At 37.9% G+C, this 72089-nt stretch overlaps 1 protein-coding gene across 3 annotated transcripts; it reads right to left on the bottom strand.

Moving 5' to 3' along the window:
- Nucleotides 1-22250: 22250 nt before the first annotated feature.
- On the bottom strand, nucleotides 22251-71599 carry PELI1 (pellino E3 ubiquitin protein ligase 1). Of its 3 annotated transcripts, none has more exons than XM_057741798.1 (7): nucleotides 71295-71424; nucleotides 34262-34401; nucleotides 31376-31505; nucleotides 27934-28035; nucleotides 25501-25698; nucleotides 25222-25410; nucleotides 22251-24660 (listed from the first exon to the last, which is right to left on the bottom strand). In XM_057741798.1, the coding sequence occupies exons 2-7, from the start codon at nucleotides 34330-34332 to the stop codon at nucleotides 24094-24096; spliced, it is 1257 nt and encodes a 418-aa protein (XP_057597781.1). In that variant the 5' UTR covers nucleotides 34333-34401; nucleotides 71295-71424; the 3' UTR covers nucleotides 22251-24093. The 3 variants fall into 3 exon arrangements, with proteins under 3 accessions (XP_057597781.1, XP_057597780.1, XP_057597782.1); XM_057741797.1 differs by lacking the exon at nucleotides 71295-71424 and adding an exon at nucleotides 50574-50718; XM_057741799.1 differs by lacking the exons at nucleotides 31376-31505; nucleotides 34262-34401 and having other exon boundaries at nucleotides 71295-71599.
- Between the last annotated feature and the right edge of the window lie 490 nt (nucleotides 71600-72089).

The raw sequence follows: 72089 nt of genomic DNA, 5'->3' as shown, positions 1-72089 counted from the left end.
CACACACAATTAAATACTGCCAAAGTGCTCTCTAGACTACCTGTATCTATTTACAATTCCACCAGCAGCATATGAGGGTCCTTGTTTTCTCACATCTTTGCCAAGACTACCAAATCATTGTCCAACTTTCTTTTTTTATTAATTGATTAATTTATTGGCTGCATTGGGTCTTCTTTGCTGCGTGTGGGCTTTCTCTAGTTACAGTGAGCTGGGGCTACACTTTGTTGAGGTGCACGGGCTTTCCATAATGGTGGCTTCTCTTGCTGAGTAGCATGGGCTCTAGGCGTGTGGGCTTCAATAGTTGTGGCTTGTAGGCTCTAGAGCACAGGTTCAGTAGTTGTGGCTCACGGGCTTAGTTGCTCTGAGGCATGTGGAATCTTCCCTGACTAGGGATTAAAGCCATGTCCCCTGCATTGACAGGTGGATTCTTATCCACTGTGCCACCAGGGAAGTCCCTGTCCAACTTTCTAATTTTTACAAATTTGTGTGTAGGGTGGTATCTTAAAAATTTTAATATGCATTTCTCTGTTTACTGGTGATATTGAACTTGTCTTCAACCCTTCTTAGCCATTTGGGTTTTTACTTGTGAGAAGTGGCTATTCTTACTCTTTGTCAATGTTTTTTTGTAATCAGCTTAGATCTTTTTCAAAATTTTATTGAAGTATAGCTGATTTACAACGTTACATTAATTTCTGTTATACAGCAAAGTGACTCAGTTATTCACATATATATATATTTTTCATATTCTTTTCCATAATGGTTTATCACAGGATATTGAATATAGTTCCCTGTGCTATACAGTAGGACCTTGTTGTTTATCCAGCCTATATATAATAGTTTGCATCTACTAATCCCAAACTCCCACTCCTTCCCTCCCCCACCTCCCCTCCCCCTTGGCAACTGCAAGTCTGGTCTCTATATCTGTGAGTCTGTTTCTGTTTCATAGATAGTTCATTTGTCACTGTTTTGACAAAGATGCTTTGCTTCACCAAACTTTAGTCAGGCTCCTGAGTCTTCTCCTAGGCCCATCTCTTCTCTGAACTTCCTTGTGAAATCCAGCTGTAGCAAGAACCCTGCTAAGTCACTTTAACCAGAACCCCCCACCCTCACTTTCTGATCACCCTTGATACCTGGTCATGTTCCTCATCCTCCACCATCCCCCAGGTGATGTCTGATCACCCTGGGCTGTCATCAGCAAAACTCTGGTTAGTTTGATTTAGCCAGAATGCCCCTTACCCCTGATTCTTCTCTTAGTAATTTTCCATTCACTGACCCCTCCACCCCTGCTCACTTACCCATGCTCTGTTTGGAGTTGAGCCCAATCTCTCTCCCCTACAGTATAATCCCATTGCAGTGGTCCCTATACCACACAGCAATTTGAACAAGGGAAGTTTAAAGTATAAAGTATATTAACTAAAAGTGGGATTAACTACTGAGTAAACAGAACTCTAAAGAATACAGGAATAGTCGGCATGGCCTTGTTTGAAATGTACTTTCTAAGGCAGTGTTACTGAACTTCTTTTTTCATTATTGCTCCCCCAAGGAGACTTTTTAGACATTTCCCCCCATTATTGCTCCCTTCCATGAAATTTTAACACTGCAGATATATTGTATATCTGTTTATGTGCCTTGGCCTTTTGCAGGGCCATAAACCATTGTAATACCTAAGATTATTTCACACCCCCTCAGCCCCGCAAGAACCAGTTTTTACCCCCACTGAGAATCCTTGCCCTAGCACTAAGGCCAAGGACCCAAGGAAGGGAACAAATTTGGAAGAGCCCTTTCTCCCCCCACAGCTGGGATTCTGAACTCACTGAAGAGGGTGTAGCTGTCACCCATTGGATGGTAGAGAAATTCACTGAGATGCTGCAAGTCAGCGTGGGGGAGCAAGAAATCACCTCATGGGGTACCTGTGAGACTTGCTGGATGGTTGGGTGCGGCTGGGATCCTGGCACCCACTGGCTGCCATGCACTGCAGGAGAAGGAAAACTACAACGGAACAGAGAAGAGAAGCACTTTCCTGCTGCAGTGGCCTTCCATAGCTCTTTACTGACAAAGCATCATGCCAGCTGCAAAGGAGAAATGTTCATAGGGTCCAGCTCCAGCATCACAAAGCAGGGCAGTGAAGGGTGGATCTGAGCTGAGAAGAAATAAACTGATAACTGGAACATGTATCAAAAGAAATTCTTTTAAATTAAAGGTTCTAATTAAGTTCTGGCTAATCAAAGATTTTCAATGCCAAGGTCTTACCACACTGTGGTATATACACATCAAAAACATCTAGGAATTTGCAAAAATGCAGGGCGTATCATCAGTAAAGCAATTTATTAATGTTATGTGTTTTCACTCACATGTGATGTTTATGTCTTTGACCCACTGTCAGTGAGATTTATACTTTATTTTCTTGAGAGTGAAAGTGAATGTCTGATTTGTCTATATTCTTTCTCTAAACAATTCAGCCATAGACTGTTAACTGGCTGACACCAATCTTGTCTTTTTGATAGTAACATTTCTCAGGGTAATTCAATGGACATTTTGATTTACCAGTAAATCTTTTGTGAGGTTGGCAAATATATCAGTTCATCACGACCTGATTAATCTTGGGTGAACAGATGAAATTGAGTTTCTGAATCACAAATCGAAGGTCTAAACCTCAGAGCAGAGGTACAAATCATTGTACCAAGGAAGCCTAGCTTGGCCAGTGAGACTTCCCCACTCACCATATACTGAGCTACCTAAAGGTCGTATGTATAGCCAAGGGACAGAGCAAAGATAGCTAGTCAATGTCTTTGGCCTTGTTTGAAATGTGCCCCAATGCTAATTGCTTATGTAAGCCTATAGGTGCATATCATATAGATGTCTCAGTTCATACTTCTAGTTTGGGTTTGGGTGTGAAATGGCTTCCTAAAATGGGGCATGTGAATCAAGCTCTCTGGAATTTACTTTCATTACTTGTAATGTGAGAAAGTTGGTAAAGATTATGTAAATGGTACGTTGAATAAGCACAATTCTCTGACCTAATCAAAAAGCAACCTTATATATTTATTTTTGTCCCCACGTTTCCTTTACATATATATATAAAGTCAGATGGTGAGGGGGAAGAGAGGTCATCTTTCTCTGCTCTAGGCTGAAAATTATGGCAGGCCTTTAAATTTTCTGGCCACTCTGGCATCATAGATTATCAATTTCAGTTATAAACACAGTCTTTTTTTTTTTTCTTTAAGAACTTTTATTGAGATACAATTGACATACAATAAACTGCATATATTTAAAGCGTTACAATTTGATATTTTTTTCTCATTAGTAATGTATGTATGGCAGTCCCAATCTCCCAGTTCATCCCACCCCAACCCCCCTGCTTTCCCCACTTGATGTCCATGTTTGTTCTCTACGTCTGTGTCTCTATTTCTGCCTCGCAAACTGGTTGATTTGTACCATTTTTCTATATTCTGCATATATGATAAACACAGTCTTGATAAAAACTCCAAAGCTGATTTTAAGAACATACCTTTTCCTCTCCTCCAGCCCAAGATATCTTTCCTTGGAAAGCCTGCATTGGGAAGAGGGAGGGATGCTGGATGGCTCTTCCTCAATGCTTCTTGCCAAGCGAATGGAAATATCATTACACTGTTCTGAGATCCACTCTATACGGCGTTCTACCTTCTTCTCCGCCTGGGAGACTGACCCTGTATGGCTTTGGCTTCCAGCTGGGTTTGGCCAGTGGGGACCAGAGAAGGTCAAGGTATTCATCCCTTGGCTTTTTCCTAGTGAGACTGCCTCTGACTGGCTTGGGTCAAGGTCATTGCTCCTCTTACTGTGGTCTGCTCCAAGTAACATTCCCTTTCCAGATTCCGATAATCACTCCCTTAGGGTCCAAGTGTGTCAACCACTCTGCTGCTTCTTACCCCTAGTTCCTAGACTGTCCCTTGGGTTTTCATTATACCCCAACAACCCCCTTACAAATAGTCTCTTTGAAAAGAAACTCTTCTCAACTTATCCTAATTTAAGTGCACCATCTGTTTCCTTTTGGGACCCTAACTGAAAAAAATTCATCAAAATTCATATTGCATAGCAACACTTGAAGTTTAAAAAATCCATTTACTTAGATTAAGTAACACATCACAATACTCACTCTTAAAATCATTTGCCCCACAATATTATTATCCAAAGTAATTCAACAACTACTGTACTCTACTGGGCCAAGTCTAGGTTCAGAAAAGCCAGAATTGGGGCTTGTAGTCTTTCCCAATGCATCTCTTCTTGTACAGGGCTCTCTTGCTGGTAATCTCTCCCACTGAAAGAAAAATGGACATAATTAGTTTCAATATCTTCATGAATTAGTCTAATACATTTCCAGGAATATATGCATTTTAAAAGAGAACTCCAGGATAAAAAATGAAGTGTTAATGATAGAAATTTCAGCCTGTGAGACACCAGGAATGGGGAAGTATGTTTGGCCTCATCTATTCTGAGCAAGATGAAGCCTAATTTTCCTGCATCTTTGTTCTAAAACATGTCACTCAGGGCTGAGTATTTTTTTTTTAATTTATTTATTGGCTGCATTGGGTCTTCATTGCCGCACATGGGCTTTCTCTAGTTGCTGCAAGTGGGGGCTACTCTTCATTGTGGTGCACGGGTTCCTCATTGTGGTAGCTTCTCTTGCTGCAGAGCACAGGCTCTAGGTGCATGGGCTTCAGTAGTTGTGGCTCACGGGCTCTAGAGCACAGGCTCAGTAGTTGTGGCACACAGGCTTAGCTGCTCCACGGCATGTGGTATCTTCCTGGAGCAGGGCTCAAATCTGTGTCCCCTGCATTGGCAGGCGGATTCTTAACCACTGCGCCACCTAGGAAGTCCCAGGGCTGAGTTTTAAAGTCCCTACTTCAGTGTTTGTGCAACTGTTCAGGACTTTCCAGAGTATCAGTTATTTAAAAAAAAAAAAAGGAGAGCTTAGTTTTTAGTTTTGAAAGTACAAGAAATACCTAAAGATTGTGGGTAATTGTTTTATAGTGTGCCTGAAAAATCACTAATGTTGCCTCTCTTTTTACATCTTGCCTCTGATCAGCCCTGCCTCTTCAGCTACACTTAAAATGAAAGAAATCAAGTAAACAAATTTTAGTAATCAGGGAACTTTAAAATAGCAGGTGATCTGTAGCAGGTTAAGCACACAGCAACACACATGCAATCATTCAAATTCTGTACCTGGCAAATGAGGCTAACAATTTACACTTTGATCTGACTTGATTATTTGAAAAAGCTGCTTTTCTGTGGCATAAATATAGATGCTAGTTCTGTCTTGCAGCCAAGTTTCTCACTAGAAGGCCACATTAATCTCATGATTCCTTTACATAGAAACTAGTAGAAATGAATGATCTCCTCTAAATGGTAAACTAATAAAAAGGTATCCATGAGTGCTTGCCGAGTTTAAAAATAGTCTTTATCCTTTTCCCCTGTGGATGAACTTAGTTGGTTTTGGTCCACACATATTTACTGTTTATTATGTGCCAGACACTGTTTAATGCAAAAATACAGTGCTAAAGAAGGCAAACCAAGTCCCTGTCTTAGGTGGTTGCATTCCAAGTAAGGGGGAGATAGGTAATAAACATTTAAACAAACAAATAATACAATTTCAGGAACTAAGGGCTATGAAGAAGATAAAATAGGGTAATATGGTCGATGGTACCTGAGGTGGGATGTGGCTGCCTGGTGACATCTGAAGGCTGAGAAGGGGGCAGCAGTGTGACAATTTAGGGAAGAGCTCTGCTAGCAAAGAAACAGCAAGTGCAAAGGACCTGGGGTCAGAATGAGCCTGGTGTATTTGAAGGCAGAAAGGTGGGCAGTGCAGCTGGAGAAGAGTAAGAGGGAAGGCTTGGAAGATGAGGAGGTGAGGCTGAAGAGGGAGACAGAGTCAGGTCACAGAGCGATAGGAAGCTATTGGAACATTTAAACAGGGAAGCTGGGAAGAGATAGGGTCTAATTTATATTTTAAAAAGTCTGCTTTGTGGAGAATAGATTGTAGGAGGTCAAACATAGAAGTGAGTTGACCAGGGAGGAGACAATGGCAGAAGTCCAATGACAGACGCTGGTGGCTAGGCCAAGGGTTTCAGCAGTAAGGCCACTGCTGGCCCACACAGTGCTTTTGTGACAATTAGAAGAAGTCTCCCGTTCCCTTTGGTGGTTCTGAATAGCAGATGGATTATATATGTAGTGCGAAGAAAAGAGAGGAATCCAGACGACTCACGCTTGCACTGCCTAACTGAGTGGACAATGGTAGAATCAGGTTCGGTTTTGTTTATGTTCATTTTTGAGGACCATGAAGTTTTTCATCTAGTGGGTTTATCCAAGTCACAGCTGAAAATTTAGTAACGTTTACCACACTGATGTTGGCTTCCCCTCAGCACTGGAAACCTCACGCTGATATCATGGAGGCAACATTTGTGAGGTATTCAACCAGTGTGTTCGCCTTCTCGGTAAACCCTGTCCCCACGGCTCCTCCACCCAATGAGTCAATGACGTGCTTTGAGTCACGGGGAGGAAAAAACCCAGCCAAGAACGAGTTAAGTCATCATTTAGCTTTGAGTTTCAAAACAGGATTGAAAAAAATCATAGCGAGACAATAGTTTGAAATTGAGTGCTTTTGATTCCGTAAAAGCCAGACTTTGTTGAAAGAAAAGAAATGTATTTGTATACACGGATGGGGCAGAGCCTGGAGGGCAGCCCCTGAGCAGGTCACAGACAGTGCCAGCAAGAACACAGGATGTGATGTCAGAGCTGTTTTCCCAGGACTGGAAAGGAAGATAAAAGTTTCAGCAGCAGACAGGAAGTTGTGAGAGTCAGGGGGTATGAGCACAGGGTTGCCCCAGATGGGTGGGGGTGGGGGGAGGAGCGGGGGGTGGGGAGCCCTAAGGCAGGGAAGTGTGTACCCTGCTTTTCGGTTTGGAACTAGGCCAACTACAGAGACGCGGAAATGCTAGGTTTGAGCAACACGGGGCCTGGAGAAGTGCTTCCAGCGCCCAGGCCTGTGCACGCTCTGCAGCAGATCCCGTGGGAGGACGGTGAAGGCTGACAGGAGGAACGGGCTGGACAAGGCCTGGCCTCAGGCCAAGATGGTGCAAGGCCCTTTACCACGGAGGGCCACGGCCGGGACCGTGGCTGTCAGTACCTGGAAGCAATGAAGCCCAAAGGCCAGAGAAAATTTCCTCACCAAGGCCTCAAGACGTCCCCTGTGCCTATCCTGTAGTGTGCCTTCCACCTGGGCAACATTTTGGGAAACGGAATGGGGAGAGAAGAACCCTGTGATGAGGGAGAAACCCTGAAAGACTGAGTGATTTCCCAAGAAGACTGTTTTAAACCTAAAGGAGATATCATTAATCAGCAAGATCAAGCATTTTCCACCTACATCAGCAACGGGGGCTTTTCAGCAAGAAGTCGCTAGAGACAATAAAGTTACAACATACATATGTATGATTTATTTAGGGTATCCATTTCAAGGCTGCTACATTAGGAAGGACTGTATCTTTACTGAATGAAGAGAACTCAGCTTAGTACCTCAGCCTAGAATGGGGGGTGAGGCGGGGAGGCAGAGGGAAGGGCAGGGATTGATTCTGTCAACATTGGTTGCCTTCAGGGTCGGTGGCTGGGGAACAGAGGAGAGAGAAAGACATTTCTCACTGTATACCTTTTGTAACTTTTGCATTGGTACCACGTGTAACCATTAACTATTTCAAAAAATAAAGTAAAATGGGAAAAATAAAAGTTTCTGAAAAGAAAAAAAATGCAGATACACAGAATCTAATATTCAATGCTTGACAATTAACATTCAATACTTTTCATCTCACTGGGAATCTTTGAGCCACGTCTGCTCCTCAGCACACCCTGGGGTTATTCCTTTCATTTGCGCTGGTGTTGGTTTTGTAAGCTATCTTGCCACTCCAGCTAGCCCATGACCCATCTGTGCTTTGGATGTGCTTTGTACCCCAAACACAGTACCGTATGTCCTGTAGGTAGACCATCCTTTACAATCCTACTGACCTAGTCAGTCTTGCCTGCCATCCTGGACTGAGGTGTGGAAAGGATGGGTGACAGGGTAGATCTGGTTATTTCCACCCCTTTGGCATCAAGTAGCCACGGGGAATTAGTGGAAAAGACTTGAGTGCTGGAGTCAAACTCACTAGGACTTACTTCTGCCGGCTACTAGCTTTAAGTCCTTGGGTGAGTCTTGAGTTTCTTCCTCTACACATTAGAGTTAATACAAGCCTCATTTTGTTATCCTAGCACAATGTGAGAACTGTTCTGATTACCCTCAGCCCCTAGTCCAAGAGAAGAGAGATTAATTTTGATAAAATCTTACATCCAGCCAAACTCAGCATACCGCCTCTCCCTGTTTTCCTTGGTTTTTATCCAAGACATGAGCTCCTCCATTCATCTACCATATCCTTTACCCTCAGTTACATCCTTCCCTATACTTTTACCCCCTTGACCCAGTTTTCCTCTGCTTGCCTCTTTTATTAATATGTTTTCATTTGCAAGTAACAGGAGGCTCAAGTCTAACTGGTTTAAATATTAAGGGAATTTATTGACTCAAGAGACTAAAAATTCAGCAGTGGCAAGGGCCTTGGGTTGGTTGCAGTTCAGAGTTACAAAGGTCTCTGTTTCTTTCTGTCTCTCCACTCCACCACCCTCAGCATCACTTCATTCTGGGACTGACTCCCCTAGTGGTTATAGGCTGGATGTCAGCAACAATTAGGCCCACATACTTCCTCATTATGTCCAGAGGGACTGAGAGGGAGTGAGTCTATAAGCATCAAACAAAAATCTTAACCTTCCATTCATTGGAAGAGCATGAACCAATCATGGTAACTAGGAGACTGCCACGTGCTAATTCACTAAGGTCTAAATCGTCTACCCTTGAGCCAATCACAGCGGCAAGGGAAAGGGGATTACCCTGATTACTTTAGAACAGTGGTTCTCAACTGTGAGCAGTAACACCTCCTTAAGATCATTGAGACGTTGTTATGACTGGGGGTAGCAATGGCACTTAGTGGGTGGGAGCTAGGAGCTTTGAATGTCTTGCAATGTACAGGATAGTGCTGTGCAATGAAGAATTGGCCTGCCCCAAATGCCAATAGTGTCCCTGTCAAGAAATACTGGCTGAGACAATCAGGGCACATCCCCCTGAAGCTGGGGGTTTACTTTTCTCTGAAGTGTGACAATACATAAGCCATACTAGGGTGAATAGATACCTGAACAAAAATGACTAGATCACTCAGCTCCTTCCTCATCTTTATTGGCTCCCTTCTGTCTACTTAAATTCCTCTTGACAAGATCATTTACTTCCTAGCCCCATTCTGTTGTACCACCCAGATAAACCCTATTGTGGCAATGACTCTTAGTATCTCCCAAGGTCTGGGCTCAAATATTTTAATTTAAAATGTAACCTGTCACATGGCCATCCATAATAAAGACTAGAATTTTCAGCCTCCTTGCAGCTAGATGTGCCATGGGACCAAGCTGTGGTCGATGGATTTAGGTAGAAGTGGCATATGCCCTCCTGGTCCTGCCTTCTTTCTGCTGATGGAAATGCAAACAAAGTTGATGGAGCTGGAGAAACCATACTAGACTATGACATGGAAGCCAAATCCTGAGGATGGCAAGGTAAAGCACTAGAAGGAGTTTTGATTCCTGACACATTGGTGCTATATTCCAACCTTATTAGTCTACCTGGATTTTTATGTAAGAGGGCAACCAACGTCTTTCATGTTTAAGCAACTGTTGTTGTTTTTTTTCTGTCACTTGCAACCAAATATAACTATATAATAATATTGGACTAATCTGCCTCCCCACATCAGTACTGGGGGTTCAAATGCTGATGGTCAAATCACATGACTAAGCAGATTGTTGCCAATATCTAGTATATTCTCCACCCTCTCCTGGGTCCTCAGTGCTGCCCGGCAGTGTCTCCAGTTCTCTCCAGTAGCCACTTCAAACCTCCTTCCTGCTCCTCAAATTTTCAGTCTTTCTTCCCCATTTCCCTCTCTGCTTATTTTAGAGGGAAGATATAAGAAACCATTAGATAAGAACTTCCCCCTCAATTGCCCACCTCCAACATTACTTATATCCACACCATTGTTTTTTTCCCTTTCCTCCAGTTACAATGAAATCAGACTAATTCTTCCCGTGTGCTATGCATCCAGTCTCCTTCATCCTATGCTTTATCCATTATTTTCCTCCCCTCCTCCACTGGCTCCTTCCTTTTGGCCTTCAAACATCCTTAAGTAGCTCTAATCTGCAAAGCAAACACACGAAAATCTTTCCTTCAACCTTGCAGGTCTGTCCAGTTTTCTCCCTTCTCCCCCCTCCCCCTCTTGCCTCTCCTCTGTTCCCTATTTTCTCCCTTCCCTCCCTTCTCTCCTTTGCTTCTCCCTCTCCATCTCCTCCCCTCCATAACCAAACTATTTGACTTTTCCAGGTCTCCACTTCTTCATCCTCGAACCTCTGAAGTATGGTTTCTGCTCCTCTCACTCCATGAAAATGCAGCTGTCAAGGTCAGACACCTTCCTTGTCCAATGAATATCATTCAACCCTCCACTTGATTTGACCTCAGTAACATGACACTGTAGACCAGCCCTCCTCAATGCATTCTCTTCTCTTCGCTTCCATGTCATCAATCTCTTCTGGTTTTCTGTCTTTTTTCCTCTGACATCCCTTTCTTAGTCTCTGCCATGGGTTTCTCTTCGTCCACCCTACCCCTCAATGTTAATGTTCCATCTGGCTGGGTCACAGCTTCCGGGGAGGGCTCACTCACTCAGGCTGATGATCTCCAAATTCATGTCTCCAAAGTGGATTTTATCTTGGGTTTCAGACTCATACATTCAACTGCCAACAGAACAGCATCGTGGATAGTTTATAGTGACCTCAAACTACATCCACCCTTCTCCCCTTCGCTATAAACCTGCTCTTGTGTTATACCACACAGGGAGTGAACTATCATCTATCTAGTTACCCAAGCCAGAGTCATGGCTCCTCTTTCATCCGGTCAATCATAAAGTCCTGCCAAGTTTACTTCTAAATATATTAAATGTTTAAGATCCATCCACCTCTCTCCATACCCACCGCTCCTTTCTTTGTGCACTTCCCCATCACCTCTCAGTTGGGCTATCCTGCAACTTTCTGTCCGTCTGCGTCCAATCTTGCATATCTGTTCTCCACAGTTGTCAGAGAAAGTGATCTTTCAAACGTGCAGATCCGATCCCGTCATTCCCCATCTCCCTGTGTCTATCAGGATAAAGCTCAAGAACACCTTGGCTTTTCTTACAAAAAGCCCTGTCTGATGTGTCTCTCCCCTGTATCTTTTCCTCCCCATTTTTTTTACTCTCCACTTAGCCACATTCCATTTCAGTTACCTCAGGGATGCACTGCTTTCTACTGGTGCTGAGCCTCTGCACAAGCTAGTCCCTCCGCTGGCAGTCCTCTTCCCACTCTCTCCACCTGCCACCCTCCCCCATCCTTGGCTGTCTCCCTCTTCCTTCAGGTCAGGCTTCTCTGACCTCCCAAGTCTGGTTCAGCGCCCCTCCTACGTGCTCTTTTTATTTTTGGATTTTAATTTCCGTCGTAGCACTGACACATATTGTAATTGCTTCCTTTCTCCCTCCCTTCTACTAGATTCTCAGCATTGTGAGGGTAGGGCCATGTCTGTTTTATTCATCTTTTTTAAAATGAATGAATGAATTAATTTTATTGGCTGTGTTGGGTCTTTTTTGCAGTGCAAGGGGTTTCTTTAGTTGTGGTGAGTGGGGGCTACTCTTCGTTGTGGTGCTCAGGCTTTTCATTGCTGTGGCTTCTCTTGTTGCGGAGCACGGGCTCTAGGTGCGTGGGCTTCAGTAGGTGCAGCACATGGGCTCAATAGTTGTGGCACATGGACTCCAGAGCGCAGGCTCAATAGTTGTGGCGCACGGGCTTAGTTGCTCCGTGGCATGTGGGATCTTCCTGGAGCAGGGATCAAACCGGTGTCCCCTGCGTTGGCAGGCGGATTCTCAACCACTGCACTACCAGGGAAGCCCCTGTTTTATTCATCTTTATATCTTCATTGCCTCTCACTTATTAGATGCTCAATATATTTTTGTTGACTAAATGAACCCAAAGTAGGTATTTGGTATTCAATACATGCTTCCCTTCCCAGTGGATAAACACGTCTGACTAGTCAGGCAATCAGAAGGTATTCAGTAGAACAACCGCTCTCATGGTAAGGGAAAGATTTCCCCTCTCCAGACATCTTATTAATGTTTAAAAAAAAATTCACTGAGTTTAACAGAAAACTGTAAATTGTGATGTGCATGTGGAGAAAAAGACCAAATTAAAATCAGCTCTTGCTTTCCAATTTAAGTTGTCAACAGGCTTTCTTCTTTGAGGTTTCCCCATGACTCCCACAGAATAAGGTATATTACAACTGTCAGCAAAGACCCTCATTACTTTCCTACTCCACTCAAGAATGAAGTTCCTGTCTCCTATCTTGTGATCTCAAGGTTGCTAGAAAATTAAAAATAACATCCTTCATGAAGGAAGAGGGTCTGGTTCTGCTCAAATATTCAATGAATATTTAACTGAAGGCTGACTCTAGGCAAGACATCCTCTTATTTTTCTCACACTCTTCAAGTTTTATAAAGGATGAAAACTTTGTCTCCTGCAAGTACTTTATTCTCTTGCACAGACTTCCCTTTAAGAGGGCAGCCTTTACTCTATTGCCAAAGGCCCTCTAACTTTTAAGAAGCAGATTGAAATCAGATAAATAGTTTCTGTCCCAGCCATAAAGGTCCAAATCATACCACTCATTTAAGACACCAAAAAGAATTTTCCTCTGAGCTATTTTTCTAATCATACTGATTACGATGCACTGTGCTACTTACTCTTTCTTATCCATTCATTCCAGGACATAATAGCCCCTGGAACCTGTTTGTTGGTCACAGCATAGTTTTTCTCCATGAGAAAACAACTGGTCCAGAAAGGAGATCAAATTTTAGATCAAACAGCAAACCAACTCCACTATTTCCAATTTCATTTAGAGAACAGATCTTCTGGAATTTCACAAAAGAAAAATTCTTTTGCATTACCTTGTTGGCACCCATATAAGTTCAATTTGCTTAGATACAACACTGGAAAACACAAAGCAAATGCTGGCATTTCAGAAATGCTGTGTTGGCTGGAAATGAACCATGAAAACAGAAGCAAAACGGAAGAGGGCCTTAAAGTCAGTGTGTTCTTGCCAATAGGAAAGATGAAGTTGTCACTGCATAAGATTCCATTTTGTTTACTTATACCAAGTTCTCCAAACAAATAAAGACTTCTATCACCTTTCCACATAAAAGAGAAACTTAAAAGAAAGAAAATCACAAAACAGATTTTCTGGAAATGTTCTCACTCAATGAGATATAAGCTTCTTGTTGTGTGTAAATCTTCTTGAGTGAATTCTGGGTCCTATGGTTACAAGTGTACTTACAAATCAGACTAAGGGTATTTGGAAACCCAGAAGGCTAATTGGTAGCTTAAAGTTCAGCCATAATGAGCAATGAAAACGACAAAAGTGAAATTAATGTAATATTCTCAGGCTAAAATTTCAAACTAGTACATGCTGTATCAATTCTTTCACTCATGTTTCTCCCATTTTGTAATATATATATCAGGCGTAATTCACAAGGAAGGAATGCATCAAAAGGTTAAGATCGACTTTCTTTCTGAACTCCCATTACAACCAAGTATATTTGCAGATCAAAAAGATGTTCAAACTGGTGTCACAGGTCAACTTATAATTAAATTCCAACACAGGCTCATAGAGACAGTTCCTGGGAGTTTGGTGTTTGGGAATTTGACACATTGGGTCACTGCTCTGAACTGTCCTCCAAACTATACCCTTTCAGAGGTGTCTCAGCTATGAATAATTTGGAATATCCTTTCCATTAGCCATTGAATGATTAAAAAGTTTCTTAGACTGAAGATAGCTTTATAATTCATTTAAGATTCTTTGACTTTCTTGTATATCAAAGAAGCTACTGAGTTCCCCAACTGAAGAGACCATAAATTTATTAGTCTGGGACCATCTGCTCTTACAAGTCTAGTTCCACACACAGGACCAGCATCAAGGTCCTAAGGAACAAAGATGAGGTAGGACGAGAATTAATTGATGCCAAAGGGTTGGATTTTCTTGTTCCCATAGGATATCAGGTAGTAAGATTCATGACCACAGATAGAGCCAAGGAGTTAAACTTAAAAGTATGTTACAAAATTACAGGAAATGCTGGCTTTAGTATAACTAGATCCTCTCTGAAGGGACTATATATCTTGATACTTTCTCACTTCCTTCACTTACTTAGGCTCTAGTTTATTTACAGTGAATAACTGCCCATTGTTACTGACTCTGATAAAGGAACATCTAAGGACTGGTATCCGAGGCCAGAATGGATTAAGGCTTGGACTCGTGCCTTGCCTGAAGAACTCCTTGTTTTTGTGAAATTCTACCCTGACATTTTCAATGGCTCTTTTGTATTTAAAGAGGAATTAAAACACTTTGGTAAATAAATATGGCCATATTTGAAGTCACCAGCAATAATGAAACCATAAAAGCACCTCCAAACAAACTCTTGATTGTTAACGCTCAAACTTTAAAAATCCGATAACACGTACCAAAGCAGTAAACGTTCTTTTAGTGCTTCTCTGTGAAAGGCCACATCCCAAGAGTAGTATCTTCGACTTTCATTTCATCACATCACAAGTATCACTTCATAGTTATATTGTTACCTCTACAACTAAATACCAATTTTGCATCGTACACCTGACTCAAGGCTTCTTGCCACAGTTGAGTGCTCTGAATAAAATCAATCCAAAATAATTAACATTTGCATTCATTCAGTGTGACTAATATAGAAATTACACTAACAAACTTGTCAGAATTTACACTCAGGTGAATACTGTTTCCTTCAAAATGTCTTCACGAGATGCCATATTTATTCCAAAACTGGGAGTTGGGGGAGGTGAGGAAAGAGGGAAAGAGAGAAACTGATTGAGATAGAGCTAGTGGTGGCAAAAAGGGAATCATGAGAAACCGCCCGTCTCTGGATATAATGATTCCTGCCTGTTAATTTCCATACCTGGATATTAGAATAATTACTATGGTTTCTCTGATGGGGGCCACAAGTTCTCTAACTTCCCATCGCCAATCCCTGTGCAAACTCAACTTTGGAAGTGATTGCTTTAGGGATCCTAACATGTTATCAAGACCCACAGTGGGGAATTCCTCCCATTACCCCTCTCAGCAGCCACCAGAGCCCATCCCTGTGTTGGGAGCTCCTACCAGCTCTAGGTCTCTGACAGCCTTTCTGTGGAAGTTTCGTCTCTTGTGCCTGTACACCTAGTCCAATTTAACTCCTCTCTCTCCACCTAAAGATCTGCCCCTCATGACTCAAGATTTAGACAACTTTATAGCACTTGGGACTTGGGGTTTAAGTTGTTATTATTATTCAGTTACATTGTGGACTAAGAAAAATTTTGAGTTGCTTGACAACATAGTAATTTTAACATTTTAATTAGACATTACAATCACAACTTCAAATAACTTATTTCCCAAAGGTCAACTGACAAAGAAAGCTATTGAAAGTGAAGGGTATCTGAATGTGCTGTATTCCTGCATAGGTGTGGTATGCAAAACAACTGTGCTAACTTCACAATAAATAGAAAAGTAAAATAAGTGCCTTGTCATTGAGTGAGCACTCTTGTTGGCTGAATGATTCCTGTAGAGGCCAAACGGCTGTGACGCTACTGAACGACTCTTAATTTTCTTTTCCTACTCTTGTCTTTCATTTCCGAACTAGGTAACCTTTTAATGAAAAGAATTCTGAAACCCACCATCCCCTACATTTGGGAACAACTGTTTATATGACAATGAGACTTGATGTTTTAACTCTGCTGACACTTTAAAAATAAAAACGATTAAAGTGCATGTACTTATCTCTGCTTCAACAAACAAAACATTGGAATTTAATTGAATCTTGGTGACGCAAGTTCATGATAATCAAGAGTATTAGGGGGACACAGGGGACTGAGGTTCTAATACCAGATTTATCATCAGTAGCTACTACCTAACAAGACCTTGGTTTTTCTCCTGTAACTTAATTGCCACCATCCCTTCTAGTTTATATTCTGTATTTTTAATAATAGTTATACAGTATTAAGAGGGTGAGTCAAAAATTATCTGCACTCCGGTTATATTAAAACTTCTGTTGGTTGCACTGTCTTATCAGTGCTTTCCATTCAAGGCTGTTGTCTCCCCAGTCACTGCTGAGCAGGTGTGAACATGTTACATCAGTTCATTTGTAACTGTGGTGCAAGCAAAAACGGATGCTGCACTTTTGATTTGCACAAAAGAAGAGCAGTGTGCAGTGATTTGTTTTTCGTGGTCTGAGGGTGTGAATGTCTGCACCTTCTGCCCACACTGTCGACACTCTGCAAAACTTTTCTGAGGTGTTAAAGCATCCTCCTTATAGTCTTGATCTTGCTCCATCGGACTTTCACCTGTTCGGTCCCCTGAAAGCGGCCCTACGAGGATGAAGATTCACTTCTGATGAAGTGAAGACAGTGGTGCATTTGTGGCTTGCAGCTCAGCCTAAAACATTTTTTAATGAGGGAATACCAAAGCTTGTTGACAGAGGGACAAAGTGTATTGAAAAGCAAGGTGATTATGTTGAAAGATGATGTATTTGTCTTTTCTAAAAGTTAATTAAAATAAATTCTACAACCAGAGGGCGGATAATTTTTGACTCACCCGCAAAAGATATAGTAAAAGTTTAGGAAATTCTAAGGTGGGTAGATCTTAATCTTCCCTTTTAATCTTGGCTGTCTTCTGTGTATTCCTTAACCAAAAAAAGTCTCAAAAACTTTAATTTCTGGATGACATACTTTTGGTCTATAATTGATATTTCTTCTCTTTTCTCCAGGATAATCTTTTTGTTCTCTTTTGACACCACCCATGAGTTTTCTCCTTGTTACCCTGTCAACCTACTAGTAATTGTCACTTTTTGTAGTATCTTCACCTTTTCCATTTTTTTTTTCAGCCAATGAAAACATGTTTTATGATTAAATAAATAGCTTCTGTAACCTTCATTCTTTTGACTGTTTTTGTTAATGCTTCTACTCAGACTGTTTGGATAGCTTAACAGTTCAGAGTTCTCACAGTTTTCTATAATTATGTAAGAAATAGTTTTTGAGCATCTTCATGTGCCAGGCACTGTGACAGTCCTTTATCAACCTGGGAGAGAATTCTTTCAATGTGTTCCATCATTAAAGTGGAGAAGCAGCAGATATGACATCAAAAGCACAGGCAACAAAAACAAAAATACACAAGCAGGACACACTAAACTAAGAAGCTTCTACACAGCAAAGGAAACAGAATGAAAAAGTAACCTACGGAATAGGAGAAAATATTTGCAAACCATGTATATAAGAACTCTTATAACTCAATAGTAAAATAAACTAATAACCTGAATAAAAATGGGCTAAGCACTTGAAATAGCTATTTCTCTAAAGACGACATACAGATGGCCAATAAGTAGAGGAAAAAATGCTCAATGCCACTAATCATTAGGGAAATGCAAATCAAAACCACAATAAGCTACAACTTTACACCTGTCAGGTTGCTATTATCAAAAAACAAAAGATGACAAAGTATTGGTGAGGTGGTGGAGAAACTGGAACACTTGCCCACTGTTGGTGGGAACGCAAAATGGTGTAGCCACTATGGAAAGCAAAACTACCATATGATCCAGCAACCCCATTTCTGGGTATTTATCCAAAAGAATTGAAATCAGAATCTTCAAGAGATATTAGCACTCCTTTGTTAACCGCAGCACTATTCACAAGAGTCATGAAGTGGAACAACATATATGTCTGACAGATAAAGGGGTAAAGTAAATAAATACATACATAAATAAATAAACATATTTACACACAAACATACACATATACTCTGGAATACTATTCAGCCTTAAAAAGGAAGGAAATTCTGCAACATGCAACAACATGGATGAACCTTCAGGACATTGTGCTACATGAAATGTGTCACAGACAAATGCTGCATGCACCTACTTACATGCAGGAGTCGCACTGCTTCCTGAATGTGAATTCCTCTGGTTGTAGGCCCAGAAGTGATTAGGAGTTTCTGCAGCAGTGGATATGTTGCTACTTTTCAGGTAGCTGCATGGATCCTGTAACTGATTATGTTCCCTTTATTGAATAACCTACTAAACACCTTTGCACTAAATCGATTTGTGACTCACCTCTAGCAAGTTTACAGGCCTTCATTAAATCTATTTGTGTACTCATGCCACGGCTGAGTCTATCTTATTTTGTTATAATATGAAATTCTTTTGCTTTTGTTCTTCCAAAAATTTTTACTATTGATGTTCAACATTCTTAATTATAATTTTTATAAGCCACCTTAAATCATTTTTGAAAAATTGTTTAAAATTGATTTAAAAAAGACTTCACATTCCATTGTGGGGGGGGGGGGGGGCGCGCAGACAGTAAAATGTAGTGGCTGTGTACACAGGTGTGGAGCAAGACTTCCAAGGTTCAAATTTTGACTCCTCTAGTGACGAGCCATGTAAACCTTGGGCAAGTTACTAGACATTGCTGTGCCTGGTTTCTACTGTAAAATGGAGACATACAGATGTAGAAAACAAACAAACAGTTATCGGGGGTGAGGGGGAGAGGGATAAATTGGGAGATTGGGACTGACATATACACACTACTACATACAAAATAGATAATTAATAAGTACCTGCTGTATAGCACGAAAACTCTACTCAATACTCTGTAATGACCTGTATAGGGAAAAAAGCTAAAAAAAGAGTGCATATGTATGTGTATATAGAACTGATTCACTTTACTCTACAGCAGAAACTAATACAACATTGTAAATCAACTATATACTCCAATAAAAATTTGAAAAAAATAAAATGGAGACAATAGTTCCTATCTCATAGGGTTGAGTTTTAAATAATATCAGTAATATGTGTAGAATGATGCATTTAGAACAGTGCTTGGCACATAGCAAATGTTCAAATGTTAGCTGTGAGGAATTTTTATGCTGTAGTTTAGCATACATAGCTTGGTTTACAATCTAATGTCAGTCTAAACAAATCAGCATTCCCATCACATCACGTAACAGAATGTTTGAACGTGATATTTTACAATGATTACTAGAAAAACTCTTTTGATCTTTACTGCGTTTTCTGCTGACAATATTATCAAATACAGGCATATTTCCTTAAGGGAAGCTGGGTATTAAAATCTGGACTTATAGAAGTTCAAGAATTCTTTGTTAAAAAAAGAATTTTTTGTTTTCCATTAACATTTAAATATTAAAACAAACACAACTGTGTTCTGCCACTGCCAGAAAGGATTTGAAACAACAAAATATTAAGCTTCAATAAAACTGAGGACATTTTTAAAAGAAGGCAAGAGCTAAAGAAAAAGGTGTATATGAGTGAGAAGGGAGAAAAACTGTATCAGAACAAGTTGGCTAAAGGAAGTTACTGCAGTTGAAAATAGAACATTTCCTCAGAGGGCAGCCAAAGCAAAGGGAGAAACATGAGAGGTATCTTGACTCTCTATTTCAATGAAAGGAAGCTGGCCCTTAATCAGGAGGAATACTTTTTTGTTTCTAAGCTATCATAGGATACACCGGGAACACTGATAATAATAATTAAGAAGTTTGACAGCAGTTAAGAAGAAAAAAGCAGAGACAGTTATTGGTAAATATCTTGTCTAAGAGGAATCTCAATCTAATGTCCAAGATCAAATTCCACAACCAGTAAGCCCTCCCCACAAACTGCTCTCTACTTCACTAAATGACAATTTGATCCTTCTAGTTAGTTATTCAGGCCAACTAAACCAAGTTGTCCTCGACTCCTCTTCATTCTTTCACACCCTGTATCTGATCTGCCAGCAAATATTGTCAACTCTGCCTTCAAAATATACCCAGATTCTGGTTACTCTTCATACCAGCTCCACTGTCCCCACGTTGACCTAAATCACCATCATTCTCCCCAGGATTTCTGCAACAGTCTCCTAACTCGCCTCCCCACTCCACTTCAGTCTATTTGGATCCTATTAAAACCTAAGTCTGAGCCTGTCATTCCCCTGCTCAACATCCTCCTTTGGGCCCCCACTCACTCAGAATAAAAGCCAAAGTCTCAGGAGGCCCTCTGAGATCTAGTTTCATCCCATGCCTCATGTCTTCTCTGTAGCTTTACCTCTTTGACCTAACCTGCTCCTCCTCTCCCTGTTCATACCACACGGTCACACTGGCCTCTTGGCTGTTACAGAAATTGTCAGGACACCTGCATTGTTCCCACTGCCTAAATGCTCTTCTCCTATGTACCACTCCCTTCAGATCTTTACTCAAATATCACCTTTCCAGTGGGGCTTTCTCTTGCCCTTCTATTTAATACTGCAAACACTCCACATACCCACACATATCACATGACATTCTGCATCTCCCTTTCCTGCTTTATTTGTCCCTCAGCACTGCTCACTGTCTATCATACCACGTCTTTTAATTTTCTTGTTAATTTCCATTTTCCCCACTAGAATACAAACCCCATGAAGGCAGGGTTTTTTAATTTGTTTTTCCTGCTATATCATGCAATGTTTAGAACGGGGCTTGGTGCACAGTGGATATTCAAATACCTGTAGTAACAATGTGTGGATAAAATCCTGAGGCATGGCCTTAGAGTATACTTATATAGGAGTAATTCTGAAAGTGGGAGTGGGAGATAGAACAATACAGTTCAGTTATGCAGTATTTGGTGATCTGGTTTGCTACAGGGTTGACGCCTAGAACATAAAAACCAAAGAACGGATCACAGATCTCTAAAGTGGGGTAGCATAAGATGATCATTTGGGATGAGGGGCCAACATGTTGGAATTATATTTATTTTATAAAGTTAAAGAAATAATGGATGGACTTTCACTGGTGTCCTCACTCAGTCTATGTGTAGAAGGTCATGCACCACACGATTCTTGGGGCACGCTTCTGAAGAAAGAGTGCAATAGGAGTACTCATGTTAGATGTAACTATATAGTTACATGATTATTCCTATACTGTTTCACACATACTAGAATTTTTTTTTTATTGGCTGTGTTGGGTCTTTTTTTTTTTGCTGTGCGCCAGCCTTCTTTAGTTGCAGTGAGTGGGGGCTCCTCACTGCCGTGGCTTCTCTTGTTGCAGAGCATGGGTTCTAGGCACGTGGGCTTCAGTAGTTGCAGCACATGGGCTCAATAGTTGTGGCTCATGGGCTCTAGAGCGCAGGCTCAATAGTTGTGGCACACGGGCTTAGTTGCTCTGCAGCATGTGGGATCTTCCTGGAGCAGGGATTGAACCCGTGTCTCCTGCATTGGCAGGCGGATTCTTAACCACTGTGCCACCTAGGAAGCCCCTAGAATATTTTTATATGATGAAAGTAAGCGATCGGAACTTCAAGATGATAACCTGATGAAAGACTCCTCTTTGCAGATATCTACCCTGTCTTCCTTCATGACTCTAACATTGCAGATGAAGGGAAATTTAATTCACTATACAAATTAAGGAACATTAGATATTAAGATCACTGATTAAAGAATTGAGACATAAGTACTGTCTTTCTTAGGAGTGCATTTAGGAAATCTAAATAAAACTTTTTCTCTTTGACCAGAATACTGACATTCCCTTAATGCAACTGAATAAGTAAAAGGATTCCATTAGGCACTGGCAAAATGACAGAACTAATAATTAAAATGCTTGAACAGAAAAACATATAACTAATGATTTAAATTACCTGAGTTTTCAAAAATTAAACTTGATATAAGTGAACCATATCTTTCTCAGTTGGTAGGAGGAAATTTAGGCAGTTTGGGAAGAAGAACCTTTTATGATCACTGAGGCACTATTAAAGGGTCTAGTGTGCAACTTGCTAAGAGCCATCTCTCTAGCAGGGCTTAACTTAGAAAAAGGCCTCAATTATTCAACCACTAAAGAAGTTCCTTTGTTAATAAGTAAGAGATGTTTTCCCAAGAGAACCAGAGATTTAAAAGTATTACATTAAATGCAAACTCATCTATTTCAAGTGAATATTTTTGGATTGTGGGCTAGATTCGTCCAAAAGTTTTCACTTCTGGTTTCCCATTCTCAGTTATGCAAAAATGAACTCACAAAGACAAATTCAAACATCTATTTTGAAAAGTATTTACTTAGTTTGAATAAATTAATTGCAAATAAAAATTAGCTACAATATATAGCCTGAATAGAAATGACTAGAACAAATACAACACAGGACTTGATTTCCTTGCATTAGTCACAAAGCATGTGACAATCTAGAAAACTTCAAAATCAATTATATTTCTTTGAAAAAGGAGTAACAGCAGTTACTGATACATCACAACTAGTCAACTTATTATAATACAAGTTTCCTGACATGCATTTCCTGAGTGAACCCAAATGATTTTTTAAAACAAGGAAATTTTGACAAGTTGAAGTAAAGTAAAATAGTTCATGGCTTCTAAGCAACAGGTTTTGTTTTGTAAAAACCAAAAGAAAATTCAGAACAGCATTGTAATAGGATAAATTAAAGCTATGCTACCACATACAAAATTTTGCTAGTCAATTAAGTATAATACAACTTTTCAAACTAAAGGAAAACAAAAGTTAAAAAAAATGATTCTGTCTAATCTAAAAATGTACTGATTTCTACAAGTGTCACAAAGGGTTTGATGTAGTGCAACTGTCTATGCTTTCCTTGTGATGTGTTACAAAAAAGGGGGGGGGGTGCGGAGGGGAGAAGAAATGTTTTCTTGTTTCTGAAAGCAAAAAACTTATTGGAATTAGAGAATAAACTGACCATGCAAGTATGTTCCTCTATTTGGCTCTCACTGGTGCTCATCTGCAAACCAAACATTTCCTTGAGTCACACTGTGGCAACTGTCCTTTTAGGATTCAAGCCCATAGTTAAGGCTGGTCTGTCAGATTAAAAAAAAAGAGCACTGTCATCATTCAACCCTTTACATCTCTCTAAATCTCTTAACACCTGAATAAGTCCAAATATAGGATAGTAAGCATTTTTTTTCTAAAAGCAAATCAAGTCACTCTCCTTTCTTGTTAATTTATGCTTTTTCTCATGGGAATGATTTTTTTTTCTAGAAACCGTGAACAGATGAACCACAGTTTATATCTAAAAAATAAACTTGCCAAATGTTGCTGATACTAAAAACAGATTAGTTATCATGGGAGAAAAATAGATAATCTAGATTAAATTGCATATTCAAAGGAGCATATAAAATGTTTCTTAGCATTAAGTTTTTGTTATAGTACTACACTTGGGAGAAGCATTAAGGAAAAAAATCTTTCCCAATTATCTTCAATGTGGTTAAAAACAAACACCTCTTACACAATGGTAATTCATATGAATTTGTTTTTACAAAGTATTCTAATTTACCAAATTTCATGTTTAGATGGGGGTGGGGAGAGAGGCTCTCTTGTCCTTCTTCCTAACTTTGTAAATCCTTGAGCTATGCTTGCTAAACTATCATTCACACCAAGAGTGTGAGACCATCGTTACCATGCTACTCTATCAATAACATTCTAAGATATTTTCTATAATAAAGATAAATAGAAAAAAGTTAATATACATGTTGCTGTATTTTACAATGTTTGCAACAAACTGTAAACTAACATAGTTTGAACCAACAGTACCCTCAGTTATACAAAACAATTTTTCCACACTGAGGATGGGTGATTCAAAACACTAAAATGAAGGCATCAAATTAGACTATGTCTTCTTCTCCTCAAAATATATTTTCAAAACTCAGAATTCAGAAGTCTGATACTTTTGGAAATTCCTCTGCTTGAGTTTCCCAGATTTTTGCTCAGAAATTGCTACTATTTATTACAAATGTTTAAAAAAAATTCTTCATCTTAATGTAAATGAACAGAGCAGAAAAACTGTGACATGGACAACAGGTTGGAAAACCCAAATCACTTAGCTTATAAATGTATAACGTAGTCCTGGAGGACAACTGTTAGTCTAAAGGTCCTTGGAAAATAAGTCTGATGTAGCCTTGTTCACCAGCCAACTGATGTGCACAAAAGGGACAGGCTGCATGAAAAGTATGAGTACCATGAGGAAGCGGGATCTGGGACCAGTAGGCAGTTGTCTTTTCTGAACACACATGCCCACACGGGCTAAACGCATGGGTTGGCGGGCCGGCGTCCACATAAAATCCAGCTTCACATCCAAGCCACAGAGGTACATAGGGACCAACAGACCTACACATAGGACATTCACGATCTTTTCCATCACGTTCTTCTTTGTTTCCCCAGTTATGATAGCCATGTACATGGCCGCAGTTTAGATACACCCATGGTTGCTTTTCATCAACAACATCTTTCCTCTTCATACTAGGAAACGCTAGTGTGTTGAACCCTACAGGGCACTGAGGTCGAGCTGCGTTGATTTCCTGTCTCAAAGCTTCTAAATGCTTCACGGTAGGAGTGTGGGAAAGGCCTTCTGCAGTACGCCACAGCAATGTTGCACCACAGAGGTCAATTAATGAGCCGTCTTGTAACTGATTGGTTTCAATTTCCACCTAGAGGAAACACGAATGAAAACACACATTCACCACTGAGTTTTGGATTTTTACCTAAGAATTTTGGTCTTATGTGCTCCTTACTCAAGAGATTTCCTCCAGTTGTTTATTTAAGAAACTCCAATGGCGGTCATGAAAAATACAGGTTTGAAACTTAAGGATAAAATATTGAGCAGTAACATCTCTTTTCAGCCTTATGGTAAAGAAAATTTATAATTAAAACATCTGGCTAATCAGTAAATTTAATATTTCCAATTTGGTAAATATCTTGGTCAAAGACATACAGATACAACTAGAAAATACAGAGTGCTGTTTAAATTGGGAAAGCTTAGGTTTTAAAATATATTAAATAAAAGAAAAATAAATTTTTCGAGTGTCCTAATTGAAACATTAAGATAGTATCCTCCTGGTATAGTATTTGGTAGTCAGCACTTAATAGCCATACTTAGGACTCTGTGTCAGCAAAAGATTTAACAGTTTTTGAGACTATGTAATGCATTCGGTCCAATTCACCCTATGAGCTTACTGTAGTTAAATAAGAAACTACATCTCAGTACTTACCATTTTCCCTCGCTGCTGAGCTGATCTGGTTTCACGCAGGCTGAATACATTTCCACACACTGATATTTCTCTCCATATTCCAGGCTTGGAGTCTTCCGTGAACCCATTGCGCGGATGCATAACAAGAACACCGTTAGTGGTCAAGCCATCCATCTGTCCATCTGATGTCTTCCATTTGGCAGCCTTCTCCTAGTAGGAAAAATAGTGAGCTTCTGTTTATTGGTAATTGGGAAACAGAAGTGGTTATAAAATGCAACATTTAGGAAAAAAGCTTTTTACCCCAAGAAAGATGTTTTTTGATGAGTCAAACCCTGCAGCATAAATCCGTGCTGTAAAGGGGGGATTCCGTTCACATATGATTCTACAGGCAAATCTTGATATGGTGCTTTGCACTGACTGTGTATCAGAGTTACTTTGACTTCCAGGAACTGTGTCAGTTACCACAAAATCAATGGGACTTTCAGTCGACCGACCAATCTAAGGGAAAAACAAATATCTATAAACCTATTCAAAGGAACAAAATGGAAAATCCACTCCAGAAAGGCACAAACAATACAGTGAAATCATTAAGCCTCTGAAATTTCTAAAGCTCAAACTTATCATACTTAAGTCTGTGGCATCTATACCCTTGAAAATCAATCTGTCAGATTTCCTTGTGGATGTAGTCACTTAGAGCATAGAATTAAGTAGGAACTTACAACCCAGAATATATGAAACCCTCAGGGAATGAAGAGTTTAGGATGGCTGAGATTTCTAGGTGGCTGCAGATTTTAATTTTAACCCCTTTGGACAAAAATATGTCTAACATGCATTACTCTACTTTCCTTAACAGAAATAATGAACATAAAAGTAAATCTTTTATGGTGACTCCAGGACATTACACTATGAATACCATTTATATTAAGCTGAACTGAAATGATGTCTTCAGCTGCTATAAAGGTGTAGAGGAATGCTGATCCTTATGTTAAAGGCTTACAAAGCTGTGTTTTGAGGTCTTATGTATACGTCACAGGTTTTCTTGTGTCTTTTCTGTCAGGATGTCAGCTATCATTTCTTGCTGTTGGGCATACTTGTCTCTAGCAGCATACTCCTCCTCTAACCAGCTACTCTAATTCTGCTATGGGTTGAGAAATCAAATAACCAAACTTCAAAGAACAGTATTTCAAAAGGTTCTTGGTGATGGCCTAAGGGGGTCTCCAGGGAGCAGAGAAATCAGGAATTTCAGTGCATGGACTTCATGGTATTTATCTTATATGCCTATATGTCCTTTTTGTTTTCTTCCTGGTTCTTGGCCATATTTCAGAGAGACAAGGTTCCTAGAACAAAGTTCTGCTGGGTGAGGTGTCAGTGAATTAAAAATACCTTCAAAGGTCTAGCTAGTAAATACATTAATTTCATTTTGAAAGATGAAAGTTGAAAAGAAAAAAGAAAATCAGTGCAAGAGATGACAAAAGTGACAAATGTCACAGAATTTTAAACATTTAGAAATCAGTTCATTAATGTATGTTATAAAGTAGTATCATAAAAAATAAAGAATATTGTTACTGAGAAAAAACACTGACCCTTTACAAAGATGACAACTCAAGTCATTCTTTGCATAGCTGAACTTTAAGAGTTCCTTATATCAGCACACTTTTAGAAAACTCTTTAGTGTTTTAATTCTGCCACCAACTACAAAGTCTTTATTTAGTTTGGATAGTTTTAGGGGGATACTTGTTGGTTAAAAAATGTAACATTGGATGTCCCTTTATTTTTAAAACTATGATATCCAAAGAAAATGGTCTCAGACCTTTGAAACTAAAAATATTTCTACTATTCTAAAAAATTCAGCATTCCATTAAAAGGGTTGGGGGGGAGAGTGACTTTAAAGAAATATTTTGTTATTGACTACAGCAGAGATATACCTCCAGGCCTTTTCATCTTCATTTAATCTTGTAAGATAAAGAAAAACTGAAAAGTCATTGGGACAATAATTATAAGAACATTATCAGGTACTTTAAGTCTTACTGAAGTTTGTTTCAAAAAAGCCTAAGGCTTTACAAAACCCAATATTACTAAGGGAGAAGATACCATGAATATCATGAATTTTGCTTCTGTCTTTGGGTTTGGCTTTGCCATCATCTACCAATTTATAAAACCATCAGCACTGGATTGGTACAAAGAATGAGCGAAATAAAAACTTCTATTGCACTAATAGCTTTAACCAAATATGTGTCCTGAAGCAAGTTTGACTCCAAATGTGTAATATAAACAGTACTTTCAGTTGCCTAGAGAGGAAGACGAGAAGTAACAGCAAGAAAAAAAAAATCATAAATGTGTACAAAATATCTCTTGGTTCCTCTTTTAGATATTAATAGTTAATAATTATTATAGCTCCTCATATTAATAGTTAAGTGTTTACCAGGTACCTGGCACAGCTCTGAGGACTTTATTTAAGCACATTTAAGCCTCCTAATAGTCAACTGAGGGAAGTTCTATTACCTGCACTTTATAGGAGGAAACTGAGGCAAAGAGTGACTAATCGTATTCTGGTTTTGGAGCTCATCTCTTAACCATGCTATGTGGACTTCTATATATGGGGTTTAGAAATCAATATATTTTAATGAAATACACTAAAATATGATAATCTTTAATTAGACCACAGTAAAAGTCACTTCAACAGGTTTTTAACTTTTTTTGTTTTTTGTTTTTTTAATTTAGATGTTACAATACCTGAAACATATCAGTGTTGCTGTCATGAGTATATTCAACCACCACTGTCTGGGCCCGAGACAACGTGTATGATATGCTATGCTGGTCCTTGTTGCTTATTGCCTAAGAAAGAAAAGATTAATAACAAAAATTAGCAGGTAGGTCAATCAAAATAGATAATCTTTTCATTAAAAAAAAAAAGGTAAATCTGTTTATTACCTGTGTGACATATTTGCCCCCTGTAATTTAGGGTAGGGATTAATAACGCTTGCATAACCTCAGCTGTGACAGTGGTTTCTTAGCTTGGGGGGGAAGGGGGAGGGGGAAGAATTCGCAAAGACCTCATTTTATTATGCTTCTCAGATATTGCACTTTTTACAAATTGCAGGTTGGTGGCAACTCTGCATTGTCAGATGATGGTTAGCATTTTTTAGCAATAAAGTATTTTTTAAATTAAGGTATACACATTATTTTTTTAGACATAATGCTATTATTGCACACTTAGTAGAATACAGCATAGTATAAACATAACTGTTACATGCACTGGGAAACCAAAAAAATTTGTTGTGATTTGCTTTATTGTGGTGGTCTGGAACTGAACCCAAAATATATCTAAGGTATGCCTGTACACTGAACCAATTATACAGTAAGAACATAGGTTCACTGTATAAAAACATTATAAAATCTGAGTATCCATTATAAGTATTTTAAATTATAAGGTAATCAAAACCAAATCCCAGGTAGAAACTGAAAGCAGTGCTCAGCAGTGCTCTGATAAGGAGAAAATATAAAATCTTGCAAGATAAGAGGAATTTTATTTTTAGAGTAACTCAAAGAGGTTTAAAGTTAACAAATAAGCAGTTAACTGGTTTTCCTAGCCATTCTGTGACTCTACAGATGACAAATATTTGCCATATGCTGAGCTAGATACAGAAAAATTCATAGAATGATTAAACACACCAAAGGAAATGGATATAATGCTTATGACTGTACTTCTGACTTATGCCAGACTAAAAACATTGCTAAAAAGAACTTTTCAGTTTTGTTTTCAGGCGTTTTCTATGTATATGAGTTGACGATAATATCAGAGGGGGAAAACCTGCACAAAGGAAGTGGAAACAGGTTGCGTAAAAGGAAAACAGAAAGACACAAAAGTATGATTGCATGCAGCAAAGAGGCTAAATGAAAAAACTTTCTTAATTAGAACTTGGGCATTATAAAATTTTACTTGGTTTCAATCTGTAGCTAATCTGTAATAGATAAAGCCTTAAAACAATAGTTTTAAGATAATTAAGATCATGAAAATTTCAAATATACAAAGAGAATAAATACCCAGGTACTAATTACCCAGCTTTATCATTCTTATTAATGCCATTTTTGCTTCTGATTTTTTAAAAGAAATTATACTGCAGATATAATGAAGCTGCTTGCATGTCCTTCCCTACTCCCCTCTCTCTGTGGAGGTATCGAACCTCCAGAGTGCAGTGTAGGTCACGCCCATGTATGTGCTTAATTAACATGTTTTACTATACATTTATGTGTGCATGAACATTATAAAATAGTTTTAAAGGTTTAAAAACCTATAATTACTTTAACTCAGCATTAAGCAACTAATTTTTCAATGAAATAATTGCTCAGTATTTTGGAAGTTAATTCTTAACGGCTAAAGGGATTTAAAAACACAAGTTTTGTGTACTTTGAGACTGTAAGCCCCCCCCGCCCCCCCCCTTCTTTTTTAAACTATCAGACCTACTCTTAGACTGAGAATAAGAACTATGTTGAGTTCTCACTGGACTGGAAGGCAGGGTTTAACCACTCATCCGAGATGACTGCCAGACTAAACAATTAGTTTTCTTCATGACCTCATTACCACATTCCTCCAAAATTGAAAGAGGAAAGAGTCAATCTTTGATCCCCAAGATTCTTGTTGCCTAGTAAAGATGAAAAGGAGCCAACAATGAAAACATTAGGAATATGACAGTAAAAATATGAAGAAAAGTACAGAATAGAAATTAAGAAGTAATGAACAGAAAGATTTCCCCTATGATAGTGGTTCTCAGCCAGAGGTTAATATTAGCTGTGTAAGGGGCATTTGGAAATATGTAGGTGCATTTTTTGGCTGTCAAAATGATTTGAGGGCTAAAATGGCATTTAGTGGGTGGGGACCAAGAATATTAAATAGCCTACAACACGTACGACAGTCCTGCATAAAGAATTGGCACACCCAAAATCTCAACAGCACTTCCGTGGGGAAATATTTGAAAGAAGCACCTCAGACTGGATCAGTAAGCCTTTCACTCTGCCACCTTCTTATTATCTATCAGCACATCCTTTCTCTGCAAAGGAGCAGAAAGAAACACCTAAAAGAAACTGTCCCTTTTCTACACTTACTGGCTCTCAAACAGTAAAAGAGGAGACTACTTAAGGCATGAGGACTCTTGTTTAGACACCACACTAGATATAAAATAAAGCCCGAAATCCAACCGACTTCAGGGACTGGAGCTGTGACCTAAAGCAAGGCACTGTATGCAATTTCTCTCTCATTTATTTAACCTACAAAAATATACCTCAGGTGGTGTAATACTAATGTACATTCTGCGGCTGCTTAGCTAAAGATACAGGTACTTCCAGAAGTCAGAGAACTCTTTGTAATTTTTATTCACTCACAAAAGTACCAAATTCAGTCTGTTATAACATTGGAAGTAGAGGAATTCACAGGAAATGTAAAGATCTGAAACTCCCCCTTCCTGTCTAGGAGAAGCCCAAGTGTCCTGAAATGGTGGCCCAGCTTCTGGAGATTTCGGTTGGGAAATAAAAAGGGGGCTAGAAGCATGAAACAGGCCAGAAGACTGCAAAGTTATATCACAGACACAACACAACTGGGTACGTGCTTTCAGAGCTTTGATTCAATTTAATAATCATTGAGATCTACTGTGTTCAAGGCACTATGCTAAAAGCTATGAGGATCATAAAACAAAAAATAAGTAAAAACAAGAACATCCACAGAACCTTTGATAAAGACCCTCAGTTAAAAAGATTACCTCATCCAAACATGCTTCTAGTACCTGAATACACATATTATGCACCATGTTCCTTGCCCAGCCCAGGTGGGGTCCCTCCAGTAATTGCTGGAATGCCCAATTCTCAGAGCAGTTTCACAATTCCAAATACTAGATAAAGCCCTAGCCCCACCCCCACCCCCACTTTTTTAATAAGAAAAAGGAATTACTTCCTTTTAATTTCCACCCACTGACCCCAGTTTGTCATTAAAATAAAAAAAATAGAAGTCCTATGCTCTTCCAGATGGCAGTTCTGTAGATATTCTATCAAGTGTCTTCTCCAGTCCAAACAAAAGGAAACTACTGGTATAGAATGTGAAGGGAATATTAGAGAATATAAACAACAAGTACAAGTCTTTCAGTGTCGCCAAGTTAATTAATTTAGTTTTTCTTGCTCTGTTTACCTTTGCAGCCTGAGGAGTACAAGCAATATGCACAGTGCTGGGCTTCACCCCATTTGCCTTAGGTCTTTTAAACAAAGCAAACCTACTTTTCCTCCTTCCTCTATCGCCGTTTGGGAGAGACCCATTATACCTGAGGGAGGAGAAAAAAGTTTAGGTGATTTCCTGTACGAACCACACAATTCTAAAACAAATGTTTTACACTTCGTCTTGGAGGATCAATCCCCAATTAATTACCTACTGGCAGATTATAAGTGTCTGAAATTAACTTTTAGCAACTGCTGATCCTCAGACCAGCTGCCTGCACGTGAAACAAAATACGATTCTTCCTGGCGACATTTGAAGTCACAGAGAAGTACCTTTTGGATTACACACAGCTTTGAATTATCTATATTTTCCTTCCCTCTTTTATTCAAGATAATCAAGAGCTGATTAACGGCATATCTGACTTCTTATGACTCATTCTATTTTTTTTCAAAGGTGAATGTTTGCATGTGCTAATACAACCTTTAAAAGTACAATATGAATCGTTTAAAATAGAATCTCCTTTAATTGTAAGCCACTTTATAAATAGCTAAACTTTTGAAATAAGGAATTTTTAGACTTAAGCCTCAGCTACTTGCATGTACACATTCACATTCACATTATGTCAGCAAAACCTATCCGACTGAGCATAACTAAGTGGCAGTTAAACATACTTCTGTTGTTCAGACCTTACGGCCATTTCTCCATGATAGCATATATATGCCCTAAAGGTAAGCAAGTAAGCAAGGACTGAACCAACAGGAAAAAAGTTCAAAACAAAATATCTGGGTGTTTACTATATACCAGGCACTAGTGAGTTCTATTCCACACATTACCTCACTTAATCCATCTTCATAAAAATTGCGAGACTCGCAACACTCGCCACTGTTACAGGTTAGGAATTAAGTTATTCCTCAGAGGAATTAGGTTCCTCAGAGAAATTAAGTTATTTTCTGAAGGTCACACGAGTGACCAGAAATGGAATCCAGGTGTCTCTCATGCTTTCTTCATTCTTTACTGCACTGCTGCAGCATGAACAGTAGCTTAATAATAATCTCTCCTCGTGTACTGTCTCCTCACCTCCCAACAAAAATCTTTGGTTTGATGGTTTCTTGTTTACAGTTGGTTAATCTGGAGGAAAATTAGGTAAGGAATGGGGATGGTTTTGAGGGTGGAGGAGAACGTGCTTGTAAGATGGCCTACCTTAATGGCTGATAAGGAAGGGAAGGGAGTTTACACAAAGACGGTCAGATACAGAAATTATACTGAGCCTTTATAAAATGTAACACACTCTGATCTATGGGAGAAAACACCTGCTAGCTTTGCTAGAAGTTCAGAGTAGCGCCCCTCAGCTAATACATGAATTCTGCTATTGTAGGCTGGGCTGCCCCAGCCCCACCCACTGTGGGCTCCTCACTGCCCCTCACTACTGTCCCCCCAGAGCTTCCCTCATTCTTCTTCTGCACATATGGTCTCTATTCCCACACTGTGTTGCTGAAGCTCAGAGCTCTTTTCTAAATAGCAACAGCATGAAACTGACAACCTTATCCAGCTTGACTTCTTCTCAGAGGGCTGAGAAGAAGCATTATTTGCATTTTAAGACACCAAGTGCCAAGTACAGAGACAACTACTACTGATAAGATTAACTGAGAAACTGCTGAGCTAAAAGAGCCAGTTTAAACCATATGCTAAATTTTAAATTCTAAGTCTTCAAATGACTCAAATTTCCTGCTGAAGAATTGAACTTTGAACAGTTTTTGGTGGTTAAAAGCTGTTTGTCATTAATACATCAAAATCTATGTGATTTGAAATTGTAACACTGTAGTTACTATACTAATTTTATAATCTTTTATAACTGTTTTTGATAAAAAAAACTTTTTTTTTTTTTTTTTAAATCTCAAAGGGCCTTAGATGATCTTGTCTGTCATTTTACAGAAGAGGAAACTAAGGCCCAGAATGGTTAAGTGACTTGCCTAAGGCCATACAGCTGGCAGTGCTGGAATAAGCACTGGAATCCAGGATTCTTGGCTTCTAGTTTTAAAGCTCAGTAACGCCACAGTATCTCCCCAGTCTTTCTTACTTTCTTATCTGAAACAACTGACACATTCTCACTTAAGAATCTGTACCAATCTGATTCTAAAACATGTTGTAATGTCTAGAGCTGCTTTTTAGGCAGGAGAGTAGGGGGAAAGTAAATTTCACAATTTCTAGTTTCTGAGATCTCTAGTAAACAGACTAATATTGTGTCTCCACTTTGACAGCTGTGGCAAGTTTAGACTGAATAAACTGAAATAATGGAATCATCTATTTCTCAATCACAGATTGTATCTGTGTGAGTTGAATGGATGAGATTATTTTTGAAGCAAACAACTAGCAAGGCACTGGGCCTCAGAATCATCATCGTCACATCTATACAGCTCTTTTCTTCCAGTACAGGACCATAAGCACAAAGCAGCAACTATCTCAGAGGGCAAAGGAACAAATAAATTCAAACCTACATGAAATGACCTAAGCAGAGAAGGGATTTTTGATAAAGTCAGCTGAGGCAAATTTTCTGAAAGGGATAGGGAAGACAAATGGACTGGCTATGTGACTTTAGACAAATACATTTTTCACTTCATCTTTAAGGTCTGTCCTTTCTAGGGGTGAGGGTGAGGCAGAGTGTATGTAGCATTTGAGTACTTATAAAAGATGATATAAAAATGAAGGTTAAAAGACTTTCTTCAGTTCATAATACTATTCTGTAGCTTTAAATACTCTTTGGAAATAGATAGGATATAAATTCAAAAAAAAGCACTTTTAACCTAGATGTTCAAGTTACCATATATCATCCAATTTTATGCTCATCAGACAGAGAAACCTTACCCTAAGACAATGAGTTCACCATATTTTACTGGTGCTTTGGATGGATGATTTTCTTGATCAGGAGAAAACATGAGCTTGGCTGTCTTTCTCAAATCTCTGTTCACTGGTCAAGAGCCTTGGGACACCTTTTGCATTATTTCCTAGAGGGGAAAAGTTTCATTAGTAATTTGAACAATGAATTTCAGTTTAAACAAAGATGTTCTTTTCTAGCAGTCCTGGTGAGCACAATATTATGCAAAGTATCCCATAACATATAAAGTATGTGACATTTTCCCCAGTAATGGTTATATATTTGATATAACCATTTAAATAGATGAAAAATGTAAATTTAGGAACTTCCAGTTCCAGGGAGATGAAGTAGACATAACTTTTCCTACTATTCCTGCTAAGTATAACTAAAAACCCTGGACATCATATACAAAACCTAAGAAGACTCTGAAAAGTAAAGAGAAGACAGAACAGCTAGGGGCCTCGGGGCCCAAGGAATGACTCAGTGGCAAGTTCTCTGCGTTTTCTTTTCGCCTAATACAGCCCAGACTTGGAGCTGAAGAATCGAGCAACCTGGAAATGCCAACTGGCAGAGAGAAAAACAAACAAACAAACAAACAAACACCTGTCAAATGTCTGCTCTCTCTAGTCAAAGAAAACAGCAGCCTTAATTAGCAAGACAGAAAACTTTTGACAATAATTGCTCTACTGCAGCCAACACCACAGAAAACACTGTGACCCTACCACCACCCTCACCAGCAAGAGCTGAGTGTGGAGCCCAACTTCTACCTCATGAGGCCATAATGAGGAGGCCTAACCTCCCCTGGCTCTGCCCCTGCTACAGGTAGTGTCAGAGCAAGCCAAGTAGAAAGCCAGCACTTCCACCCTGTTAGCTGGTAACATGCCCCCTCCTCTGCCCTAGTGGTGTCAGTGGAGACCACAGGGAACCTGCACTTCCATCCTGACTTGGCAGGTTCTCCTTCTCTCAGGTGTCGATGGAGGCTAAGCAGGGAACCTGGACTTCCATGTCCACCTGGCAGTAACAAGGAGGATCCCCCATTACCCTGAGCAATGTGAGGAAAAGCCAGTGAAAACAGAAGGTTTGGCTAATATCCAGAGTGTCAGAACATAATACAAAAATGTCCAGGTTTCAAAAGAAAACCACTTATTATATCAAAGACTAGAAATAATTAAAACAATGGAAAAAGATAATCAACAGATGCCAAAACTTAGATGACAGAGATGTGAGAATTACCTAACAAAGATTTTAAGCCAGTCATGATAAAAATGCTTCACTAATCAATTACAAACAAGCTTGGGATGGACAAACAAAATAACAGAAAGTCTCCACAAAGAAAATATCCAGATAAGGCTCACTGGATGGGCTCAACCCAGAATGGAAGGGATGTAGTAAAGGATCAGTGAACTGGAAGACAGGAAGTACCCAGTCTGAACAACAGAGAGAAAAACAGACTGCGGAAAAAAAATGAACAGAGCCTCATGGGCCTGTGGGGCTACAGCAAAAGATCTAACATTTGCATCACTGGAGTCCAGAATGAAAGGAGAAAGCGTGGAGCTGAAAAAGTACTCAAAGAAATAATGACTGAAACGCACCAAATTTGAAAAGAGAAATAAAACCACAGATTCAGGAAGCTGAACAAACCCCACACAGGATAAAATTAAAGAAATCTATGCCAAGACACATCATAATTAAACTTTTGAAAACTAAAGGCAAAGAAATTTTAGTGAAAGCAGTCAGAGAAAAACTATACCTTACCTATGGGAGAAAAACAATTAGAATGACAATGAATTTCTCACCAGAAACTATGGAAGCCAGAAGAAAGTGGCCTATAGTTTCAGGTGCTGAAAGAAAATAACTATCAACCAGATTCCTACACCCAGCAAAAATGGAGGGGAAATCAAGACATTCTCAGATGAGGGAAAATAAAGAGAATTTGTCACCAGCAGATGTACTCTAATAGAATGGCTAGAGGGAATTCTTTAAAGAGAAAATAAATAAGAAAAACAACAACAAAACAAACCATGGAACATCAGAAAAGAAGAACATGGTAGTAGAAATATGGGTAAATAAGCTTTCCTTTTCTTGAATTTTCTGCATTCAGTCTGAAGGTCAAAACAAACATTTTAACACTGTCCTATGTGGTTCCAAATGTATGTAAAGAAAGTATTTAAGGCAATTATTTAAGATAACACATATATTGTACTCCTGGGCATTTCTCCCAAAGAAATCAAGTCTTATGTTCACACAAAACCTGCACATAAATGTTTACAGCAGCTTTATTTGTAATAGCCCAAAACTGGAACCAACCCAGATGTTCCTTACAGAGTGGATAATTAAACTGTGTGGTACATCCATGCTATGTAATAGTACTCAGCAACAAAAAGGAACAAACTATTGGTACTTGAAACAACCTGGACAAACCTCTAGAGAATTATGCTGAGTACCAAAAGCTAAGCTCAAACGGTTACATATATGATTCCATTTATGTCACATTCTTGAAATGACAAAATTATAGGAACAGAAAACAGATAAGTGGTTGCCACAGGTTAAGCAGGGGATGGGAAGAGGAGGGAAGTGGGCATGGCTACAAAAAGGCAACAGGGAAGAACCACAGTGGTGATGGAAATGTTCTGTATCCTTATCCATGTCAATATTCTGGCTGTGATATTCTACTATAGTTTTGCAACTATTACCACTGGGGGGAACTGGGTAAAGGGTACACAGAATCTCCCTCTCTTTCTCTGTATTATTTCTTTTTTTTTCTTTTCTTCTTTTTTTATAATTTTATTTATTTATTTATGTAATTGGCTGTGTTGGGTCTTCGCTGCTGCACACGGGCTTTCTCTAGTTGCGGCGAGCAGGGGCTACTCTTCATTGTGGTGCACAGGCCTCTCATTGCCGTGGCCTCTCCTGTTGCAGAGCATGGGCTCCAGGCACGTGGGCCTCAGTAGTTGCGGCACATGGGCTCAATAGTTGCGGCTCACGGGCTCTAGAGCGCAGGCTCAACAGCTGTGGCGCAAGGGCCTAGTTGCTCCACGGCATGTGGTATCTTCCTGGGACAGGGATCGAACCCGTTGTCCCCTGCATTGGCAGGCAGATTCTTACCCACTGCGCCACCTAGGAAGACCCTCTGGATTATTTCTTATAACTGCTTGTGAATCTATATTTCAAAATAAAAAGTTTAATTAAAAATATAAATTTGACACATATATGAAAAACAAAAGACTAGCACTTCTGATAATCTAGAAAAGTCACTACAATAAATAATCCCCACAATACTATGATGTCTATTTTATCAGGAGTTTAATGGGACCAGATATTTCCTATACTATTCTCTCCCTGGTCTTCCTGATAGCCCTGTTACAAAGGTTTCAAAAGAAAACTTTTCTAGCTAACCCATGAAAGTCTCTCAGTTTTATCCTTCCACCAACTGGTTTCAAAGGCAACTCATGAACAAAAAATGCCTATGTGTTTTTTCCCACATTACAGTAAAATATGTTTGTATAGCAGCACTTCTGGAGAGAAGGCAACACAGAATATTTGCAGACCACTGAATAATAATAAGTTAAAAAACAAGGCTTAGCTATTTTGACCCCCTTTTATCCTTTGTAACTGACAGACACATTTAGATCAGCAATCCAGACAAACACACTTTTTTGTCGGTAAATTTTAAAACTGCTTACTTAATTAAATGAAACATTCTTTAGAACTATTTTAAGAAAAACATTTCCTTCAAATATGCTATAAAACTTATCTCCCCAGATGAAGTTGCTTTTGATGACCAGATTTTAATATATTAAGTTGCTTAAAGGTTACAGAAACCAATATATAGGCATATTACCATGAAACATTAGGTTTGTGCAGAAATGTTCACTTAAGTAAAATAAACTGTACTTGAACAAATCCCCCATTTAGATAAAGAAACTGATGTGAAGCTAAAACCTTCAATGTAAAAATGTAAAAGTTTTAAGAAAAATTAATGAAAAAACAATTTTAGTTCCATATAACAAGACCATCTGATCTACACTATATCATATTTTAATATATTAACTTGTATCCATATCCTTTTATTTCTCCCCTAAAGAAGCATTCCATTTGAAAAAGCAGAAGCTTAACTAGAAGCTTTAAATGTGCTCTTCTTAGACAATTAACGTACTGCATCAAATACTCTGACACAATTCTGACCAAGAACAGAAAGAATTAAAATTTTAATAACAAGAATTAGTTAAATTTAAATTTTAAATTAAGTTTTAATAATACTAGTTTGTCTTGATTCAGATTCCTTTTTAGAGTTATTTTCTATTTTTAGGAAGTGGGGGTTTTCATTCATAGTAGCAAAACATTTCCTTAAAAAGAACTTAAAGAAGTCAATTTCAATAGTATTGAATAGGATTAGTAAATACACAGATATGGCAAAAATGTGAAAACGATACATGAATGCCCATATTTGGCTAACACTAGTTTATAGCACGGCTAGCAAGTATTAGCCTATGTTTTAGTTCTAGCTCTCCCTGAACAAAGCAATCTGCTTCTTCATCTCTAAAAATGAAGGGACTAAAGTAAAATGAAGAGAAATTTCGGAGGTGGAAATATACGAGACCATCTGGTCCTAACAAGAATTTACAAGTAATGTGCACACAGCACTATAGATTTAGTTCTATTGCCTCTATAGCAAAAGGAACAAATTTTAGCTTTGACAAGGAATTAGAGTAGGGCTGGCATATACTCACCACTTTACACTTTCTAGAGCTGCTGGCCAAATTAGCCAAAAAAAGCAACATATACCTAATTATCCTTACTCTGGTTAGGTCCCTTAGAAGGTCTAATTGGGGATATTTTCTCAGTGATACCAAAATTTCAAACACAGGAACACACAAATTTGGCTTCTATTTTTGTATCTAATAATCTAAAAGCCATAATAAAATACTTTAGTAGTACTGGTTATTTATAATCTTAAACAAAATCCAGCAGCTAGAAAGTGCTTTTGCGTTCACTCTCTTTATTATAATCTCTTGTTTTAAAATGTGAATAATATACAGAATTCTTCAAAATCAATTCCTGAAGGCATGCTCCTGAGAACATGAGATACTCTAATGCCTCAATCACTGGCCCCACCTGTTGTTATTCTATTACGTTAGCTAGTCTGACCTCACATATTCAGTCCTATCCCAAGGTGATCTAGCACAAAGAATATGAAATAGCACCATTAATTCTACATGAGACTGGAAAAAAATGATAAAGAAAATCTTGCTAAGATAATAGGTTGTTTTCCATAATATCTATTACTTTGAAGCTCTGCTTGATCCTTGAAAATTACGCATGCTGTTCTCATCAGCAGGGACCTTCCCAAGGTAAACACATTTTTAAAAGACATATATTCTGCAATAGTGTTGTTTTTGTGTGGGCTAGGAAAACATAAATAATTAGCCACAAAATATGTATTTCTTTAAAAAGTTTCATTAATTTGACTGATACAATATTCTAATCATTTGTTCTTTAAAGGCCAGTGAAATACACCTTTGCTTATCAAGTCTTTGCAAAGGAAAAACTCTATGATAGTAATTGTCAGTTTTACCTTAAGAAGGGAAACTGGGAAACCAATCTTTGTCCAAATTTCTCCCTCAGCATAACAATTTTTTTTTAACATTGCACACAGCCTTTTTTCTTACTACCTACAAATTCCTGTCCTGAAAAATAAAAAGAAGCAAAACAAACACCAAGGGACAAAACAGATCTTAGGAAGATGTTTTATATAATCTTTTGAACACTCCTGTTTTGGCGGGCAAGTGAGTAGGCATAAGGGGTGCTGGGAAAAAAAGGAAAATGTTTTTAAAACATGAAAATGTTATAATGCTTCTTTATGGTGAAAAATATAATGTGGATTGCATATATTATCTCTGATGAAACAGATTTCCATCTACACTAGAGTTCCCCTGTGGTTGATTTCAAAAGGATGATCAAACAGAAGGAACTGTTTTCTTATATTTGTGATGGAGCCATTTTATGAAACCAATTTAGCTGATGACTGGAGGGAGGTAAACTTATAGCAGTTTCTTGATAAGAGTGAAAAATTAATCACCTTCTTCCTTCTTTCACAATCAGCAGGATTAATAAGCAGCATTTTTCCATAAAAGGAGAGGAGGGATAGATGAAATAATAGTGTCAGCTGTAGGAGTATGAGGTTACTACTTAACTTTCTGTCAGTGTCTTCTGGCTTCTCAGTATGGCACTGAAGGAAGTGAAGGCCATGTTTCCTTTCTCAAAATACAGGGCACCCCCAGGACAAACTCCCAGTCTCCCCCTTTAGGGTGGCCAAATGACATGCTGATATTCTATCAGCTACAGGTACAACGTATTTACATCCTGATGGGAAAGCAATTAACCTCTTTCCCACAGATAGTATCTGTTCCTCTAAACTAGGGTTTATCAACCTTGGCACTATTGACATTCTGACACGGTGGGGGAGGAGGGGGGGCTGGCCTGTGCATTGTAGGAGGCTCAGCAGCACCCTTGGCTGTAATGATCCAAAGTGTCTCACCTTCCCATACTCCATCCGCTAACTTCCTTCCCACCCTTCACCCTCAGAACCACTGAGAACAAATTGGGAATAACAATTTTTTTTAGGAGGGGAATTTCCCCTATTTTTGGCATAATGCTTGGTACACAGTAAGGTATTTAATAAACATTTGCTTACTACCGTAATCATACTGATGACTTAGAGGGTTATTACTAAGCCTTTTTAGGGAAGGCAATGGCTTTGAAGCTGCAGTTTCAGTATCTTATTAGACTTGGTTAAGAGTGGCTGGGAGTGAGAATGGGAGAACTATCATCTTACCTTGATGGTGATTAATTATTAACATTTCTGTGCATTTAAAATATTTTAATATTGTAGTAACCTCTCTCAAGTGGTTGGAGGGACTTGAGTTGCGATGGCCAAAGGAGTAGCTGTAAGGCCAGTGCTGGGTAGCCTGACATTTAGAGAAAGGCTAATCTGTGGAGGTCAGATAAAGAAATATCTTCTTGCCTAGGGGACCCATACCTAAAGAAACTAGAAACAGGCTTTGGAAAGCGTAGGGGAATGCTTTTAAACCAAAAGGCGTATCAATTTGAAGCAAACTTAGATTAAGGTCTATGTTGCACTTGCACAGAATATTAATTAGCAAAGTGCTTTCTCGTAAGCTTATTTTATTTGACCCTTACCACAGCCCTGTGGACTAGTTGGGAAAGTCTTATTAACTCCATTTTCCACATAGGGAATAGAAGTTGTCAGTCCGAAAGGCCAGTGACTGGTTCAAGGCCAAACAGGTAATATCTGGCAGAGCTAGAACTGAAACATATATTAATTAAACATATATTAACTCATTTAATTTCTATCACAACTATATCAAGTATAATCATTTATCCCCATTTGATAAATGGTAAGACTGACACTCCTTGAAGTTAAGTAGCCCAGGTTTTTTGATACCACTAATCATGCCCCAAACAAGGCTGGGTGGGGCTGATTCTTAAATAAGATTAAGAGACCTTATTTTGGGGCCATTTAGGAGAGAGACTACAAAGTAAAATAAACTATAGACAAGTTACACTCCAGTAACAACTATGCAACTATGACTAGGGCTTTTTGAGAATATCTGAAACGTTCTCACTTCCTCAATACTTATTGTATTTGTCAACCCTGTTTCCTGGTAGTGACCAACAATAAAAACATCAGTAAATAAAGTGGATTTTGCATGCTTATTTTAAAAATGAGGAGGGGAGAAAGGAACCCAAGGGGAAAAGCAGGGTATTACACTAAGACAAATTCCTGGCACCATCAGGAAGAAAAAAATATGTATTAGAAGAGAGTCCAGATAGCCTAGGGACAGAAGGCTTCATGCACTCCCAGAAAAGTGACAGCCATAAGAAAACTGCAGGGCAATATTCCTGACTGGGGAAGGGAGGTTAAATACAACCTTGCCACCCTACCCCAAAATGATCACTTAATTCCCCACATCTAGAAAATGTATTTTAAAAGACACAACTTGGTACAGATCAACCAGTTTGCAAGGCAGAAATACAGACACACAGGTAGAGAACAAACATATGGACACCAAGTGGGGAAAGTGGGGGGTGGGGAAAGTGGGGGGTGCGATTAATTGGGAGATTGGGATTGCTATATATACATTACTAATAAGAAAAAAGTACATCAACTTGTACACTTTAAATACATGCAGTTAATTGTATGTCAATTATATCTCAATAAAAGTTCTTTAAAAAATTAATAAAAGGCACAACTAAGGACTCAAACGTTTTTATTGTCTCTGCCCATGCTTGGCCTGTAATCAACTCTTTTAGATTACCGAAGTTCCTTAAATAATATACTTCTCAGAAAGCAAGACTAAAAATTCCCCTAGATTTAACCATTGAAGTCTCGAAAAAAATTCTGCAGAAAGCAGCGAATTCAGTGGGATTAGATAGCCATTTGAACAAAAAAATCTGATAAAAGTATACTCATTGGAAATTCTATAGTTTTCTAAAGTCAGCATCCAACACTGACAGGCGACTCATGCTTGTGCTACTCTTTTTTTTTTTTTTATAGTGTCCAATACTTCCTGGGTTCCTTCTCTGTGCCAAGCACTGTTTTAAATACTTTACATGTATCAAGTGATTTAATCCCAGAACAACCTTATGAGGTAGGAACTATTATATTCCTTGTTTAATAGATAAGAAAACCAAGGTTACAACTCAAACTCTAGCTAGTACTCTGGAACTGCTGAAACAATTGTGTTCAAAATGAAAAAAGTACATGGGGAGTGGGGAGGAGGGAACTACATTGGGAAACTAAACAACAAGAAAATCCCCCAACTCTTTTCCTACTATAATGTATTAAAGAGTGAGCATTTACATAAATGCTATAGCCCTAATATGGGGGTAAACTTCTATAATATTGACTATTTAAATTTTCTTAGTAATTCAATTTTAAAGCAGAGTTTAAAAGTCCCTTGGACAAAATTTAAATTTGAAAAAAATGAATACAATGGATTTTTCTCAACCACTTTAAATCTATACCAACCTATGAAATTAAAAATGGAATACGGAAGTCCATGTTGCACAAAAAGTATTGGGTAATGATTATTTAGGACAGATTACTCCCCAAAATAGAATAATCTGGGTTTTCCCTAGTCCTTATTTTTATTAAAACATTGACCAAATTACATGCATTTTTAAAAAGCAACAACAATAGTCTCAAAGTATCTCCCCCAAGCTATTTATTAATTACAAAGGAAAAAATAATAACCTCACAGTGGGAGAAACCTGGCAGATACCATCTTAACTAATTGATCAAGGTTAACATTATCTGTAATAAAACGTTTTGATATTAGTATTCCCTGATTACGATGCACCAAAGCCACATAACTTCCATGGTATGTTGCTAAAGAACGTATAACCTCAATCGATTCGGGAGAACACATCAGACCAACCCAAACTGACAGACATTCTACAAAATAACTACGAGTTCTTAAAGTGGGAAGGTCATGAAAGACAAGGGAAGACTGAGAAACTCCCAGACTGGAGGTTAAGGAGATACAACAACTACATAGGATATGAGATCAAGAACTGGATCCTGGAACAGAAAAAGGGTATCAGTGGAAAACTGGAAATTGAATATGGCCTATAGTTTAGTGAACAGTATTGTACCAATGTTGATTTTTTTGGTTTTGTAAATATTTCCTGGTTATATAGATTGTTAACATTAGAGGAAGCTGAATAAAGGATATATGTGAACACACTGCATTATTTTTCCAATTTTTATGTAAGGCTAAAATTATTTCAAAATAAAAAGTAAAAAAAAAAAAAGAATAAAAACAGAAAACAAAATAGCCCTCTAAATTAAATAAAAATTTAAAAATAAAAAATTTAATTGAAAAAATGAATTTAAGATTCTAAATTTGCTTCCTTTCAGCCCTCTCACAACCTAAAGGTACAAGATTTCCATTTATGCTGGCCCTGTCAAGTCACAGTGTCTGGTCTCATGTCCCTTCTCTGATGTGAAACTGCCTCATCCCTCTTTGGTGACAAAAGTTGTTACAAATACCACCGCTCATTGCAGAGTGATACCAAAGTGAACCAAAGTGATGCTGATCTGAATTTGTCAGAATCATGCTTCATGGTTTTTTCTTTAAAAAGTTATGACATGGGACTGATCTGAATTTGTCAGAATCATGCTTCATAGTTTTTTCTTTAAAAAGTTATGACATGGGACTTCCTTGGTGGTGCAGTGGGTAAGAATCCACCTGCCAATGCAGGGGACACGGGTTCGACCTCTCGTCCGGGAAGATCCCACATGCCAAGGAGCAACTAAGCCCTCCCGATACAACTACTGAGCGTGAACTCTAAAGCCTGCAAGCCACAACTACTGAGCCTGTATGTTACAACTACTGAACCCGCATGCTGCAAGTACTGAAGCCTGCACACCTAGAGCCCGTGCTCCGCAACAAGAGAAGCCAGCGCACTGAGAAGCAGGCACACAGCAACAAAGAGTAGCCCTCGCTTGCTGCAACTAGAGAAAGCCCGCAAGCAGCAATGAAGACCCAACACAGCCAAAAAACAAAAACAAAAACACACAAAACAAAACAACAACAACAAAAACAACCCGTTATGACACAAGGGCAATTGTACTATTGAATGCACTAGGTGGCTTTACTAGAAAACACGCTTTCTATATGGAATTATATCATAGCTTCTGAATTAATGCTATACACTGAAACCTCTAAGAGTATCTGAGTTCCAGCCACCTACACACATGAATCCTGGTCTTAAAGAGTTTATAGAAAAGAATAGAAAGGGGAGCTGGGAGAAAGAAGAGTTGGGAAGCAACAGCACTGGGTAATTTTGACAGATTTCATTTAAAATAAAATCTTGAAAAGCCAGAAAGTCAAATATTTTCCTGAATTATTCACTAATTATTTCATTATGCTAGTGTTTTCTTCTAATTAGAAGAGCCACTTGTGAAGGACCAAGCTATGAATGCCTAGGGCCAACCCTGAGAACTCTGGTCCTTGACAGTCATGTCCAGGGTCCTTCACATTCTCAAATCTACAAACAGTCCTGTAACACACAATCTTCCATTTAAAACATGGGGACAATATTTTCCACACCTCATAGAATTTGTCACTGGAACTGAATGAGAACAACAAAGCCGCACTGAGATTTGTATGTTGGGCCATCTGCTTGATTCACTCACAAAATACAGAACTCATAGAATTCTAAGTCTCTTAAAATTATTTAAACTGTGAGAGCTAAACCAGTGATTTTCAAGGTCCTAATGTAATGTAAAAAATAAATTTCTATTGTCATTTTGTTTATTTTTCTCTTCCTGCCTCTCCTGATCTGGGATTAAATGGAATATAATTTTTAATTTCTTTTTTTAAAGAACTTTTACTGAGATATAATTGACATACAATAAACTGCATGTATTTAAAGTGTACAATTTGATACTTATTTTCTTATTAGTAATGTATACATGGCAATCCCAATCTCCCAATTCATCCTACCCCAACGCCCACCCCCCCACCCCCACCACCCTGCTTTTCCCCCTTGGTGTCCATAGGTTTGTTCTCTACATCTGCCTTGCAAACCGGCTGATCTATACCATTTTTCTATATTCTGCCTATGTGCGTTACTATACGATATTTGTTTTTCTCTGACTTATTTCACTCTGTATGACCGTCTCTAGGTCCATCCATTTTCTCTACAAATGTCCCAATTTCGTTCCTTTTTACAGCTGAGTAATATTCCACTGTATATATATGTACCACATCTTCTTTACCCATTCATCTGTTGGTGGACATTTAGGTTGCTCCCATTTCCTGGCTATTGTAAATCGTGCTGCAATGAACATTGGGGTGCATGTGTCTTTTTGAATTATGGTTTTCTCTGGGTATATGCCCAGTAGTGGGATTGCTGGGTCATATGGTAACTCTATTTTTAGTTTTCCAAGGAACCTCCATACTGTCCTCCACAGTAGCTGTTTCCCACCAACAGTGCAAGAGGGTTCCCTTTTCTCCACACCCTCTTTAGCATTTATTGGCAGACAGATTCTTAACCACTGTGCAACCAGGGAAGCCCCAAAGTTGGTCTTGATAATACTTTGTTAATTTATGGTGATGCTGCCTGATCACTTAAGATAACATTATCTTCTCAGAGATGCATCATTATTTCTCAGTATCTAAACAAATGTTGATAATCTGTTCTTTGTAGATAACTTTGATACCATGAAGAAAGTTCTAGTTTTCTACTGCTCATAATATATAACAGGCCCTGAAATAAAATCAAAAGCCTCAAAGATCACTGCAATTAGTTTCAAGGTTGAATGCTATATAAATGTTTGATTTGCAATAGTGGAAAAAAACTACATCTAAATAAAATAAGATTTAGTATATGTATTTCCTGCTCTTACAGGGAGGTTAACTTTAACTCTTTTATAGTTTCAAAATTCCATTATAAGTTGTATTAAAAAGGGATGGGAAAAGAAAAATGTAGTTGAAAACTCAAATTACAAATGAATCTCCAATATTTTTGCTAACAGTAAAGTCAGCTAGCCATAGAGAGAAGTCATTATTAAAAGATGACAACTATTAAAATTTTACTAATGAACAAAAGTTTCATGTCATGAGTTTTAATTTTCTCTTTGGTTCATGAAAAGTTCTCTCAAGTAACGGCAGCTGATCTTTCTTTGACCAAATCATGTTTTCCCCGTAAATTTTTATAGCAGTAATTTAGAGACATTGTGTGTGGGAGGCTAAGAACATCTATTTTTTAGCAGAGTGAATATTTTAAATTACTCAGTATGGTATTCCTATTTAACTCTTTTCATTAGGAAAATAATACATACATACAGCTGGGATATTCTACAAATTTCCTCTTTCCACTCTGATTATTGTTACATTATCACATTACAAATATCCCAATTAGGTAACTTATTATGATCAATTTTTCCTCCTAATTTGCAACTTCTCTGACAACTTCTGCTGGATACATACACAAGAGAGTGAATACTTCCTCCTCACAAACAGATTAGGAAATCTGCTTAAAAAATGAACACACATTGCTGGGCAGCATGTCAGTATTCTAGCAAACATTCAGTTTATCAGGAATTTTCAATTAAAAAAAATTTTAGTTATACCTTTTCTTTTAATGAAAATAAAATGCTTCAGAAAAGAACACTGCTGAGAACTTATAGCTGTTCATTTTTTAGCAGAAAGTGCCTCACCCCTCCCCTAACCAATCATCAAATCTAAAATTATTAAATCTCTTCGTACCACATCAGAGAACAACAATAAAACATTCAGGTAGAAACATTACCTAAAATTCTCATAAAGCAAGACTCAATATTTATAAAAATTCTTTATAAATTTTCCCTACCTTGTAAAAATGTTTAAATAGTAAATTGTAGTTATCTCAAAGGCCTAGATCTCTTTGAGAGGACCTCAAGAGACTTATGGTCAAAAAACTAGATTCTGAATAAGCTGTCAACAGCTATCCAAAGTACAATGACAGCACCATCATTCTGGCTACCAAACAATTTCCTCTGGAGAGCAATGTAATTCTCAAATTTAATATTTCCAAAGAAAACAATGAACAACATTGAGTTCCAAAGCATGTTAAAAACTAAATACTGTAGCTTGAATTGGAAAAATACTGCAAATGAAGAGTTTTCAGTTTTCTGCTGACCAACAGTCAACATGCAATAAACCCCTGTAGTTATTTTTCTCATGCTTTCTCTAAGACTAATAAGAGCTTAAGATTAATAGTATAAACCTCCCTAAAAACATAAAATCCTTGGAGCCTGAGATTTATTCAACCCTTTTCCTAAGAAGGAAGGAAATATAATTTATATATAACACATTTCTAAAACTGAATGTGAAAAAATGTGAAAAAAAATATAAACCATCTGATGATTCAGATCATTCCTTTTACAACCCTACCTTTTAACCCGAAGCACTGACAATGTGAAACTTAAAATTAAGCCATAGAACACCTACCTCTTTATTCCATCGCTATCATCACAAGCTAGATAAACAACCTTCTCACCAGAGGATAAAATCCAGATAGTGCTAAAGCATCTTCCAATTACACTTGGAATCACATACAGAATAGCAGTCTGCTCAGTGTTCTTTCACTTAAGCACCTCATAATGTGTGTGGGTGGGCCTGTGTTATGCAAAATAGGTAAACACTATAGGATTCTAGATTCTACTGGCTGAATTGAGAATCCACTTCTCCCTCCTCCCTAAGGAAGTCTGTTCCCAAAAGGGAAGAAACGGAAGTAAGAGGAAAGCACAGAACAATTTTTAACACAGGCTGAATTTCAAGTTACGGAATAAGGTACTTCAAAAGGGAGTATTCTATTTCTTAAAAGGCTGACTGAATTAACTACATAAATGCTCTTTAAAAATGTCAGAAATATAACTAAGATACTTTTCATGATAGAGTAATAGCCTATTTAACAGATTTAGTATGATACTCAATCTGTTAAGAAACACTCCATTAAAAAAAAACAACAACACAGAAGAATCAATACCACTCATGTAAAGAAAGAGTGCCCTTTTAGAAGTATCAAGTGAAGCAGATTTTTTGGGTCTTGTTATAAAAAACTACATTATCCCAGGCATAAGAACATTCAATCACATTTTTAATTGATCATGCCTGTTCATTTCCAGCTTTATACTTTAAAATAGATTCACTGGGTGCTCATGAACGTGGAGAAATGATAGCAGTACCCAGAGGGAGTTGGGATTGTACAAGTTTCACCAAATAGCTACTGAAGGCAACTAATTTATTGACTTCAGCTGCTTTTAGATCATCCTACTCATAAACTTCATTTGAGGAGTTACTGCCTGCTTCTCAAACTCCCCTGTACCTTTTCTTAAGAAAAAAAATGTTTTCTTATGGTGAAGGGTTATACATGTAACTTGTATATTCCTCTACACAGCAAAAGGTGAACCTACTTTATGTTTAATTACATTTAAGATTTTTTAAAGCATGCTAAATTAAGTCACAAGAGCAAATTCTGGTCCATACCTGTTCAATAAGCTGCATATGCAAACCATCAATAAATACTCTTCACCTATTAAACTGCTGTTCAGCTTGAGTCTAGGGGGCGTATGCTCTTACAGAAAAATACTTTTGATAGCCCTAAGTCTAATAATATCTTCTCACAAAATGGGCCCTCTTCCAGCTTACAGCTACAAGTCTACTTCTGCTGCTACCCAGCATTCCATAACCGTGTCATACCCCCTTAAGTTATTCTTGAGTAAATCTGCATAATGTTTCTTTTGCTAATTCTGCTGTTAACTGTGAAGTAAATCTGCTCAGGTAGTCTGCTTTTGTCCAATGTGGATACATGTTCAGTTCAGGAAACTATTTGTAAAAATGATCTGGGCATATTCTAACATTTTGCTATTTGGTGATCCTGCTGTGACATGTGATTCTGGGCTGATGACATTGCTCAAGAAGCCGGATGTGCCAAGTCCAAAACTAAGTAAATAGAATGTAGTTGTGATTGCCTATGCCTTAAACTTGATTCCACCACAAAACCTGAGGACCTGCCATTCTTTAGACCAATATATTGACTCTCTTAATTTTGAGAGTGTACTTCATCTTGCTCAACTCCTAAGACAATCAGTTTATCAATACACTATCATCATGACTTACCTTAAAATCAGAGCATTAAGAGTATAAAAATTCCTTACATATTTCAAGCTCCATGTTTATACCAAATAATCTCCTGAAGGAATATATTTTTCTTAAAGAGCTCTCATAAGACATTAAAGACAAAACTCCCTATTTACTGGGTACGATGAGCAATTTTAAAATGGGACAAAGACCCATATTCATAAACGAAAAGGACTAGAATTAAATTTTTAAGCTTTTCTTTCTCAATTTGAATTGACTAGTTACTCGTTTTTGTTTTTTGGTTTCTTTTGCTTTTCACATGTGGTTTATTTACAAAGATGTCTGATTAAACAACATCATGGAAGCCAGTCAAATACAAAAATAAAACATTAAGTAGCTTTGTTGGCTGGTAGGAATCAAAGTTACCAAACTGGCAAATGGACCTTAATCTCAATGACCTTTCCCCCACTCTTCTTCATATCTGCCTCAGCTTATAGGTGTCAAACTTCCTTGTCTTCACCTATAATATCTGAACTTCTGATACTTATCTCAACTGGGCTCAGAGGCCAATGAAAAATTTTCAGTACCCTAAAAACTTAAAGAAAATCAATCCAGAAGAAAACGAAACAAAACAAAGTGTACTTACCTTACAATTTCTATTCCTTTTTCAGAAGTTTCTGTTCTTATGTGCTATTTTTCTTATCTGTTGTGGTTTAGGTTTTGATTTTACCTTTGGACACAACTGACCTGAGAGCTTGCATCTCCTCCAATGATCTCTGAATACTTCTGAGAATGCAATCAAGGACTCATTCCTCCTAGTCTCTTTACCTCTAGCCACACCCACAGCAGGTGTGTAAATTATTTCATCCTTTAGTTCCACCTCACTGGTGACACTCATGTCATGTTCCTCTAACTCATAAGGCAAATTCGCATAGATGGCCTTGGCTATTCCATGATAAGCTTTTACTGAATATCAACATGTGGCCAGTTTTTTACTTGCCAAATGCATCTAACCCTAATCCTTTTGAGGAAAAAGTATTTGGGGCCTAAGATTTTTCAACAAGGCAAAATTCTTCCTTGTTTAGGGGCAGGAAGAAGAAGAAGAAGAAAAATGTCACTGGTATTAATGTATCATATAACCACATATTAAAGCTGGAAAGAACTTTAAAGAATATCCTATCAGCTTACTCAATTTTCAATTCTCTCATTTTACAGATGAGAAACATCTATATCCAGAGGGGGTAAAATATTTGATTAAGTCATAGGATTAAGTAGTGGGGCAAGCTATTAGCTCTTCTGACTTCTGTTAGGTTGTTTCATTAGTTTTGGAGGCAGTACCACAAACACTAAAGAACAGAGCAGTCAGCTATCAAGTAACTTATACCTTGTACTATAGTATTATCACATGAGATGGCTAAGTATTTACCTTTAGCTCTGTTCTTTGCTGTGTGTTGTTACTTTATACCATAAAGAAAAAGCTGAAAATTAGACAATGATGGAGGCTTCTTTTTGCTCACCAGATGGGTCATGACGCCTCCCTGAACTGGTCACACTGCCACTTAGTGGGCTTTGCTAACCTGGAAGTCTCCTTAAACAAATCAAAGAAATCTAGATATCAAAAGCACTGCCTTAGATAACCCACAGAACGGAATATACCTATATCCAATACAACATGGATGAACTTTGAAAACATCACGCTAAGTGCAAGAAGCCAACCACAAAGGATTACATATTGTACAATTCTATTTATTTCTAGAGTAGGCAAATCCGGAGACAGAAAGTATGATCAGTGGTTGCCTAGGGCTGGGACGGGGTGTGGGGAACTGGGGGGTCAGGAGAGGGTGATGGCTAAATGCTATGGGGTTTCTTTTTCAGTGGATGAAAATGTTCCAAAATTGACTGTGGTGACGGCTGCACAACTCTGTGACTACTAAAAACCACTGAGGTATATACACTTTACGGTGGTTAAACTGTATGGTATATAAATTGTATCTCAATAAAGCTATTATAATACCAAAGAAAGAAAGCAATACCAAAGAAAGAAAGCAATACCAGATTAAAACAAACAAAAACCTGCCATAGACTCAAGATCACTGGATGCTGGCACGCACCTGGAATTCAAATACTCATCTTGAACTTGCTACTTCTTGAACCATAGAAACTGAGGGAAACAATCATTTGAACATTTTACAGGGCATACAAGTTTTCACAAACAGAGCTGAAGACTTTTCCAAACCAACTGCTTTTTGTGCCAGAAATCACAAAATTCACAATTAGGCTTGTAATTTCTAATTTCGCATTCTGTTTCAATCTACCTTTAATTGTAGACAAGGGTTTTTTTGGTTGGCTTCTTTTCCCCTTTGGTTTGGTTTTGCTGACATCTTATATCATCTTCAAAATATGAGAGTGAGAGGTGTTTCCTCTAATACCAACCAACTCATCAATTCTATGACACCAACTGGGTGTCCAAGAATTCAATTCTGACACTGTCCACTTGGAGTTAGCTCAGATCCCACAAGTTAAAGGGCTCAGTCCCACAGAAGGGCCCCACTTCAGATGCCAGTTGCAAATCCCAGGTGACCCTTAATTCTGCTATAAACTGGGGGTTCCCATGACCACCTCTTCATGTTCCAAAATGTACTAGAATGGCTCACACTACTTAGGAAAACACTTAACTTACATTTACCAGTTTATTATAAATGGAGGTATTATTTAAATATTTAAAGTATTAAATAGCTTGCGTCTTATTTAGCTAAATAGCTGGAAATAGAAAACTAATATCAAGGTTACCAGATGCTGGTATCTCTCCACAACAGGATTATGAAGAGCCACCCTTCTCTCAATATTCTAGATTCCATTAAATGCTTATTAATGATTTCTCCCACTAACAACAGCAATTATGGGCTTCCCTGCACTTTAATTAACTTAGATGTCTGAGTAATTTTCAAACTGAGGCCTGTGGTCTCCTTACTTTTAATTTTGTACATCTATAGTCACATCTAGAGTCTAATAATGCAATTACTAATCCAACAAATATTACTGAGTATTCACCACAATGCCAGAAGCAATAGGAGTATTCAAACTAATGTAAAAGATATGATTCCCTATACCACCACTTGTTTACTTATAATTATGGAAAAAAAGGTGTAAATCAATCAGCCCAATCCAAATTAGTAAAGGACAGGTACCATATTAAAGCAAAAGACAACAGATAACGTAAGACTTCAAAGAAAAGTGTTACCACTTTGGTGAAAGAGGACCCAGGGAAAGCTTCACAGAAGGAGGGGTATTTGAGTTGGGCCTTGGGAGATAGACTAGATTTTGATAAGTGGGGAAAAGGCATTTCAGGTGGAAGAAACAACATGCATCAAGATTTAAAAAAGGCAAGAGGAAAAAATGTATTGTGTGCTCAGGAAAAGGGTAGGTTCCCAGAAGTGAAGGGTTTGGTTAGGAGACCAATAAACAGTAAGTCTGGAAATTAAGGACCACGTAACCTTCCGTAAGCGCACTGACTATCAACAAGCATTGATAAATGTTTAAAAACTGAATGAGATGGAGCTGAAAGGTAAAGAAGTGTCTGATATAGTGGGCCTTAAGAGTTTGGGTAAAGAGATTGAACTTTACTCTGCAGTTAATCAAAAGCCTTTAAATATAGGTTTCACAAAAGGAAGAAAATAAACTTGTATTACCTACTATGTAGCAGGTAAGAATTTTACATTTGTTAAACTCAATCTTTACAACTGTCTTATGACAGATGAGGAAATCAGGCTAAATAATTTGCTCAAGGTTATTTAGAAACTAAGTGGCAAAAGCTGACATCTGAATTTAAACACACACCCTGTCTACCATTCTACACAGCAAAATTCATCAATCAATCAAGCCAGGGCCAAAAGATGTCTGGCCACAATGTCTAGGATAAAAATAACCTAATATGTCAAATTAAATTTTTTAGTCTGCTTACTACTACATTATGGGCTTTCGCCAAATTTGGATAGAATGTTGGGATAGTCTGACTCAAAATACAGGCTGTAGTAGACATATAAAATTCACTGTGGATTCTTGGGAAGTCATCTCGAAGAAAGAGTTATTTTTCCAAACAGATTAAACTGATATAAGAGAAGCTGATCTGAAGATGAAGAGGGAAATATATGCCAGTTCATTTGGATGAAATGGATGATGTAAGCCATAGAAAGCCCACAAAGACACAAGCAGCATGGCTCCTTTTTCTAGTTACTGATTCTCCTCACAATGCTTTGGTAATTTTTTACTGTTTACTTATGAAAATCTATATTAATGAATACAGAAGGCTGGTGTGGGCTCCCTCAGTATTTGTGTATGTTACTCTTCAATTTCTCCCAGAGGGAAAGTTCTTTCCCTAAGGAAGGTAGGAGACCCTTGGGGTCACCACACAGGGATGGGTTTGTACCTTTCCTTTTTCTCAGGTTGATGGATCAAGAACAGACCAGTGATGTGGCTCTCTCAAGTGAGATCAGTTGCATACATGCTTCTGGAAGGCAAGTATGTAAATAAAATAAGAAGCTATATATAAAGCTGAAGGATGCTTATTAAACTATTTCAAACTAACCAGGCCAAAACTGATCAAAAGGAATCTGTTTGATGTTGGATATTTTCATATATTTAGGTACGGAGGACCAGGACAAACCTGACTAAAGATGAGTTTACCTATCAGGATGAGGAGCTGGGTGGGGTAGATTGGAAGGAAACCAAAGAAATCACTTATCAGTTATGATTTTTAATAGTTGTACAATAAAATCTAAAACCTCAGTTTAAAAAATTCAGTTGAGCATAAAGAAAAAGTATGACAACAATTACTGATTCCTCTTTACAGTCTGACAATAGAGAAAATCTCTTTATACTATATTCTTTCCATCACGGATAGACTACCAAGACCAGAAAAAACATTCTCTTAAAGCATATTAACTTGCAAAAGCCTAGGTTGTTACATAACCCTGTTGCTGATACTTATTAAACAATAACAACAAAACATGGGAGAACAAAAGCACAAAACTCATCCAATTCCAAGCCATTAAGAGTTGGTTTGAAAACTTTTCAAAGAGCACAGTCCTGCATACACTTGTTGGGAGACTTGCTTTAGCAGATTATGAGCATCACAGCAACGTTTCCTAAACAACATTAAATGAGTCAGGTTTTTAAAACTGATGAATTGGAAGTGGATGTCTTCTGGAACTTTGTTGTGTTAAAAGTATATTCATTTAATGCTGTTTTAACTGTTTTTCTCGGACTCTTCCAATCAGATCTTGACCACAACAACTGCAACTTCGCTAACCATAGTTGTTTTCCTTGTTGTCAAAGGAATTTCGTACCTGCAATTGGAACTAACTGGCAAAATCTAGGTTGTTTCCTCAGTTAACATTTGAAAGTCAGAATTTAGATTCCCTTGAACTACATTTGTTAGGAATGACCACTAGACAGGAAGAGATCCTTTTTCCAAAACGGTTCTCCACCTTAGTTTATTTGACTTTTTCCCAATCACTCATCTCAGATAAAGCCAGATTCTTCCATCTATATCGTTTAGTATATTCTATACACCAGATACCTGAAAAGAAGGAATGCTATTAAATCGAGTTCCCTTTTAAGTAATTGCAATTCAAGCTGATTGGGTAGATGAAAAACATCAGTTTTCTTCACACTCAAAACTGAAAACCTGATTGTATCAAAACTGAGATACAAAGATGTGTCTGTGTGGTGGGAGGTGGGGGGGAGAGTACAGTTTTATAGCCCAGAAAAATAATACTGTCTTATCCTGAAATTTCTAAAATTGAGGTTAGTTATGTAAACATTTATGAAGTGCCTACTATGGGTCAGGTACTGTGCTAGGAGTTATAGATACAAAGATTAAATGAAAAATATCCTTATCTTAAAGCAATCATTAAAATTAGAGAAAACACCTTTTCCCCCTAGAATTTTTCTGAGATTTTCTATTTTTAACCATATAATGGTCTTATAAGCAATTAAAGTTATACACAATACACTTCTGTGCTTTTAAAACCAAGTGATCAGATTTGTAAATGTACTTTTTAAAAGTACTGTATACATTTAAATTGCCACCAATATTTTTTTTTTTCCTCTCCCACTAAAGAATATTTTTTTTTACAGGACCTCAAAAATTTCCTAAAACTTTTACAGTTTTAACCAGAGTTACAGGCTGAGTTGAACTCATATGACATCTATAATGAGTTTTTAAAACATTCTTAATTTGCTATTGTTATCATTCATTTTTGTCCTAATTATGCCTCCTGCCTTTACTGGAGTTTTATTGTAGAGTATATGATAGTATGTTTAAATTTCCACACATGTCTTTGAATTTTATACAGCTTACAATTTGTAAGGAGGATCTCCTCTATCAATATTTCCACATATTAACATTTGTCAAAGCACTGAGTTTTATGTATGTTAACATGATTATTTTTCATAATAGAAATAAATAAGATTTAATTAACATATTGCTCTTTCTCTTTGAAGGCCCTGACAAAGACAAGAAATTGCTATTTGGATCTGTAAGTCTGGAGGGCCTTCGGTGTTTTTTGGTTTTGCTTTTTACCTTTGACCCTATAGCATTTGCTCTATCACTGTGTTTACTGAGCCAATTATCTACAAAGACAAATAGCAAAGCTTCCTATTCATTCCACTAAATCAATTAGGTTATTCACACATTTCTTGAACACTTGCCAAAGAGCCCTCCCCCCTTTTTTGGTATCCATAAAAAGCAACCTTATAATAAAGGTTTATTTTGTTTTGGGGAAAAAAAAAAGCCGGAGTTCTCAAATTCACGTTGCAACTCTTGCTTCACTTGCCTTCAATATTGTGTAGGTGGAGGAAAGAAACCAAGACATTCAGAACAAAATGTGAAGTCAAGGGAAATTTTTAGATAGCAATAAATTGTGAAAATGACTTAAACTTACTGTCAGAACAATCTTTTGTAGAGAAACATAAACGCAGGCACTTTAATATGCCCCTGACATTCAATGAAAAAATAACAGGCTCAGAATACCATAAATTCAGATATTTGTTTAAACTAATTTGGGCTCCTTTTCATGTAATTCAATAAATTGCAATTATAATCATTCGAATAGGCTTTGTCTAATTGCTCTTAAGACTTAAAAAGAAAACTTAAATTCTTAATAACTCATGAAATATATTATTCCCTTTCTTGTTATTATGAAAATATTCTTTAGTAAATATTTAGACTATTTATAAATTTTCTAAGACCACTAATTTAACATCACACTGTATTGTTGAAAATCCACTTTAAATGAACCATCCTATATTTGTAAAATGCACTAATACATATATAAAAACCAAGTAAATAAATACATTGCTGCCTCTAGCAGATGTACAATACAATCTACAACTGCTAATACTGCTGATCCATATACCACCACAGGGGTTTCTTTAATAATGACTTTAATACTAGAAGATTAATTTAGCACCCCCAAGGCAATGCATGTACTATTAAGTTTTTATTCAAATCACTTATTATCTACAGAGAAACAACGTAATTTCTATTAGAAATGATTTTCAACTTGTATTTATACTAGGAAGAGTTACTGTGGTGACTGAAATAGAAAGCTCCCCAGTTGATGGGTCCCAAAAACTCCATTACTTCAATTTTTAATTTTTAAACCACGTGTCTTTTGAATCCACTGTAATTCAAATTCTTTCCAACTTCTCCCCAAGTATAAAGTGCCACGGCTGTCCCTCTCTATGTCATATATATCACATTTTGGATGAAAATGAAACAATATATAATAAATGCTCAGTAAACAATAATTGTTTTAATGTTATCACTGTTTATGTGTAAAATATTCTGTTAATGTTTCAAGACCCCTTTGATATTCCTTTTCCAATGAGGAAATTTTTCCTTATCCCCTAAACTCTTATCCTTATATCCAGCTTCACATTATAGTTATCTATGACCTTGTGCTATTTCCTATTAAAGCTGAAAACCCTCCTATGAGAAAAACTGTTTTGCTCATTTTGCAGCACTTAATAATGGAAAAGATGATGTTAAATATACATTTACATTAAATCCTTTGGAGTCTTCATTTTAATTTGGTGGATAAAGCACAAATATTTCTACGGGGTCAAGAAATTTAAAAGAAAAATAACTACAATTTCCTAGACACTGTAGAATATTAAAGCCTTATGGGGATGGATGTACTCATTCATACACATACTAATGTAACATAAGAACTAGAAGGAGGTATCTAAATGATTATATTAGAGACTGAAATGTAAATATCATTTGCCACTTCATTTCATATTTCTGATGTTAAAAAGCAGAGTAACCCTACGATGGGTATCTTATCTTTTCAGAAAGAAACAAATTTTCATTTTTAGACTAAAATCAGTCTTAGAAACCAATATGTAATGTTTTTATTAGTGTCCCGTACTACTCCTTACTCCTCCTCCTCTCACCAAGGCCCTGAGTGTCCAGGAGAGAACCTTTGATTTTATGGTTCTTTATGAAATTCTTGATCCAAGAGCCCAGTCTGCTTAAGGCATTAAAGAAGTGTTAACCTAGAAAAAGATGTTAATCCGTAAATACACTGCCCTATATCACAAGAACTAGCTATCAACAAATTGGATTACTATAGCTAACAGGAAAATTAGTAGTATGGTATTCGTTAAAATAGCACCAAATTTTAAACTGTGATACATTCTCAAAGCTCTTCAGAGGTTAAAAGTCTAGCAATTCCCATTTACATACTGCTTTAAAACAGTAATTTGGAAGTGAAATCATACAAATTCCTAAATTTAGTGCTAAATACTACAAGGGTGAGTCAAAAATTATCTGCACTCTGGCTACAGAATTTATAGAAATTTTAATATAACCAGAGTGTGGATAATTTTTGACTCACCCTTGTAAATTAAAAAATAATCAAACTGGTCTTTCCCAGCTGAGTGCTAACCCTTAAAATGAAAAAGATACTATAAGTACATCTATTTTCCACTGCTCAAAAAACATTCACCCTTCTGGTGGTATAATGACATCTTCATTCCCTTTTTGTAAATACATATAGTTTATGTGTGTGTGGTGTAGTTGAGTACACCCTCAAACTCAATAGCTGGGTACATGGCTCTGTCCCAGACAATCCGAACTTCACATTCCCTTGGCTACGAGGGAAGTGGGCTAGTATGAGCTCATGAGATGCAGTGAGACTTCAGCTGGAACTTCTGGGAAAAAGATGGTTAACCTTTCTAGATACACATGACTCTAAGGATTTAGGGGCTGAAGGGACTACAGTTATCTTTTGCTCACGTGGGGCTGGAGATTAAAGCTAACACTGAGGAAGCAGTGCTAGGAAACACACAGAAATTGAGTCTTGATGAAGTTATTTAAGCCTTGTGTGGAGCCATTCTTGATGCCACACCTATCCTGGACCAGTTTACACAAACCGTTACAAATCTTCCCTGCCAGCTCACCGCCACTTAAGCCAATTTGAATGGACTTTTCTGTCACAATAGAGTCTTAGCTGATATATCAACTATTTTAAGTATTTCTCCAAAAGTAAATACACCAGGTCATAGAATTCAGTTTCAAAGAAATGGTAAAAACAGACTCTTCCTCATAGATGATTCTGGTTTTTCAAAGTCCACTCTCCTTCTCAAGAACCCCCCACCCCCCGCTAAGTTCAAAGACTATGAAAGACTTTATATCTTCTGCCTTTACACTGTCTTACTACAAAGTAAAAAAAAATTTTGCTGCAAAGAAATAAGAATAAAAAATCAACAATGGAAAAAAGAAATAAGTAATGGGGGGGGAGCAAATCCTCTACAGAAAATGTAAATAATAATCAGATGTGCTTTTTTACTAAAAGCTTAAATGAGAGTCAGAGACTAAAGCTTATAAAATTAAGCAGATTCAATTACATTTAGAATCTAGTACAAAGATATAATGCTAAAATCAAAGCTCTTATTTGCAAAGCAGCCAATAAAATTAAAATTCAAAGGAAAATTTCTTGGGAAATTGAAATATATTAGACTTCTGAAAACAGAAGAGGTAATAGTTAAGCAAAATCATAAAAATTATTGATTTTAAGCGTACTAGGTGGATACAACATGCTATTGAGCCCCTAAGTTATTGTGAAAATTTTAGCCAAAGAGGACTTAACAAAGTAAAAGACAACTAAAGTCACTTAAGAGTAATACAGAATTAGTACTTCCAATTTTTAGGGATTGTCGTGACAACTGCTAACAAGAAAGGGAAAAAAACAAAAAATACACGTGGAATAAAATGGAATTAAGATGTCTATCCTTGTGCTTCTCCTATCTTACTGAAGTGAAATTTTACCTGCATATTTTAGATCTTCTGCATTTTAAACACTAGGTGTGACTGCTAGAATGAATTACAATACTCTCAAGATCACAATGAGACCATTAATTTGGAGTCTGTGTGCAAAAGGATGAGATAAATTCTTACTAGTTGAGATGAAGTAAAATAGAGTGGTTAAGGGAGTTCTGGAGTCAGACTGTCTATGTTGACTCCTGGCACTGTCATTTAATAAGTGTGCGACTTCAACCAACTTTACTGAGGCTCAGTTTCCTCTCCTGTAAACCTACAATAATATGTAATAAGTAATAATCTTAACATGTATGCAGATATTTTTAAAAGACTTTTACATATTAATTAACTCCTTCTTAAGAGATAAATAATAACTCTTGAGGTTCCCATTAGTTTGACTTTGAGCATGAGAATTTGAGTTACCTTTGAGACATCCATGGGAAACAATTATATATACAAGTCTGGAGCTTGGGATGGAAATATAAACCTGGAAATCTTCAACATACAAAAGAAATTACCTAGAAAGAGTAGTACAGAATAAGAGAAGAGAACCTAAGACTAAGCCTCGTGGAATTCAAAAATTTAGGACTCTGAACGAACAGCAGCAGCTTCTGAAAGTGATTAAAAAAGCAACAGCATTAAGGTGCTGGTATAAGGTATATGGTGTCCTGGAAAAGAAGAAGAATGTTTCAAAAAGTAGGAAGTATCAACAATGTCAAATGCTGCTGAGAGGTCAGGTAAGATAAATACTGGAAAAGTGCCACTGGATTTAGCAATATGGAGATAATAAGTGATCTCCACCGCTTTTTTCTCCTCTATAAAACGAAATCAGGATGCTAATAAGAATAGTAAAAATAGCTTCCAATTTTTGAGCACCTACTTTATGCCTGACACAGTGCTGAGGGCTTTATATATTATTTCTATTCTTTTCAACAACCCGACTTGGAAGGTATTCAAAGTGTTAAGAGGTAAAGTATCTGAGTCTACTGCCCAAGTCTGTTAACCAGTGGGGGAGGTTTATAAATCCAGTTTTCATCAAATCAAAGACTGGATGGCTTATCAACAACAGAGATTTATTTCTCACAGTTCTGCAGACGAAGAAGTCCAAGACCAAGGCACTGGCAGATCTGGTGTCAGGTGAGAGCCCACTTCCTGATTCATAGATGGTTGTCTTTTGCTGTGTCCTCACACGACAGGAGGGGTCATTTCTAAGGTCACTGATCTCATTCATGAGGGCTCTGCCTTCATGACTCAATTACTTCCCAAAGGCCCTACCATCCCAAATACCATTATAGTGAGTTTCAGGTTTCAACATATGAATTTTGGGGAAAAATAAACATTCAGTCTACAGTACTATGTGAAACATAAACATGTTATCCCTAACTACAAAGAATTCTTAAATTCACACAGTAAGTTTCAACCATAAACACTCATGTGAAAAGACAGTAAAGACTTGAAGAGAAAGACTTCCTATAGGCAAATCATTTAAACTCTTGGAACCAAGGAGCTGGAAGAGACCTTGTAAGGCTGAGATGACAGATTTCACCTAGAATGCCAGCCATATATAGCTGCTGACACTGCTGTACCAAAAAGGAGTCCAAAGCCAGTTCAGGGTCAGCTATTAGTTTTATCTGTCACGGACTGGTTCCAAAGATGGCTCTCACAGAGTTGCTGGCCTTCCTTGTAAAGAAAAGGAAACTAAGGCTCAGAGAGGTTAAGTGAAATATGTGTGGTACATCCTAAATAAATGGACCAGAACTCTATCAAGAGATGTTCTTATCCTAAATCATACTGTTTCTCCTTTCTGATACATTAAAAAATAAGAACAAATCATTTTTGTGTAATAGATAATAAAAATCAAACCAATTAAAATTTAACTGGGAATAAATAAGTCCTCAGAATTTACAAGTCCTATGATTTATAAAGACTTATATGTAAGTACATTCAAAGATTTAAATGAAGCCCACAATCTCTAAGTTGTATCATTGTCATCAATGAATGATCTCTGACTCAGATTGTTTTCTGACAATTTTACTTCGTGGCGAGTTTTTTCATGTGACAATTCTTCTTTAGAATTTAGCCATGATGATTCAGGGCACCTAGATGCTATGAAGGAGATTTCAATTTAAGAAGTAGAAGGAGAATGAGGGGGCATATTGAATCATTAACAGCCTACTCAGTTCTGAAAACTTAGCAAATCCTTTTTGGAAGCCATTTTAAAGACAGCTCCAGGAGGCAAATCCTGGCAAAAGCATTAAAAGACTGGTCTTTAAGAGCTCGACTCTATGCAGATAAACTGGCGTGCCATTTCTAAAAGAGATGCAATCAAGAAGCTTCAGCAAAATGGGACTTATTTTTTGTTGAGGAAGTGTCGGTGATGAAACTTTAAAAAGGTCTGGCAACACTGATGCCACAGATCTGCTCTATGTTGAATAGAATCCACCTCAAAATTCCTAACTCCTTCAGTGAACAGGACTAATTCAGAGACTGAATCATCCCATTTTAAATGAAAATTACAGTAAAGCAATAAGTAAATTCGAAAAACTTTCAGATACATGAAGTCTGTCTATAGGACTGTGGTTTCTAATTAGAAGCAGCCAGTACTTTGTAAAAGACACACACTTCACACATTTTCTCATGAATGATAAACTTAACTGGTTTTGTAATTTGGATGTTTTGGTCCTTTGGTAAATTTAAAGTATGGTAGTGAGAGACAATACCAAGAAAAACGCATTATGTTAACTGTAGTCTAAAATGAAAGAAAATCAGCTTTGAGTGTTTCTAGTACATGCAGTTCATTAAATCTGGCATAAACCCACAGGAACATGAAGTACTGTGGAAAGTATCTGCCAAGAACCAGGAGTATGACACTAAGGTTTTGAAGAACAACACACCTCCAATTGTTTTCGCTTATTGTTAAAAAATAAAATTAAATTTAATTGTGCCTTCTGAAGCTTAAGCCAACTGACATGCTGAACACTACAACTAGCAAAAAATTAGAGCCAGTCGCCTCATATTTCACTTTATGGAACGAAGAAGTTATAAACGACTTCACCATATTACTGATCTTTCTCTCCTTTCCTCTCGACTGTCAAAAAGCAGCTCAACAAGAGTCCAGATGCAGTTTTTCCCCAAGGCCATTTATGATTAACTATTACTACAGCGATGATGAAGTCCCTGATTGTTTGACATTTTCAGAAAAGACAACAACATATAATACCAAGAGCTGAAAATAGCTTTTGAAATTCCACTAGGTTAGTTTAAGTATAGATTCTGGATGGATGCAGGATTAACTTATGAGGCTTTCAAATCAATGAGTTTATTACTATTTCCTACGTTACTCAGTTCAAAAAGTCCATCCTATAGGTCAGTTATCTCTTAGTGCCAGCTGATGCAATATACCACCTCTCCACCACAATACACACCCAAAAAAGTACAAGATAAAAAGAAGTAAGTAGGTAAGACACAAATAGGAAAAGTGTTATACTTGCCATCTACATGTCACTTCTTTTAGGCCCTGAATTCATTCCAAGCCCTCTTCATAAGTATAAAAAATGGCAGACAAATGTAGAAAACACTGTCGAAGAGCAATGGGCACTACTAAAGCTGGCCAAGGAAGATAAACAGAGCCAGGGGCAGAATGATGGGGAGATGAGTGTGAGAGAGAGATGAAGTGAGTGAGGCAGGGATGTGGAATATGAGAATTTGCAGCACACAAAGTGAAAAGAATAACCTAGAACCTGATGCTGCAACCATCTATACAGCTTAAGTAACAGAATGAATTTCCACATAATTCTTAACTACTGTTAATCAACATCATCATTAATTCCAAAATGAAGTACAGGCTTTATCATGGTTATAATGTTTAAGTCAACATGAAATATAACATGTCCCTTTTGCAAAGCAACTTTTTTTCTTAAACCCGAAGGTGTATTATTGTTACTATTCTCTACTTCATTTATAAGTTTGAGTCTTAGCTCATTAGGTCACGGACGCTTAAGTAGATCCAAGTTACAAGAATTATCTATCCATGGTCATGTTTACTATTTTGTGAGATGCAATTTTTTTCTTTCCTTTCTTCTCTTGCTCCCTCCCCTCTTTCTTTTCCTCCTCCCTCATAAGTTATTTATTCCACAAAAATGGAAATGAAAAACAGATTCATAATCCTACACCAAATCAAAAGACTGAAAGCTCTTTCTAAAATGAGCCACACATAAGTACAGTCACCATCTTAGAATTTCAAAGTCCTTTCTGAAAAACTACCACCACTTTTATTTTATAGATGAATCAAGACAGATTGTTAAAGACTTTCAGAGTTAGTGGAAAGCTCAGAAATTAAACATGGGCTCTGTGTTCCAAGCGCATAGGTTCAGTGTTTAAAACACATTAAATAATCCAGCCTAGCAGCTCAATCCCAATAGTATGTGCAGCATATGAAGAAAGGGTCTGGCTATCTACCTATCCAACAAAGGGACAAAAACTCTTGAGTGAATTAAAGAACTAGATTCCTAACAATTTTCTGAAAAATAGGAAGCTTGGTTAAAGTACTCCTTATCCAGTTATATACTTATATGCTTAGAGGTCACTTTTTGTAATCTATATAATAAAATTTCACAAATTCTACCTAATCCCATTAAATTCTACCTATTATTGGTTAAAGAAAATACTGTGCATTCCCATTACACATAATTAACTAGAAAAAGGATGTTTTCTTTATTCAATGTTATCAGTAGAGTAAAAATCACTGAAATAAGTTTAGTTTCTCAGGTTGGAAAACTTATTCCTATAAGAAATGAACTAGTATAAAATTATTAAAAACTAGTAACCTCTACATGTATATTGTCCTATAAGTAGAAGATTTTAAAAACTCATATTTATGGAGGTTTTCTTCTAAAGAGAGGGCTTTCAAACATTGAGAGGATGAGGTCTGATTTTTCTATAATTTTAATAAAGATTTAAAAAGAGTTCTTCATGGGAAATCAGCATGTTCTTGAAACAGCTATTAACCTGAGATTTGAAGCATGAATATAAGAAGACTTGAAAGCCAGATTCCTAACACTAAATGCGTGTTAGTCTTTCCATTCCCAAGTGTATACCACTGCAACAAGACAGTTATACAATTTCATTATAATGATAAATGCAACCTCTTCAGTCTTGGATGCATGACACAAATGAAACTTACCAGCAATGACTGTTTTGAATACTTAAGTATTAAGAAATATGTATGGTCTTGTGTGTATATGTTATGTGTTTTAATGTATGAGACAGAACTTAAATATCCAAATGAGTATAGTCTCCTCCATATTAGTCACTCTCACAGGTTATATCCTTATTCATATAAGTCCATTATATGAATCAGGAGATACACACACACACACATATGGATATTCATATATCTTTATCCATATAAATGATGCTACAACTGTCCAGAACACTATTAAAATTTCTCTTTAGTCTATAGGTGGATCTGATTTTCAAAAACAGTAATGGCCTTCTTAGAGTAGATCTGATATTTACAAGTAGCCTGAAGTTATTTCCTATTTTCTTTCTGTCAAAATCCTTTCCGAGTCATAACTGATAAATAAAGTGAGGTATGTCGCTAATATCCCCTTTTTCCTTAAAAACAAGACGTAAATAGAAAGTAACGAGCTCTTTTCATGTGTGGCTCTTAAACTGGCTTAGAAGGCAATTTAAAAAAAAGTTCCAAAAATATTTCAGTAATTAATAGTAATACTAATGCTAGTGTTGTTGAAATAAGTGTAGAAGTTTCAGGGTGACTAAACTAGACTTATTTTAGATAAGTGTATAAAATAAATATCCTTACTTTAAAGGAAGGATGGACAACGAAGTCCTATACCATCTGGTCTCCTCTACCCTCCCTTATAAGCTATTCTCTCTCACTCTAACCCAGACACACTGGTTTTCTCGTAATTTGTTACGTTCCAAACAAGCTCCAATCTCAGGGTCACTGTATTTGCTGTTCCCTCCACCTGGAATGTCCTGCCCCAAGATTACCTGCAAGGCTTACTCCTTTAGCTCCTTCAGGTCTTTACTCAAGTAACTATCATCTTCTCACTCCCATCCCATACTCACATCCCACATATTTCCTCTTCCCCCTTTCTGCTTTATGTGTGTGTGTGTATAAAACTGTTAATTACAGAAATTTTCAAACATACACAAAATTAGAGAGAATATAAAAAATCTCATGCATCCATCATCCAGTTTCAACAATTTTTCAATACACGGCCAATACTGTTTCATCTATGCTCCTCTCACCTCCAAATTATTTGAAAGCAAAAAATCCAGATATTGTATTTTAATTCATAAATATATCTCCAAAAGGTAAGGACTCTTGTTTTAAAACCATAATACATTATTACACCCTAAAAAATTAACAATTCCTTTTTATTAAATATCCCATCAATGTCCAAGTTTCCCAAATTTTTCATCAATGTCTTTTTACAGTTAGTTTGCTCAAAGGAGGACCTAAGGTTCATACAATGCATTTGATGGATATGCCTCTTTAGTGGTTTTTAATCTTATATTCACCCCTGCTCTGACTTCTTGCTATTTATTTCTTAAAGAAACCAGGTCATCTGTCATTGAAACACAAAATATTTAACCTATTCATTTTATTGTCTGTGTCTTGTTATTAGAACGTAAATACTATAAGGCAGAAATTTTTAGTCTGTGTGATGTCAGCATTTAGACCAGTGCCTGAAACATAAAAGGCATCCAATAAATACTAAATGAATCTCTGGCATTCATGCCAAAAGCCCACTGCCCACCCAACAGCAGAAATTGCTAATCACAGTGCTCTTTCCTGCTGAGTCTGAACCAGGACTCCCCCATTTTCTAAACGTAACACTCCAAGCAGTCACCACCAGGCAACCAGATTTGGCACCCCAGATGAAATCTACTGGCTATAACCCTGCTTTCGCTCCCTTCAAAGTAAGTATACTTCTATCTCCAAAACAGATTCAACATACCTTGTATTTTGAAATTCAGCTGAAGCTTAGGGTTATAAATTACCGACTGTATTTCTTGTCAAGTATGTTTAAACACTTCTTAGCTCATTTTAGACAACTTAGAGGAAAAAGCAAATTTTAGCCAAAAAAGTAATAGAAAAAGAAACTGCAGAACATGGTGGGAAATGGGGTGGGGGGGGGTAATGTATTTTTAGAACTAGCAACATCCCCAGAGATTCATTATAAAATACAAATCAGCAATAAATTATTTGAAAAGGAAGTAAATTACATGGGCATTCAATTAAAAACTTTTTTTTAACTACATGAATAGTCACGATTAACTGGGGGGGTGACAAATGTCAGGATTTTCTCAGAGGCACCAGCAACATATTCTATGTTTCTGTAAATGGTATTTTGAAGTGTAAAAAACTATTATGGGGTGATAAAAGGAGTAATATGTAGAACTTATTTCTCTGAAATGGAGTTTATTGTGGCAAAAAATCTAAAACATCATGTACAACATTCCGAAAAAATAATCAGGTCTTCTTAGACTCATTTGCAATTCAGTTCTCTTAAATCACCTGATGAAGCTCTTTTCCTCTAAGTTTATTTCTGAAGGAAGCTATGCTAATTGAAGGGCTCCCTCCAATCAGATGTTCATGTTTCAGTCAGTTAATTCTATTTAAAAAGAAAAAAATCAGAAATTCTCTGACTCAGGAAATCTTGTGCTTTTTCTTTATTACTGGCAAATTCATTCAGCAAAAACAAAAACTATGTAGGACCTACTAAGTGCAATTATTTTCAACCTTTGGAAGAAACAATTATTAGAAGCGATCTTTCAAGAGAACATAAAAAAGCTAGTGGTACAATATTTCTAGTTTTGAAGTTTCCACACATTAGTCTGGGGAAAATGTTCTCTGGCAGAGGTCAAACTTCAAGAAAAACAATAAACCCCCACTACCACATGTGTAAAAAAAACTCCAACAACCTAAATCCCTTAAAAGAATGATTTGTATTTACTTTTCCTGTGTGATATATTTAGAGAGAATCTGGAAAAGATGGCTAGAAATCTATAAACAGAAAGTGCTAAGTGGAATTCACTGTTTACAGATTTTAGCTAGAATTTTGTCCCTTATACAATGTTGCCAGGACTCTGTAATATTGTAATCTTTAAAAACATCTTCATCAGGTTTCTTTCATTCTACTGATTTTCTTCCTTCTTTATACTGGCTTTTAAATTTGTTTTATTCTCCTCAATTAAAAACACAAAATGTAACTTTATGAAATAGCATGATTTTTCCAAAGAATCACCTAGAACCATCTCTCAGTGCCATCATGTGCTTGTCATTATGTTTTCATATATACAATTGAAACAGATGTAATAAAATAATCCATATAAGCCTTTCTGATTTAATAAATATGAAAACTGGTCTATATTGAAGTGCCATGGAAAGATGTATATATGTGAGACTGTTAGATTGTTTTCAATTCTATCGTCTTCCAGCTTAAAATCTCTATCAGCTACAGAAGCGTCTGTCTGCAAACAGTTGTTCACAAAGCAGGACTACTATAGTCCTTATCCTCTGAACTACTGGACAACCACAATAAGGCATATTCTGAATTGACAGAACTGTTCATATACAAGTGACATTTCGACAACTTGAAAGGAAGCTGAAACAAAGACAGACGCAAACACACTTAGGCTTCCCCTCGAAACGTGGCTCAGTAGCATTCAGCAGTACTAGACTCAGTTCCCTGCCCTGTGCTTTTCAATTATTTTCTTTAAGGGGTCCCAAAGAAAGTAGGAAACCTGCAATGCCAGCCTTTGACAGTCAACACTAACTTCTGCCTTTGGACTCCAGTGACTGAGCAGACACTGTGTTAGTAGCTTACTTAGAGTACAAATGCCTCTGGTAAATCTGGTTTGTAAATGCTACAGAAAAGTTCAACATAACCAACTGTAAGGTCACTTAAATGAAAATTTTAAGGACAGCACAGATTTCTGCCCCTCCCCCCACCCCCCAAATCCACCACTAAGGCACAATTCCCAGATCACTTTTTTTTCAAGTCAATAAACACTACTATTATTAATTACAGCACTTCTATAACATTAATAAAAACCTAGGTGACAGTTTTCTCCTTAAAACTCTTAAATTTATTAGATGAAGTATTATAACTACTTCACTACATGCAACTCTCCATACACTTAACTGTATGTTCCAAACAACTTTTAAATTCTTTTTCAATTTTTTAAACTCAAGATCTCTTTCAACATACTACAGAAGGAGGAACAGGTTAGAGGACTGGAGGAAAAATATTAAAATAAACGTTTTTCCTTTTCCAATGGAACCACCAGAATCTAAAATCTGGGGACTACTATAAAATACAATATTAAATTCAAGAGAATTTAGGATAGGAGAAAGTACTGTTACTACAGTTCTGATCATTATTCACCTCAGGAAATAACTAGTAGAAATGATGCTTGATTTAAATTTCTAGTACCTTCCAGTTTGGTTCAACTACCAAAATAAACAAACTTGTCCTCAGAATTATGTATTTTCCTCCAGAAGAGGTTTCTGGTGTGAATAAAAAACATAAGGAATTCATATGCGGTATTTGTACAAGAGAGACAATGTTTTGAAAGATAAAAATCTGATCACACTGAGAAAACATTTTCTCTGCTAGTTACAAAGGAAACGTCATAAGCTGAAACAGAAGAATTGGAGAAACTGAACCTTCTCCACAATTCAAAAATTTAAATTCACACTACTATGCAAACTAAACAAAAACACTCTTATGTTTCTGCTCAATTATAAAAGTAACACATATTCAATGTAGAAAAAGATAAAGCCAGTTCCTAAACAAAAGATCAGCTGCTAAGAAAACAAAATAACATTTTGCAGAGTAAGAGAGGTACACAATCTTTGAAACGAAACAACTGGATGACCTTTTCGTACACTTGCAGCTTCAGTTCTTAGCACAACCAGCACCTTATGGATAAAGTGCTCACTCAATTATCTGATGACTAAACGATGGAAAGGCTGTTAGTGCTATTAAAACCAAGACACATTTCCTTGTGTGTAATGATTAAAATTTTTTAAGCCTACGTTAAAAAATCTCTGCCCTCCCACCCCCATCCCCCATCATTGCTCTCTTGCCTTGTAAGAGACCTTACATGCACAAAACTAAAAGTAGATGGGTGAGGTGAGTTTGTGATATATAGCATTTCGCCCACTTGGAACATTTTTTCAAGTCTTCTGAGTTTTTAAGATTCAAACACTATGTAAGAAGAGTTATTGTTTGAACTACCTAACAATTACCCCTACCTTCTTTCAGACTTCAGTTAGCCTGTAAGTAAAATGAGCATCTTTAACTTTTCCACGGGGCACTGAGGACCGAATTTTTACTCATAAATGCTTTCGGGTCCTCAGACACCAGGTGCGGTGTAAGAGCAGGCGTATCCATCAGAGAGAGAGCTCTTCTGGACCTCAGTTTACCCACTTACAGAAACTGGCTTATTAACTTGTTTCGTAGGGGCCTCGGAGGTGTAATTAATTAGTGTTTTTAAGTGCTGTAAGATCCAGAGATGAAAGGAAACGCGAGAGATAATCATAACAATAAAAATAATGCCTAACTTGGAAGTCTGTGTTACGTAAGGAAGGAAAAAGAAGTTATCAGATTCGCACAAACAAAAGAAAAGACCACCGCCCCCTTTGTTTCCCTTTCATTTCTGTCTTGCTCCCCGCCCCCGCGGAGCTCCCCTCAGGCAGCTGGCGGCCCGGCGTGGGGCGCGGGGTTCGGACTCGGCCGCCGCGCGCCCGCTCCCAGGCGGAGGGGGAGGGCGCGCCGGGCCGGCTCCTGACAAAGGCGCTTCCTTCCGCGAGGGCGCGGGATGCAGGCGCCGCAAACTCCGCTCCCGGCCGCCTCCAGCGCGGGGGCGCGCAGGCGGGCCGGGCGAGCCGGCCGGCCGGCCGCCCCGGGAAGCCGCGGAGGAAGTTGCGCGCCCGCCTGGCCCGCACCCCTCGGCCGCCCCGCTGCGACCCCGCCCGCGCCGCGCCACGGTCACACTCACCGGACAGCTGCTGGTGGCCGGAATCCCAGCACGGCCCCGAGACCCGGAGCGAGGGGGGTGAAGTGTGCGTGCGCGGGGAGCGTGAGCAGACAGCCCGGCGTTCCACCGCCGCCTTCCTCGCCAGCCGGCCGAGCCCGGCGAGGGGAAGTTGGCCGCGGAGCCGAGTGCTGGAGAAGCCGCGGGCGGAGGGAAAGCCGCGGGGTCCGCTTTGTGATGCGCTCCCGGAGGGCTCGAGGCAAATCCGAACGCGCGGCGCGGCTGGTGCTGCTGCTGGAGGCGGCGGCGGCGCCCCCCGACGGTTCCTCCGCCTCACACCGCCTCTGAGTCACTGACACACACTCGGAGGGAGGGGAGGGGACTAGCTGGAGGGCGGGGCCGGAGGGCGGGGACGGGGCAGGGCCACAGCGGGAGGCGGTGCCGCGGCGCCGAGTGGTCTCTTGGGAGTTGTAGTTTTCTCCGACTGAAGAAAAAAGGTGTATATTGTTGAGGACGCGCTCGGGCTCGCTCTGCACTGCGCATGCTCGGGGGGAGAGGCTCGTCCCCACTGTTACTATGGTCACCGAGACACTAAGGAAGGGAACGTGTTCGCCGCTGCTCCTGACGGAACAAGGCCCTCCTTGTATTATGGTGCTGTTAGGGAGCCCGCTCTTCGCTAGTCCTTACTTTGCTCCACCCCCCAACTCCTAGCTTCACTACTCATAAGTGCCCAGTGAAATCTGACTTCCTCACCATATCTTGGTCTTCTTTGCCGCTTAAGTTTATCCCATAAATTCGGAATCACAAATACCATTTCCC

The sequence above is a fragment of the Hippopotamus amphibius genome, chromosome 7 (assembly GCF_030028045.1).
Source record: "Hippopotamus amphibius kiboko isolate mHipAmp2 chromosome 7, mHipAmp2.hap2, whole genome shotgun sequence".
Lineage (NCBI taxonomy): Eukaryota > Metazoa > Chordata > Mammalia > Artiodactyla > Hippopotamidae > Hippopotamus > Hippopotamus amphibius.
This window is presented reverse-complemented; position numbering and strand designations above follow the sequence as displayed.

What these genes read in the sequence shown, in the direction of transcription:
- PELI1 (XM_057741798.1), bottom strand. Translation starts at nt 34,332, where the DNA reads ATGTTTTCTCCTGATCAAGAAAATCATCCATCCAAAGCACCAGTAAAA. An exon ending in GTACTCCTCAGGCTGCAAAG is followed by an intron (nt 28,036 to 31,375) that starts GTAAACAGAGCA and finishes TTTCTTTCTTAG; the next exon opens with GCAATAAGCAACAAGGACCA. An exon ending in CAAAAAACATCTTTCTTGGG is followed by an intron (nt 25,411 to 25,500) that starts GTAAAAAGCTTT and finishes TTTTCCTACTAG; the next exon opens with GAGAAGGCTGCCAAATGGAA.